The sequence below is a fragment of the Microcaecilia unicolor genome, chromosome 8 (assembly GCF_901765095.1).
Source record: "Microcaecilia unicolor chromosome 8, aMicUni1.1, whole genome shotgun sequence".
Classification (NCBI taxonomy): domain Eukaryota; kingdom Metazoa; phylum Chordata; class Amphibia; order Gymnophiona; family Siphonopidae; genus Microcaecilia; species Microcaecilia unicolor.
Window position 1 is genome coordinate 221856878 of NC_044038.1, and position 72089 is coordinate 221928966.

At 44.5% G+C, this 72089-nt stretch overlaps 2 protein-coding genes across 8 annotated transcripts in view; one reads left to right on the plus strand and one right to left on the minus strand.

Moving 5' to 3' along the window:
* The window catches only part of OSER1 (oxidative stress responsive serine rich 1), a 23715-nt gene extending 16091 nt beyond the window's left edge, over window positions 1-7624 (minus strand). For 2 of the 5 annotated variants that reach the window (XM_030211073.1, XM_030211075.1), the window contains exons 1-2: window positions 7444-7624; window positions 3153-3354 (exon numbers count right to left, since the gene is read on the minus strand). The gene's annotated coding sequence lies outside the window, so the exon portion shown is untranslated. Of the gene's footprint in view, window positions 1-3152; window positions 3355-7197; window positions 7405-7443 lie in introns of those variants that run through there. The other 3 variants (XM_030211074.1, XM_030211076.1, XM_030211077.1) reach the window with 3 other exon arrangements.
* Window positions 7625-27636: 20012 nt separating this feature from the next.
* On the plus strand, window positions 27637-55280 carry GDAP1L1 (ganglioside induced differentiation associated protein 1 like 1). 3 transcript variants are annotated; one of them, XM_030211069.1, is made up of 6 exons: window positions 27637-27816; window positions 36193-36385; window positions 39618-39791; window positions 47568-47662; window positions 49988-50102; window positions 54937-55280. In XM_030211069.1, the coding sequence occupies exons 1-6, from the start codon at window positions 27637-27639 to the stop codon at window positions 55278-55280; spliced, it is 1101 nt and encodes a 366-aa protein (XP_030066929.1). The 3 variants fall into 3 exon arrangements, with proteins under 3 accessions (XP_030066929.1, XP_030066930.1, XP_030066931.1); XM_030211070.1 differs by lacking the exon at window positions 39618-39791; XM_030211071.1 differs by lacking the exons at window positions 47568-47662; window positions 49988-50102.
* Window positions 55281-72089: the final 16809 nt, after the last annotated feature.

Consider the following 72089-nt stretch of genomic DNA (forward strand, 5'->3'; position numbering starts at 1 on the left):
CCATTTCCTTCAACTATAAAATGTGTTACAACCTAATGAGTGTTAAATAGCAATTGTGAAACAGTAAATGAGAAACATTTCCTTGGTGGCTTCACTGGCTTGCCCGATACTTACCACAGTTTGGTGTTGCAGGGAGCTCTTCCCCTGACGAAGCCCCAGGTGGCGAAACGGGACCGTCGGGGAGCCCCTGGTTGGAGCAGCAACAAGCTAAGTAGCTGTGGTGTTTAATATTTGCCAAAGACGTGTGTGATAGGTAGCACCGTCACAGAGTAGCAGCACACAAACGAATATTGCGGGAGGAGGTTGGTAGAGGACCAGTGATTATATGATTACGGCCACATGAATATCATTTTATTGATTAAAAAGGTGGCACTGGTCTGAGGTCCTCTCCTCCTCTGTTTCACAATTGCTATTTAACACTCGCTGTTTCCAAGTTGTTATTACTTATAATTCAGCGGAGTGATTCCCGTGACTTTTTGTTACAACCTAATGACCAATACATTTGTAGTTAGCATGGGATTGGTACCGTGAAGAAAAACTGGAGCAATCTTATAAAAGAATTTGAGCTAACGCACAAATGCCTGAACCAAAATTAAATTAGCTCATCCCTATTAATTGTCTTTCTTTGAGCACATCTAACCCAGTCTAGACACGAGGGTGTTTGTGCCATCTGTTGGCAAGAGAGCGAAACCCACATACTTAGAGGTCTGACGAAACAATAAGAACATATGGAACTATGGGTACCATTTCCACAACACGGATAATTAACTTTGCTTTGGATCCAGATTGTGGATGCAAAAACAGACTGTGATCCCTCAAGGGACAGAAAAAATACCTTTATATTATATATGTAAACTGCTTTCGTTGTACCACAGAAAGGCGGTATATCAAATCCCTTACCCCATTACCTAATATTCACATTGTTCCAGGGAAATTTCTATTACCTAACAAACCATATTTCCTGTGAAAAAGAATGAGCTAACAACAGTTCTTAAAGTTATGCTATCATAATAGGATAAGTCATCATATAGCTAACATCAGTTTACTTTCATAAATGATATTTACAAATCTACTTCATGAGAGGAGCACAGTTTTGTGCTGTAATTCCACTACCAACCTTAAGTATGATTTCCAGAATTATAAATGCGGGTACCAAGAAACACTGAAAAGCATAAAAGTTCTCTTATGGGCAGATGTGTCAAAATGTCGTGGAATTGCAAAGCAGAAAACATGGACAGCTTTGCAGGTCTTAAAGAATAAAGTGCAGGGTGCTATATTGGGTCTTTCCTGCGGAGCAATCTTAGCCCTTTGCCGGTGTGAGCACCATTCAGGCAAGCAGTTGCTTATAACATTTAAAATGTTCGGGTGGTTCCCCCTGAAGAAGGGAAGCGAAATGCGGTCCAGCATTTAAGAGAGAAAAATGTAATGCGGTTCAGCATTGGGGAATCAAGTTGTTTGTAACTACCCTGTGGAGGGCTTGCCCATTCACCCGATACTTGTGAAACCTATACAATGAAAGCCACAGGATAATGTGGTGGTTGGTAAACAGCAGTGCTGACAATTCCTGTGTGCAATAGTTCCTATATGCCAAGGAGGAGCCACGTAACCAGCTGCTGAAAACTGACTAACAAAAGGTCACACAGTGGATGTCGTTATGACGGTTTTACAGCATATTATAGCAGTGGACAGTGCTATGAACTGTCTGCCTCATCAATGTGATGAAGCAGGATTTTTTTCATGTATAATGGTTTGATATTTAAATTTCTAAAGACATTTTAGATAACTAGTATATAGGGTGAGTGGTGGTTGAAAGGTGATGAATGAGTGGTTTAATGTTTAAAGTTAATAGCTGGTATAAGGCATAAGTATTTATAATAAAGAGACATTTGCATATATAAGTTGGAGTTTAGTATGGTGTAATGTTGTTTATATACTCCGACTGAATTGGTTCCCCCCCCCCCCCCCTTTTTTTTTGTAAGATTGTAGGCTATACTGGGTCTGCCAATTCCTGTGAACTAGCAGTAAAGGAAGACTGTAGATTTACAATTTAGGTCCTCTTTGCTCAGCTTACTTGTAGGACATAAAAGATGGGCAAAAAATGTACAAACGTCACGGATACTCTACGGTAAACTGACAATAGTGTGTGTTGCTGTCAACACTGAAAAATGTCATATCTGCATTCCAATGAACTGACTTTACTGCTATATGGCAATGAAGACTGCACGTGATTTGTGTATGTCATCAAAATTCCTAGGACAAATGCACTTCCTGTATTTCAAATACATTACAGCTGGCTCTAAAGGAGCTGTTCCACTCTGCTGTGCTTCAGTGTCTTTATTATTTTCCCCTCAATATACAGCATACCATATTTCTATTTTTTATATATATATATATATATATATATATATATATATATATATATATATATAACTCACCCTCAACGTTCTGAAGACAGTGACATCAGTGAAGCCAAGCCCTGACTTCCCTCAAAAAGGTTCGAAGGTTCGTGGTGGTGAAGCCACCAAAATCGCTCCGGGCCCTGCCCTCGAGGGCGGAGCAATGGCAGAACAACGAAGGGGTTGGCAAGGAGGGAGGCAGGGAGGCGGGAAATCGCTACGGGCCCCGCCCTCGAGGGCAGAGCAAGGGCAGAACGAAGGGGCAAGGGCAGAACGAAGGGGTTGGCAGGGAGGGAGGGAGGGAGGCAGGGGGGTGGGAAATCGCTACGGGCCCCGCCCTCGCGTCAAACGTCATGACGTTAAGGGCGCAGCAATGCCACAACAACGAAGGGGTTGGCGGCGGCAGGGGGGGGGGTGTTGCCGACGAAAACCTTGCTAGCGCCCGTTTCATTTGCTCAGAAACGGGCCTCTTTTACTAGTCTAATTATAAATGAAGTATGCATCTGCTTTGTTTTTCCATCAACATTACAATTCTATATCAGTGGTTGATTTGCTGATGTAATTCTTTCCCCACATACGGTGCGCACATAGACTGGTTCCACCAATCTGTAAGATGAAAGTTAAGCTCAGAGGCTTCTGAGAACAAATGTATTTAAAGTAGCGACTACAGTCAAGCTATTTTAGCGCTTTTCTATAAAAGGATTTGTAAAATGTTTACCCCTGATTTCATACAAAATTATTAGGAGATATGCCAACCTCTTTTATGCTTATTTGAAGCACTGTCTTTTGGACTTTTTGGCAATTATGGGTTTTGAGACACATTCACAGCTGCAGAGTATCCCAACGAGAGAGTCAGAGTAATGCAGGGTTGTGGAATCTTCTCGGCTGTTTTCTACACGTGGAAAAATGCTGACCTTCTGAGTTTACATACTTGTAGGATGAGGTCATAGAAAAACATCTGTAATGTAATGACAATAAGAGAGCAAAAGGTTATGATTGATTGGTATCTATAAAATCAGATTTTTGTGCCTTTACCTTAAATGAAGAATGCTGGTTTTCAATAAAGATCAAACTATTCTTTCTAAATTAAAATATATATACAGTGGGGGAAATAAGTATTTGATCCCTTGCTGATTTTGTAAGTTTGCCCACTGACAAAGACATGAGCAGCCCATAATTGAAGGGTAGGTTATTGGTAACAGTGAGAGATAGCACATCACAAATTAAATCCGGAAAATCACATTGTGGAAAGTATATGAATTTATTTGCATTCTGCAGAGGGAAATAAGTATTTGATCCCCCACCAACCAGTAAGAGATCTGGCCCCTACAGACCAGGTAGATGCTCCAAATCAACTCGTTACCTGCATGACAGACAGCTGTCGGCAATGGTCACCTGTATGAAAGACACCTGTCCACAGACTCAGTGAATCAGTCAGACTCTAACCTCTACAAAATGGCCAACAGCAAGGAGCTGTCTAAGGATGTCAGGGACAAGATCATACACCTGCACAAGGCTGGAATGGGCTACAAAACCATCAGTAAGACGCTGGGCAAGAAGGAGACAACTGTTGGTGCCATAGTAAGAAAATGGAAGAAGTACAAAATGACTGTCAATCGACAAAGATCTGGGGCTCCACGCAAAATCTCACCTCGTGGGGTATCCTTGATCATGAGGAAGGTTAGAAATCAGCCTACAACTACAAGGGGGGAACTTGTCAATGATCTCAAGGCAGCTGGGACCACTGTCACCACGAAAACCATTGGTAACACATTACGACATAACGGATTGCAATCCTGCAGTGCCCGCAAGGTCCCCCTGCTCCGGAAGGCACATGTGACGGCCCGTCTGAAGTTTGCCAGTGAACACCTGGATGATGCCGAGAGTGATTGGGAGAAGGTGCTGTGGTCAGATGAGACAAAAATTGAGCTCTTTGGCATGAACTCAACTCGCCGTGTTTGGAGGAAGAGAAATGCTGCCTATGACCCAAAGAACACCGTCCCCACTGTCAAGCATGGAGGTGGAAATGTTATGTTTTGGGGGTGTTTCTCTGCTAAGGGCACAGGACTACTTCACCGCATCAATGGGAGAATGGATGGGGCCATGTACCGTACAATTCTGAGTGACAACCTCCTTCCCTCCGCCAGGGCCTTAAAAATGGGTCGTGGCTGGGTCTTCCAGCACGACAATGACCCAAAACATACAGCCAAGGCAACAAAGGAGTGGCTCAGGAAGAAGCACATTAGGGTCATGGAGTGGCCTAGCCAGTCACCAGACCTTAATCCCATTGAAAACTTATGGAGGGAGCTGAAGCTGCGAGTTGCCAAGCGACAGCCCAGAACTCTTAATGATTTAGAGATGATCTGCAAAGAGGAGTGGACCAAAATTCCTCCTGACATGTGTGCAAACCTCATCATCAACTACAGAAGACGTCTGACCGCTGTGCTTGCCAACAAGGGTTTTGCCACCAAGTATTAGGTCTTGTTTGCCAGAGGGATTAAATACTTATTTCCCTCTGCAGAATGCAAATAAATTCATATACTTTCCACAATGTGATTTTCCGGATTTAATTTGTGATGTGCTATCTCTCACTGTTACCAATAACCTACCCTTCAATTATGGGCTGCTCATGTCTTTGTCAGTGGGCAAACTTACAAAATCAGCAAGGGATCAAATACTTATTTCCACCACTGTATGTATAAACTGATCGTCAGTAATTGCTGCAGTTCTGGATCGTCATCATCTTCAAAACTGAAAACACAGCCACAGACTCCAATCAACTTCTACCAAACAGCAGTAGCATGGGTTACTGATGTCCCCACTCAGCACACGACCACTTCCTTTTTCCAACAGCTCACTTAGGCCAAGAGGTTTTTTTTTTTTTTGTAATCTTGGGTGATTTACAACTAGTATGTATTTGTGCGCAGTAGCCACCTTGTTGAGGTTTGGTCTAGAAAGATGTATGAGATTATCACATAGGGTACCTAATAAGAACTGGAAATAGAAAAGTAATCTACTATATCCCCCCCCCCCCCCCCCCCCCACTTTGATACATACCACTTGTAAAGCTAGTGTAATCTATAGCTTGAAAGTGTCATGAATTCCATTTATCCTAGTACATATAGCACAGCTTAACATAAATATATAGTATACAAATAGTAGGCATGTTACCACAGTTTTTAAATATAGATATATATCTAGAGGAGTTTACTACATAATTGAACTGTTATTATTGTCATCATGCTGCTAAATTATCTACAGCAAATTTTTGCTTTCCAGATCCTACCTTACTTTGATCATGTGAGAACATTTCAAAATTAGGAGCCGAGCTCTCCCCCAGCAAACTACACCGGGCAGTAAGGGAGTGACAGCCGTTGAGTGCCTCAAAATACAAGTCATCACAGCCCTCCGGAGACCTGAGCTTTCGGATTAAAAAACTTACTTTGTGCAGCCCAGAAGCGAAGCGACAGATCACACACCAACATGTGTTTGTTTTCCAACACGTCCTAGGACTCTTGCTTAGACGGGTTAGAAATCCACGTAAACACACAAACTGTACTGTGAAGCAAACAGCTGCTCTTAGCCCACGTTAAGACCTTTTATTTTTTATTTGTACCCCGCGCTTTCCCCACTCATGGCAGGCTCAATGCGGCTTAGGTACTTATTTGTACCTGGGGCAATGGAGGGTTAAGCCCAGAGTCACAAGGCGCTGCCTGTGCCTGCAGTGGGAATCGAACCCAGTTCCCCAGGACCAAAGTCTACCACACTAACCACTAGGCGATTCCTCCACTAGCAACATTCCACGTAGAAGCCTGACTCACAGAAACAGAAGCCTGCGCAGTTGCAAGGGCAGGCTTCTACATGGAACGTTGCTAGTGGAATAGCAACATTAACGTTCCATGTAGAACCTCAAATAGTAGCAACAGATTCTCAATAGTAGCAACATTCCATCTAGAATCTCCAATAGTTGCAACATTCCATGCAGAATCTCAAATAGTAGCAACAGAATCTCAATAGTAGCAACATTCCATGCAGAATCTCAAATAGTAGCAACAGAATCTCAATAGTAGCAACATTCCATGCAGAATCTCAAATAGTAGCAACAGAATCTCAATAGTAGCAACATTCCATCTAGAATCTCCAACAGTAGCAACATTCCATGTAGAATCTGAAATAGGGAAAGGGAACTGGGACTTGATATGCTGTCTTTCTGTGGGGTTTACATATTATATACAGGTACTTATTTGTACCTGGGGCAATGGAGGGTTAAGTGACTTGCCCAGAGTCACAAGGCGCTGCCTGTGCCTGCAGTGAGAATCGAACCCAGTTCCCCAGGACCAAAGTCTACCACACTAACCACTAGGCGACTCCTCCACTAGCAACATTCCATGTAGAAGCCTGACTCACAGAAACAGAAGAGAAGCCTGTGCAGCCTTCTACATGGAACGTTGCTAGTGGAATAGCAACATTAACGTTCCATGTAGAATCTCAAATAGTAGCAACAGAATCTCAATAGTAGCAACATTCCATCTAGAATCTCCAACAGTAGCAACATTCCATGTAGAATCTGAAATAGGGAAAGGGAACTGGGACTTGATATGCTGTCTTTCTGTGGGGTTTACATATTATATACAGGTACTTATTTGTACCTGGGGCAATGGAGGGTTAAGTGACTTGCCCAGAGTCACAAGGAGCTGCCTGTGCCTGCAGTGGGAATCGAACCCAGCTCCCCAGGAGGACCAAAGTCCACCACTCTAACCACTAGGTCACTCCTCCATTTATTTACTTATTTGCAACTCACGTGGTTCAGATCCATCGGCCACTTGGCTAAATTCTTGAGGGCTCCCGATGGAGAGCAGAAACCTGGCAAGACGGTACCGTCCCCGGACCCCAAAGGAGGGCAGAGGCTGACCCAGGCCCCGCCCCGAAGTCACCTGAGGCTGAAGCCCACACGGTTATGTCCCGCGTTTGAACGGGAGGGGGGGAAAGGCCCAGGGCCTGGCTTCGGCCACCGTCCGGTTTTTCTCAGCTTCTGAACGTTTCTTACCCTGGTATCGCCCGGTCTTACGGCGCTGGAGGCGGGGGCTGTGAAGTGTTGATGGTACCGCCGCCGCCACAGCAGCACGACCCTCGGCTCTCGTCCCTCCCGGGCTTTTCTTGTTGTTTATTCTTGAACGCACAGTGACTCTGCAACCCCGCTCCCCGTGACGTCACCAAAACAACCACCGACGGCCCGGGAGGCTAGAGCGCCCGTCGCCGCGGGGGGTGACGGGAAGGGAGAGTTGGACGCTAGAGCGCAGGCCGCATGGGCGGATCAGCTGAGCTCAAGGAGGTTAGATTGAGAACAGGAGACGGTTGAAGAAAAGTATGGGATGACGTGAGAAAGTTGAAGCCAATCGGGTTACTCTGTGTTTCCCCTTCCCCGTGCAGCCGTCATCTAGTACACTCAAAGCAAAGCAAGCAAACCTTTGGGCTGCTGCATCCTCGTTGTCGTTCTTTACTGTTGGTGGCATTTTTATTTAATCTCACTTATATTTTCAAACTAGTAATAAAGGCCTGTTTCACACACACATATGAAACGGGCGCTAGCAAGGTTGTCCTCGGAGTGTGTATGTTTGGGAGAGTGTATGTGAGAGTGAGTGTGTGTGAGAGAGAGAGAGTGAAAGTGCGAGTGTGTGTGTGTGAGAGAGAGAGAGAGAGTCTGGGTGTGAGTGTATGTGTGAGAATGAGAGTGTGTGCAAGTGCTGTATGTGAGACACAGTGTGATTGTGAGTGTGTTTCACACAGATTCAGCGTGTGCGTGAGAGAGAGTGTGTGTGATACTCAGATGCTCTGTGAGACTGAGTGTATGAAACCAAGCGAGTGTGTGAGTGATTGTGTGACACAGAGAGTGAATGTGATATACTGTGAGACATAGAGTGTGTGAGAGAGAGAGAGAGACAGAAAGACATTGTCTGTGAGAGAGAGTGTGTGTGTGACAGAGATACCACCCTCCCTCCCTCCCTCTCTCTGTCTGGTGTCAGCCCCCCCCCCCCCTTCTATCTTTCTGGTGTTTGAGATTCCCACCACTGCACCCAAGCAATTGGTGTGCGAGATTGAGTGTGTGTGTGTGTGTGGGGGGGGGGGGGGTTCAGGAAGCGCTACCAGATGAGAGAGAGTGTGTGTGTGTTTGGGGGGTGTGTTGGGGTGTCAGCTTTGAAGAAGAGGGGTGTGGGGGGGGGTTCAGGAAGCGCTGCAGATGAGTGAGTGAGTGTGTGTGTGGGGGGGGTGGTTTATCAAGCACTGTCTGATGAGTGTGTGTGTGTTTGGGGCGTGGGTTCAGGAAGCACTTGCAGAAGAGAGAGTGAGTGTGTGGGGGGGGGAGGGTTGAGGTAGCGGGGCCAAATAATAGTGAGTGAGTAGGTGTGTGGGGGGGGGGGGGTAGGAACGGCTGCCAGATTAGTGAGTGTGTGTGTGGGTGGGGCAGGGGTTTCAGGAAGCGCTGCCAGATGAGAGAGAGAGTGTGTGTGTGTACGGGGTTTCAGGATGCACTGCCAGATGTGAGAGAGTGTTTGGGGGGGGGAGGGGGGTTCAGGAAGCGCTGCCAGAGTGAGAGAGTGTGTGTGTGTGTTGGAGTGGTGTGGGGGTGTGTGTGTTTGGGGTTTCAGCAGGGAAGAAGAGGGGTATGGGGGGGTATGGAAGCGCTGGCAGTTGAGTGAGTGAGTGTGTGTGTGAGGCTGGGTTTATTGTGCGTTTCCACATGAGAGTGAGTGTGTGTGTGGTGGGGTTCAGGAAGCGCTGCCAGATGAGAGAGTGAGTGTGTGTGTGTTGGAGGGGGGGGGGGGGGTTCAGGAAGTGTTGCAAAATGAGAGTATGAGTGTGTGGGGGGGGGGGCAGGGGTTTCAGGAAGCGCTGCCAGATGAGAGAGTGAGTGAGTGTGTGTGTGTGTGTGTGTGTGTGTGTGTGTTGGGGGGGTGTTGCCAGATGAGTGAGTGTGTGTGTGGGGGGGGGGGGGGCAGGGATTCCAGGAAGCGCTGCCAGATGAGAGAGCGAGTGTGTGTGTGTTTTGGGGGTGTGTGGGCGTTGAGGAAGTGTGGCCAAATGAGAGTGAGTAAGTGTGTGTGTGGGGGGGGCAGGAACAGCTGCTAGATGAGTGAGTGAGTGTGTGTGGGCTGGGGGGCAGGGTTTTCAGAACGTGCTGGCAGATGAGAGAGTGAGTGTGTGTGTGGTGGTGGGGGGTTTTCCAGATGAGTGAGTGATTGTGGGGGGGGCAGGGATTTCAGGAAGCACTGCCAGATGAGAGAGTGAGTGTGTTTGTGTGTTGTGGGGGGGTGCGTTGAGGAACTGTTGCCAATTGAGAGTGAGTAAGTGTTTGTGTGGTTTTTTTGGGTGGTGGGTTCTGGAACCGCTGCCAGATGAGTGATTGATTGTGTGTGGGGGGTGGGGGCTGGGGTTTCATGGAGCGGTGCCAGTTGTGAGAGTGTGTGTATTTTATATTTTTGGGGGGGGGGATTGTAGTGTGATGAAGATCGAAGGAAGCGGAGGCTGCTTTCAGAGGTTGTTTGTTGTGTGCCGTCTCTGCTTCCTCCACGTGATGCACCCACCGCCGCACGTTGCCCCCCCCTCCCGCCGCCATCCCACCTTACCGTGTCATAGTTTTGCTGGCGGGGGACCCAAAATCCCGCCAGCAGAAGTCCTTTGTTGTGTGCTGTGCTGAGTCCCGCTTGATCTTCAGCATTGCTAGCCTGTGCAGGGCGGGGTTATGTGCGTCTGACGTCCTGCACGTGCAGGACGTCAGACACACAGAAGCCCTGCCTGCAGAGGCTAGTAATGCTGAAGATCACGCCGAAGTCTGAAGACAGGACGTGTTCTTGCGGGGTTTCAGGTTCTCCGGCTGCAAAGCTACACATCGGTGGGTGGGTAGGGGTGGGGGTGGGTGTTGCTTCATGTGGATTGTGTTGCGGGGCTTATTTTTTTCCCAGGATTTTCGTGGGTGGCCTGGGGGGGGGGCAGCGCGGGGGTGGGTGTTGCACCTGCAGCATGTGGAAGCGGGGCATTTTTTTTTTTTTTTGCGGTTTGTCGTGGGTGGCTTTGGGGGGGGCGGTGCGGGGGGTGGGTGTTGCACATTCTGGGGGAGGAGTCTACTGCTCCCCCTGCTTGGTTGTGTTTCTTTCGTTGACTTGTACTATTTTAAAATGCTCCCTGAACGTTCTTGGTGCAATGGTTCTGAACTCACAGCGGAACGTTAAAGGGTTCGTTCGACGTCATGACGTTTGACGCGAGAGCGGGGCACAGAGTCATAGTGGGATGGCTTCACCACCATGAACTTACGAACCCTTTATCGTTGTGCTGTGAGTTCAGGACCTTTGTCCTCAGAACGTTCAGGGTGCGTTTTATTATAGTAGATATGCTGGCTTGTGCAGCATACAGATGTGCACAGTGAAAGTATTGTGAAAGTATTGTGTCATTTGGAGAGACTGGCTATAGCAACTGCCTGTATTCGTGCACAGATGTTTTCATCTTAGTAAAGGGCCACCAAAACAGACATCATATTATGAAAATCAGGTGCGTAACAATCAGATTTACTATGTATAAGTACAATTTTAAAAAAACATTCATTAGGTTGAAACTGGGAGCATTTAACATTTTTTTTCTTTTTTCCTGTGCCTACATCAAAAGAAAAAAGATGTCATGTGGGAACTTGCTCCTTTTTGTTTTATAGTCAAACATATAAAAGGCGAGTGTCGTACTCACTCGCAAATGCACAGTAGAGACTTCCCTCTCTGCCCCGCCCCTGCATCAATACGTGATGAGGGGGGCGGGACAGAGCGGGAAGTCTCTACTGCGCATGCCGCAGACGTACTCGCAACCGCTCTGCCCTACCCCTCCCCCCCCCCCCCCCCCCGAGGTCACTGCTACCGCTCCCCCCACCCGGAGTCGCCGCCACCGCCGCCCCTCCACCCGGCCCAAGCACTGTCTTTCTTATTGAACTTACATCGCACCACGCAGACGCAGCAGGCACATCAGCAAAGCTGCCATCGGGACGGGCTTCCTTCTCTGCCTGTGTCCCGCCCTCGCCGCGTTATGTCACATGAGGGCGGGACACAGGCAGAGAAGGAAGCCCGTCCCGATGGCAGCTTTGCTGATGTGCCTGCTGCGTCTGCGTGGTGCGATGTAAGTTCAATAACAGACAGTGCTCGGGCCGGGGGGGCGGAGCAGCGGCGACCTCAGGGGGGGGCCTCGGAACCCCCCCCCCCCCATTCCAAAACTAGCCCGTTTACACGGGCTCAATGGCTAGTATATTATAAAAATGCACTTGCTTTTTTTTTTTTTTAATTACTACTATTTCACAGATATGTATTGAATAATGAGGTAAGGGCTTCCTTCATGCAGAAGTTCTGTCCAGAGGCAGTCTAAATGTGCCAACATTGTCCAGTTCAGCACACTATTAGCCATCAAGTTCATACAAAGCTAATTATGTTCAATGGAAACTAAAACAGTTGGCTCAAGCTGTATTCCATCACTGTTGCATTATTGATACCAAGTATTACGTATTAAGGGCATTTTGCTGTGAACTTTGTTTTAATTCATTTATCCAGTCCTTACATGCACACAGTTTTGCTTTTTCAACCCAAAGGTGAATCCTAAGGGTGATGAACAATTAGGATAAACTGTGTTGTTTGTGGTTTTGTTTTGCTTTGTTTTGTTTTACTTGTTTTGGACTGCTTTGGGTCCTGCTGATCTGCTGTCTGGAATTTTGGAAGACTGAAATGAGAAAATAAAAATTAAATTTTGGATGTAGGCTGTAGAAGTTGTTTTTTACTTTTGCAGTGTGTGTATGGATGCCTGTTCTGGTGTATGCATGTGATAATATTTGAATAACTGTCTATACTTATGCCTATGATTTCTGAACATGTTTCATCATTAAAGGACAGACTTTTAAATACCTAGCTGGGTATATATGGCAATCTCATCTTTGCTAAATGTTTCAGACATATCCATGTACTTGCTCCCATGATATAACTGAATTCTATTATTCTGTTGCACTGTATTTTCTAATATAAGCCACATTGAACCTGAGTCTGCTTGGGATAATGTGGGATGTAAATGTAAAAAAAAAAATCCTTTATCCTCCACTGTTAAAACGGTGATGGCACAATGAAAACAAGTTTGGTCCAGTGAAGACTGAGCCTGCAAATAGGTGTGAAAATGTGGGATACAAATGCAACAAATAAATAAATAAATAAATAAAATAACTCAAAATAACCTGTTACTTAGCTGTTCCCTAGTATTACCACATTGAAAATGCGACCATACCATGCCTCTGTAGTTATGTTCCATTAATAAGTTAAACAATGAACTGGCTATCTTGATTGGGTTGTATAACCTTTGGATGTATGACTAGGGACACAAACATACACTTACGTATTCAATATCACAATTCCTCATGTACAGCCAGAAAATAACCTTTTAGGGTGGATGGTGTTCACAATGAGCTCTTTTTATTATCGACCAGAAAAAAGTGATGAGTTTTCGGTTTTGGCACAGTATAAGTCATCACAAGAACAAAGTATAAGAAAACAAATAGATTTCATTATATGCAATTACGAAAGAGTTTAAAGGCATTTTAAGAATGTTTTTTAGATGATTTTCTTGTCCCATGAGATTCTTTTTGTAAACTGCCTTGAACCTCAAATTGGGATTAACGCAGTATACAAGCCTTAGATTAGACGGGATTAGATTAGTACCGTGAAGCTGCTGCTTGGGGGGAGGGGCTGCTGATTCATGGGTTGAGAGGAAGGGCTTTTTGGAGGATCAGGACAAAAAATAGACTAAATTGTGTGCGTCCCGCCCAATATTCATAGTAAACATAGTAGATGACGGCAGAAAAAGACCTGCACGGTCCATCCAGTCTGCCCAAGAAGATAAATTCATATGTGCTACTTTTTTATTTGTACTGTCCTCTTCAGTGCACAGACCGTATAAGTCTGGCCAGCCCTATCCCCGCCTCCCAACTACCAGTCCTGCCTTCCACCACTAGCTCTGGCACAGACCGTATAAGTCTGCCCAGCACTATCCCCACCGCCCAACCACCAGCCCCGGCACAGACCGTATAAGTCTGCCCAGCACTAGCCCCGCCTCCCAACCACCAGCTCTGTGCTGGAGCCTGCATGGCTAAGTGGGTGAAGTTAGGGTAGCTTTTGTGCTGTTCTAAATTCATCCACTTAGCTATACAGGACCTGGCACTGAACATTGCCAGCACCCACATCACCCCCAGCTCCTCCCCAATGCCACCCCCGTACCATCCCATCTTTTTCTGGGACTGATCAGAGTTGATTTTTAGTGGCACTGCCCGTTTTAGTGCCATTGAATATCGTGGGTTCGGCGGTGGTAAGTGGTTTAAGCGGGCAGGAATCTCTCTTGTCCATTTAAATTGCTTTGAATATGGGCCCAAATGAAAGTAGGTTTGATCAGTGGCATAGCTATGGGGGGCCACGGGGGCCTAGGCCCCCCAAACTGGCTCTGGGCCCCTGGCTTGGCTGGCAGGGGTCCTCAACCCCCACCAGCTGAAGCCTTTGTCCAGTGCTGGTCTCCAGCACCATTGCCACATTGTTTGCCCTGCTCTCTCTTCCCCTCACGTCCTGTGGTGGTGGCGGAAGTGCTTCAGCGGGCGGGGGTTGGGGACCTCTGCCAGTCAAGGTATGTGCAGTGGGTGGAGAGCGGCAGGGTGGCAGCGATGGGGGAGGGTGCCGAAGCGGTGGGGCAGCGGTCCAAAATGTGCCCCTAACTTTGGGCTCTGGCCCCCTCCCAACTCGAGTTCTGGCTACGCCCCTGGGTTTGATAAAAAGATAGCTCTGTTAATCTAGGCGTCATGTTAAAGGAGCTTATGAATGGGTTCATTCATTAGTCATAGATGGAAATCATGATGAAATAGTTCTATACATTGATTCCAAATAATTTTACTTTGAGTCATAGCACAACCATTTCCATCAAGAGAGGAAATATTTAGTGGAATGGCTGGAGCCAAGTACTTAAAATTAGGCACATCATGAGTGTTTTTGGCAGGCGCTGCTGGATCAGTTAGACTCTATATCTGAAATTCTTTGTTCAGAGGTCATTGTTTTCTAAGGATTTGTGTTCAGCGCCAGAAGATAAATACAAAATCCCAACAGTCATTCACAGATGCTCATTAACACCGGAATTCCAAGTGGTGACACCATCGGGATAAGCTTTTACATCTGAAATTCCAACAGAGATCTGTTGGACAGCCTTATAGAAGTATTCTATAAGGCTGTCCAACAGATCTCTGTTGGAATTTCAGATGTAAAAGCTTATCCCGATGGTGTCACCACTTGGAATTCCGGTGTTAATGAGCATCTGTGAATGACTGTTGGGATTTTGTATTTATTTTGTATGTAATGTTATTTTATTTATGTATGTTATGTTATTATGTATGTTATGTATGTTTGCCCTATCAGTTTCCCGTTGTTTCCTTCCATTGTTCTTTTCCATTGTTCTGTTCCCTCAACGATACTCTGACTTTGTCTTCGCATAACTCCTCACAATGTAACCCATAACCGAATTGTAACAAATTGTATTTCCATCATTCACAATGTATTGTAAGCCACACTGAACCCGCAAATAGGTGGGAAAATGTGGGATACAAATGCAATAAATAAATAAAAATAAATAAATAAATATGCCACTTAGCATTGGAGATAGTGTTGAATAAAAAGTGTGTGTGGGGGGGGGGGGGGGAGGAGGGTTAAGACTGAGACTGGTCCTAGAGATAGATTTTTTTTGTTTTCATTTTAAAGAAAATTGACAAGTTGAATGAAACAAAATACAGCTGCAAATTGTTCGAGCTTGCATCCATAGGCAGCTTAACTGTCTTTTGCTCTGGAACAGCCTTCTCTCTAGTGAAACGGTGAAAACTGCTGAGAAAGGGCATATCATTCATAAAATAGCCTCCAGTCATAAGTTACAGATATTTTATTCTTGCAAATCAGCATGTGCCTATCTGTGCATGCCTATTTGAACTTAGAAATGATCCAAAAAAACATGAGCAAGCGGAGAAATGTGCCTAACTTGACCAGCTCCTTGAGCCGAGCCTGTTTGACTTTTTCGGTCTGAAGATGGAGCCCTTTGTGTTCACAACGCAGTCCAAGTCAACCTGTGGACCTGGTGGGCACACAACATGTGCAATGCAAGAAAGAAAATGCAAGAAGCCGAGCGATACAGCCGTAGTGTGGAGTAAGTGTATATTTCACAGACCCTGACGAAGGTTGCAAAACTTTGGCCATTGTTGGCCGTGGAATTTAGGCATCGTGAAAAATGAAGAATTGACATTTCTTTAAAGCTAAGTAAAACATTTATATGGACAATCTAAATTAGTATAATAAAGAATTTTGAGAGATTTTCTAGCCAATGATGACTGCATGAACTTCTGGAAGTGATCACCTATAAAGCTAAGTAGGAGTCAGTTGAGGCTTTTCCTCTCATTTTTAATAAGTTTGAAAACTTTTGACATGTAAAACAAAAGTTTGATATATACTCATTGGCAGCGGATTAATTTGAAGTTGTAGGTACACAACATGTCACATTTCTAAGGTAAGAAGGCTGGTAGTGGTACTAGTCTGTACTCTTCATAGAGAAACAGTATATAGATGAAAAGGTTTTACTTCATGGCAAGAAGCCATTATCAGAAAATGTATGTCTCAGCAACTGGGAGTACTAAAATCCTTCCAACCCTTTAATTCCAGTAAAATCAAACATATAAAAGGCGAGTGTCGTACTCACTCGCAATTGCGCAGTAGAGACTTCCCTCTCTGCCCCGCCCCTGCATCAATACGTGATGAGGGGGGCGGGACAGAGCAGGAAGTCTTTACTGCGCATGCCGCAGACGTACTCGCAACCACTCCGCCCTCCCCCCACTGCTACCGCTCCCCCCACCCGGAGTCGCCGCCACTGCTGCCCCTCCACCCGGCCCGAGCACTGTCTTTCTTATTGAACTTATATCGCACCACGCAGACGCAGCAGGCACATCAGCAAAGCTGCCGTCGGGACGGGCTTCCTTCTCTGCCTGTGTCCCGCCCTCGCCGCGTGATGTCACACGAGGGTGGGACACAGGCAGAGAAGGAAGCCCGTCCCGATGGCAGCTTTGCTGATGTGCCTGCTGCGTCTGCGTGGTGCGATGTAAATTCAATAACAGACAGTGCCGGGGGGGGGGGGGGGGCGGAGCAGCGGCGACCTCGGGGAGGGGGCCTTGGATCCCCCCCCCATTCCAAAACTAGCCCGTTTACAACGGCTCAACGGCTAGTGATATTCAGAATTCAAAACTGATATTAAGCTGGGTCAGCTGTTGAATGCAAGAATTAACCCACACTAAATGGGATAATGTGCTTTCTGTGGTACAACCAAAGTAGTTTACATATTATTTAGATTTTTGGTCACACCTTTTTTCAGTAGTAGCTCAAGGTGAATTACATTCAGGTACACTGGATATTTCTCTGTCCCAGGAGGGCTCATAATCTAAGTTTGTACCTGAGGCAATGCAGGGTTAAATGACTTGCCCAAGATCACAAGCAGAAGCAGTGGGATTTGAACCGGCCACCTCTGGATTGCAAGACCGGTGCTCTAACCACTAGGCCACTCCTTCACTATAGCAACATTCCATGTAGAATCTCAAATAGTAGCAGCAGAATTTCAAATAGTAGCAACATTCCATGTAGAATCTCAGATAATATCAACATTCCATATAGAATCTCAAATAATTTATTTGGATTTTGCTCACACCTTTTTCAGTAGTAGCTCAAGGTGAATTACATTCAGGTACACTGGATATTTCTCTATCCCAGGAGGGCTCACAATCTAAGTTTGTACCTGAGGCAATGGGGGGTTAAGTGATGTGCCCAAGATCACAAGGTGCAGTGGTGGGATTTGAATTGGCCACCTCTGGATTGCAAGGTCGGTGCTCTAACCACTAGGCCACTCCTCCACTTTCTCGGTTCCTAGTGCCAGAAGCATAGCCAGGTTGAGGGTGTGGGGAGAATGGAGAGCGGACTGCTGACGGTGCTGGTACATATTTTAAATGCCAAACAAACCAACCTCTTGTTATAGAAACTGCAAAGTACCTGACGGTACTAAATTCCTGTGAAGTGCAAAGACGTGATAATGAGAAAGGGGAAAAGCCTCTGTACCCTACCCACACCTCCACCCGATATATACCTTTATAGGGTAGGAAGGAAGACCCGTGGGTAAATTTTCTTCATCAGCATAATGCATTGAAGATGTTTCGTGCTGTCATAATTGATGTCATGCCCGCCTTGAGACAGCTTTGACAGCGAAACTCTGTGCCAAAGCCCGTGTGATTGACTCCTTTTGCACGTTTATGTCCACCTATGCCTTGGAAGTTTAAGTTAAGTTTTTTTCACTTTTAATTTTTTTTATTTTTGGATCCACTGTTGTTATTCCTGTGAAGTTTTAGCAAAAAGAAAATCGAGTTAAAGGGTTTTTTTTGCCGATGAAGAAAATTTAACAAACCAACAAAGAGTAGAGGCTGACTGATAGGCAGACCAACTCGAGAAATGATGTTGAAGACGTTTAATAAAACTTGCAAAAAGGACCCAACATGGTCCGTGTTTCAGCGCAAAGAGCGCCTGCTTCAGGGGTCACAGATAAAATTCTAACCTCGTGTTAGCATTGGGTAATTCCCTCTGAACACGTGCGTTGTGAAATAAAAAACAAACAAACAAACTTTTCCTCTGAATGTTAGCTCAGAGGATAATACTCGTGTCACGAGTTGATGGTTTCCCTAACGGCACGCTGTACTTGTATTATCCTCTGAGCTAACAACATTCAGAGGAAAAGTTTGTTTGTTTTTTATTTCACAACGCACTTGTTCAGAGGGAATTACCCAATGCTAACACGAGGTTAGAATTTTATCTGTGACCCCTGAAGCAGGCGCTCTTTGCATTGAAACACGGACCGTGTTGGGCCATTTTTGCAAGTTTCCCGAGTTGGTCTGCCTATCAGTCAGCCTCTACTCTTCGTTGGCTTGCTTTACTTTTCGTGGAGGCTACTCCTGCCCCTTTGGTTCTGATGAAGAACATTTACCCACGGTTTTTCCTTCCTACCCTATAAGGTATATATCGGGTGGAGGTGTGGGTAGGGTACAGAGGCTTTTTCCATTTCTCATTATCACATCTTTGCACTTAACAGGAATTTAGTACCGTCAACTACTTTGTAGTTTCTCAAGAGGTTGGTTTGTTTGATATCTTGATAGCCTCTTGTCCTCTTTGTTTTTTGTTCATTACGATCGCATGCTTTAAATGCAACAGATCGTGTGAAAAATAGGTGCTGACACTGTTGGAAGTCCTTTCGGAGGAGTGTCTGTTCCCCTGGTGACCCACCTAGCTACGCCTCTGCCTAGTGGGCTTACAATCTAAAGGCCCCTTTTATAAAGCAGAAGTACATAGTAACATAATAGATGATGGCAGAAAAAGACCTGCACGGTCCATCCAGTCTGCCCAACAAGATAAACTCATATGTGCTACTTTTTGTGTATACCTTACCTTGATTTGTATCTGCCATTTTCATGGCACAGATCGTAGAAGTCTTGCCCAGCACTAGCCCCGCCTTCCAACCACCAGCCCCGCCTCCCCCCACCGGCTCTGCCACCTAATCTCAGCTAAGCTTCAGTACCATCACTTTGCCATGTGCCAATCCAGCACTACTGCCAGGCTCCTGCAGTAACGCCTGCCCCCAACAATGCTTCTTTTTAAATATGTTATTAAATTCAATTATGTTTTTTGTATGTATATATATGTTTTTCACAGACATTTTATTTTTTTTTAATATTTTTATTAGATTTTAAAGATACATCAAACTCAAAAAGAAAAAAACAAAACATGTTAAAGTACAACAGAGTAAAATACACAAAGCTGAGTTCAAGTCATAATGTTATTCTGTAGAAGAGAGAAAAAGGTCTAAAGTTTTCCATTTTTGAAGACCAGTTTTATGACCCAGAATAGAATTTACTGCAGACTGCTCATATTTTTTGTTTAGTAGAATCCAATTCCACCAAACCACCACGTTAACTTGGGGATTGTCTTTCCAGTGTGATAAGATCAGTTTCAATGCAACTGAGACCAAGAAGTCAAACAGTAGCTTATCATTTTCTGAAAAGAGAAATGAGATGCAAGTGGATTTCCGTATTATATATTTGGGTAAAAAAGATTCTTGAAATCCAAAAATCTCTTTCAATTTTCTCCAGACATCTGACCAAAATAATACAAGATTAGGACATTCCAACAATAGATGCACAAGAGTTCCAGTTTTATTTTTACATGACCAACACAAATCACACAAATATAGACATTGTATTTTTGATCTCTGAGGCAGGCGGTTCTTACCACCGAAACACAGCCCTGGTTCGGGTCTCTGTTTTGGAGCAATAAAGGAATTGTGACAGACACTTCCTGTGTTGAAGCTTGTGTCACCCTCTCTACTTCTTTCTTCTTGGAAGAGGTGTTTCCCTGTTTTGCCAAGTATTCTGTCCCCAACGTGCACCATTTCCAGCACGTTGGATTAAAAAAAAATGTTATGCTCCAGGGGCTTACCCAGTGGTAACTGCGCACTGCCCAGGGTAGTGTGAGAGCCCTTAATGCCTCCTAAATAGGTGGCAGTAACGGCCCCCTCGGGAAATGGCTGCATCGAAATTGTTTCATTTATAGCATGGCCATTTCAGTCCTCCACCCAGAATTTTCTTTTTCCGGGCAGCGGTAAAAGGGGGACCTTGGTGCATAGCAAACCCGTGCCCTGCCATCACCACGGGGCCCCTTTTACTGTCACTTGATAAAAGGGGTCCTAAGTTTTGTACCCGGGGCAATGGAGAGTTGAGGGGTCCTTTTACTAAGGTGCGCTGAAAAATGGCCTGCGGTAGTGTAGACTTGTGTTTTGGGCCTTTATTTTTGCCAAAAATGGACGTGCAATAAAGTGAAAATTGCCGCGCGTCCATTTTGCATCTTTGACCTTACCGCAAGCCATTGAGGTTTCATGCGGTAACCGGGCGGTAATGGTCTAGGCGCATCAAATTCCACTTGACGTGCGTAGCTGCCGCGCGTCAGAAAAGAAAAATATATTTTTCAGACGCGCGCCAAAATTGAAATTACCGCAAGGGCCACACAGTAACCGGCCGGTAAGTCCAATTTGGTGCATGTTGGGCATGCGTAGGCACCTACGCGGCTTAGTAAAAGGGCCCCTAAGTGACTTGCCCAGAGTCACAAGGAGCTACAGTTCTCAGCCTACTACCCTAACCATCAAGCTACTTCTTCACCCTGCCCTAACATTTTGTTACGATTTGGCCCATGTTTCATGCTCTCATTCATCTCGCCACCTGGTGGCTAGACCTGGTGGCTGCTATGGATTGACTGCTGGCTGTTTCCCATGTTCCAGAAGGTACTCCGGTCCGGATCTTCCAGCCCTCTGGACTGTCTTGGGAGTTTTTGGAACTAAGCAGTACCCGTACCTGGTGACCTCCCTTGTACTTTGCCTTCGTTAACCACCTGGATGCTTTCTAGTTTGCCTTGCAACAGAGGTCCTCAGAGGAGTTTCCCTCGGCGAGAGTTGTTGCAGAGCATCTGTGCTATTTTCCGGTTTCAGCTTTGGCCCTGCTTATCTCCTGGTTTATTCTACTGTCTGCTGCCTGCCCAAGACCCGGCTTATCTTCTGGTTTATTCTACTGTCTGCTGCCTGCCCAAGACCCGGCTTCTCTTGGTTTATGCTACTGTCTGTTGCCTGCCCAGGACCCGGCTTGTCTCCTTGTTGGTATCCTGTTCCTGCCCTGTCTGGTAAGTCCTGCCGGCCGCCTGCACCCAGGGGCTCAACTCCTGGAGAAGGGTGGTCAAGTGCAGGTGAAGTCCAGCGGTTTTCTGTCAGAGATCTGCCTTGTCTTGTGTTTTGGGTGATTCTCCTGCTGCTGCTGCTCCTCGGCAGGGGTCCAAGGGCTCACTAACCCAGTGGTTTCACAGGAAGCATGACACATTTAGGGCCCTGTTTACTAAGGTGCACTAGAATTTTTAGTGCACACTAAAAATAGCATGCGCTAAACGCTAGAGACACCCATATTCTTATGGGCGTCTCTAGGGTTAGCGCGTGCTAATTATTAGTGTGCTAAAAACGCTAACATGTCTATAATGCAGCTTAGTAAACAGGGCCCTTAATGCCATGTATTAACTTAACTTAGAAACAAAAAAAGCAACATTGGGCCTTCAGGATAGAGATAAATGTCATCCTTTAATGTGTAAATGACCCGACATGGGTTGTGTTTCAGCGCACAAATGCCTGCCTCAGGGGTCAGAACAATCCTTCAAAATCTAGACAGATGAAGATATTCAAGCAATCCAAATATATTACCAGAAACTGCTAATTGTCCATTTTATCAAACCAGACGCTGCCGGTGTAAAAACTGCCAAAAAAGCATCTGACTTGCTGTTTTACCCTCCCTTTTTGTCAGGACTCTCAAGGCTAAACCTGGATTCGTCAGCCCTTGGACCACTGCCGAGGAGCGGCAGTGGCAGGCAAAACCCCCCAACCAGCACTGGGCTAGCACACCAGCAAGGCAGGGACTGCAGATGCAGATAAGCAAGCCGGAACACACGGACTGGAACACACTGGATTGGAACTAGGCTTCACCTACACTTGATTGCCGTTCCCCAGGGGTTGAGCCCCTGGGTACAGGCGGGCGGCAGGACTTAGAGGAAAGCTGGTACTGGAGCAAGCAGGCTGGAACACCAAGAAACTCACACTAGAAAAGATTCTTAAACAAGCTTGGCCAAAACAGGGTTCAGGATAGGATTCAGGATTTCCAAACAGGCTTGGCTGGAAGGAAACTGAAAGCAAGCAGGGCAGACACAAGCAGGAGGGGAACTGAAGCTGAAAACAACCAGCCACAAACAGAGGAAGAACGGATACTATACAGGGTAAAGGACTTTAAGACAAGCTTGACTAACCAGGGTAGGGCAGAAGCCGAAGGTGAACAGGGAACCAAACAAGACAGACTAGACAGGACACAAAGCTAGGCTACACAGACAAGAACTAGGGCAATGACTGAAAGCTGGCAAGCAGCCACTAAGAAAGACATATATACAAGCAATAAAGCTAGACTGAAAGCAGAACCTAGCAGACAAAGAAACAGAGAACACAAAGGCTAAAGTACACACAGGCACCAAGATCTAAACTCAGAACAGGACAAGGCTAAAGTACACACAGGTACCAAGAAATAAGCACAGAACAGAACAAGGCAAGAGTGCAACTGCACACCGGATACCTCGAGACCCTTGGCAATGCAAAGGCCCTGCTGAAAGGGCCAGGTGCCTAATAAAGGCAATCAGCAGCTGAGGCTCAGCTGCAGGAATCTCAAGGCAGCTAAGGGTGAGGCAAGCTGCCAAACTTCCAATCAAGTCTGGAGGGCTAGAATATCTGGTCCGGACTGCAATGCAAGTCTGGAATGTGTAGGGAGACAGCAAGACAGTCTATGGCAGCCATGGTTCTGGCCACCAGAGGGCGAGGTGAGCACAGCCAAGGAAAGTAGTCACCATCATGACACTTTTGTGACTATGTATTAACTTAGCACACACTAATTATCATGTTAAAACACATGGAAATACCAATTAGTGAACATGGAATGGGTGGAGACTGCATCGTGCAATTAATGTGGAAGTTGTTGCTGTGTATTAACTTCTGATGTGACAGATAACGTAGTGTAGTTCGCTGCACTTCCGGGGGTATTGCTAACTACATTCTGCATTGTCGGCTGTGCCAGTAACAGGTGTTGGCACTTTTTTTTGTTTGTTTTAACTACATGGTCTCCAGATCAAGTATGCATATGTAGTATCACATCATACCTTCTGCTATGAGTTTATCATGTTGGGCAGACTGGATGGACCATACAGGTCTTTATCTGCCATCATCTACTATGTTCCTATGTTTCTCAATATACTGGGAATACCCCTAACAGTTAATAGAGAGGTTTTTAGTTTTTGTGATTTAATATGTGTTGTATACATGGAATGGGTGGAGACTGCATCGTGCAATTAATGTGGAAGTTGTTGCTGTGTATTAACTTCTGATGTGACAGATAACGTAGTGGAGTTCGCTGCACTTCCGGGGGTATTGCTAACTACATTCTGCATTGTCGGCTGTGCCAGTAACAGGTGTTGGCACTTTTTTTTGTTTGTTTTAACTACATGGTCTCCAGATCAAGTATGCATATGTAGTATCACATCATACCTTCTGCTATGAGTTTATCATGTTGGGCAGACTGGATGGACCATACAGGTCTTTATCTGCCATCATCTACTATGTTCCTATGTTTCTCAATATACTGGGAATACCCCTAACAGTTAATAGAGAGGTTTTTAGTTTTTGTGATTTAATATGTGTTGTATACATGGAATGGGTGGAGACTGCATCGTGCAATTAATGTGGAAGTTGTTGCTGTGTATTAACTTCTGATGTGACAGATAACGTAGTGGAGTTCGCTGCACTTCCGGGGGTATTGCTAACTACATTCTGCATTGTCGGCTGTGCCAGTAACAGGTGTTGGCACTTTTTTTTGTTTGTTTTAACTACATGGTCTCCAGATCAAGTATGCATATGTAGTATCACATCATACCTTCTGCTATGAGTTTATCATGTTGGGCAGACTGGATGGACCATACAGGTCTTTATCTGCCATCATCTACTATGTTCCTATGTTTCTCAATATACTGGGAATACCCCTAACAGTTAATAGAGAGGTTTTTAGTTTTTGTGATTTAATATGTGTTGTATACAAAACTTTGAGAACACAAAAAAAGGAGAAAATCCAAACCATCGCAAATGTGTAGACAACGAAGAAGTGAGGCAAAAAAAAAGCAAGGTCTTCCAAAGTTAAAAGTATCTAGGGCCTTTAATGTAGTCACAGATTCGAGCCATCTAGGACCTGGCACGGCCATGTTTCGGCATGTGAGCCTGCCTTAGGGGTCAGCAAACCTGTAAACATATGTCAGTGAGAATACTGATAGCAAATGTTAACAAAGTCTGGTCCTATGTTAAATTGATCGCAATTCCCATATTAGAAAAAGGCACCAGGCACAGCTCCGGAACAAACCAGCAGCATTCTGCTTGCAAAAGTTTTGTTCCACAGCTGTTTCTTTGTTTAGCAGAACACTGGTGCCTTATTCTAATCTGGCTCCGTGATCAATTTAATGTAGGACCGAGCTTTGCCAAAATTTGCGATCAGTGTTCTCACCAAGATATGTTTACAAGTTTACTGACCACTGAGGCAGGCTCACATGCTGAAACACTCAAAGTTTACATATTATATACAGGTACTTATTTGTACCTGGGGTAATGGAGGGTTAAGTGACTTGCCCATAGTCACAAGGAGCTACAGTGGGAATTGAACCCAGTTCCCCAGGATCAAAGTCCACTGCACTAACCACTAGGCTACTCCTCCACTCATTCCACCAATAAGAGCCAACCTCATCAGTGATGTCACAATGGCTTGATTGCCCAATACTTGGCTCACTTCTGATATTGTGATATTGTGATGTCATAAGGGAAAGGGGGAAAGGGAAATGGGACTTGATATACCGCCTTTATGAAGTTTTTACAGCTACATTCACAGCGATTTATAGTATATACTGATACTTATTTGTACCTAGGGCAATTGAGACTTAAGTGACTTGCCCACAGAGTCACAGGAGCTGCAGTGGGAATCAAACCCAGTTCCCCAGGATCAAAGTCTGCTGCACTAACCACTAGGCTACTCCTGCGCTAGCAACATTCTATGCAGAATCTCATGGGACTTGATATGCTGCCTTTCTGTGGTTTTTACAGCTACATTCACAGCGATATACATAGTATATACTAGTATATTTGTACCTAGGGCAATTGAGGCTTAAGTGACTTGCCCAGAGAGTCACAAGGAGCTACAGTGGGAATTGAACCCAATTCTCCAGGATCAAAGTCTGCTGTACTAACCACTAGGCTACAATGACTGTGAAGGTTGGCTACTAAATAATCAATCTATATCTGAATCATAGCAATCCGTGGTTATTGTTGCATTTAATGGAGACATGTTTCTACAGTAAACACCTCTGGTGAGGTGGGGGGGGGGGGGGGGGAGTGGCTTCTTTGTAAAAGTGCTGTTGAAACATCTGGTGTCCTCCAGATATTGCTGTTGCAATTACTCGGGCTTTCCACTAGATGGTGCATCTTATTCAATTCTTGCACTTCTTGTTTCAATGCACACTAAAGCTGAATACGGTGGTCTACCTGTCACGATCCATTAATTATTGGAAAGGAGGCTAAGACGTTCACCCATGCTGTGCTCCTTTACCTTGAGTAGTTGTGCAGAACTATTAGCATTGCTCTACCCCACTTTCGAGCTCTCCCTGGAAGACAGAGGAAAACTGTGATCAGAGCTTAGCAGCAGGTGCATTGGCAACAATGGACTTGCAAGCCAAGATCATTTAAGACTTTTAAGAAGCCACTAAAGTAAAGTCTAGGCTTCTTGGACAGTGGCGTTCCTAGGGGGGCTGACACCCGGGGCAGATCTCCGATGCACCCCGCCCCCCGGGTGCAGCGTGACCCCCCCCCCCCCCCTTGGCGAGAGGACCCCCCGGCGAAAGAACCCCCCCAGGTGCACGCTGCTGAGGGGGTGCCATGCGCCGGTCAGCTTCCTTCGTTTCCATGCTCCCTCTGCCCCAGAACAGGTTACTTCCTGTTCCGGGGCAGAGGGAGCATGGAAATGAAGGAAGCTGACCGGCACGCGGCACCCCCCCCCAGCGGCGTGCACCCAGGGCGGACCACCCCCACCACCCCTCCTCCCCTTGGTACGCCACTGTTCTTGGACTAACGTACTTTAAGGATGAGCTGTCATTTGCAACAACATAGGAAACATTAACAGCATGTCCTATGTCACATGCCGTTACCAAATGAAAATGAGCAAGAACCCCCCCCCCCCCCCATGACATTTTATGTTTTTGTCATTTGCTGATAATAGTACATACTATCTGGAAATAGTACACCCTATGTGGAAAAAGGACACACTAGAGTGACACTCTTTCCCAATACCACCTAGTGCACATGTGCAAATGTGTGCACACCTGTACACCTTAGGGAAAAGTGTTCCTTCTTTCTGAAATAGTGCCCCCCTCTTTGCACATAGTGCACACACTATATTTCCAGTGAGCACACATACTATTATCAGAAACTGACAAAATGGCCAGAAAATCCTGAACAAAATGAAAATGCCCTGAAACCACACAGGAAACGACACGAAACAAACATTTTCTGGCTTCCCAGCCCTACTGCTACTGTACGTCTAGCCCCGTCTTTGGCCTTTTTCGAGTCCAGGCTAAAAGCCCACCTTTTTGGCACTGCTTTTGACTCCTAACCACTACTCACTTGCCCTGCACTCCACCTCTTTAATTCCTTTACCTCTTAATTGTTCTGTCTGTTTACCTGTCTTATTTAGATTGTGATTTCGTGTGTGGTGTACAGCGCTGCGTATGCCTTGTAGCGCTATAGAAGTGATAAGTAGTAGTAGTAATGTAGAAGCCTGCCCTTGCAGATCAGCAACGCGGCCGCGCAGGCTTCTGTTTCTGTGAGTCTGACGTCCTGTACGTACGTACAGGATGTCAGACTCACAGAAACAGAAGCCTGCGCGGCCGCGTTGCTGATCTGCAAGGGCAGGCTTCTAGATGGAATGTTGCTAGTGGAGGAGTAGCCTAGTGGTTAGTGCAGTGGAACATGGGATGTTGTTACTATTTGAGATTCTGGAATGTTGCTATTACTTGAGATTCTACATGGAATGTTGCTACTATTAGAGATTCTGTTGCTACTATTTGAGATTCTACATGGAATGTTGCTATTCCACTAGCAACATTCCATATTTAGATTGTGAGCTCTCTGAGCAGGGGCTGTCTTTTCGTGTATGGTGTACAGCGCTGCGTATGCCTTGTAGCGCTATAGAAGCGATAAGTAGTACTGCAAGACTCAACAACCTGCGTGCTAGTAGCTGGGAATCGAGAGTAAGGAGAAACTCTTCGAATAATCAGCCTCCGGGCTGAAATTGCCATCAGAATATCCCCGAGCTTCCTTCTCTGCTCCTGACCATCTGTAGACGACGAGGCCATGTGATGCTTCGCTAGTGCGGCTGCTCCTACTCGGTGCCTTTTCCTCGCCTCCTTTCTTCCAATCTCAGGCTGTCATGGCGACTCCCGGCAATCTGACTCCCAGCAAGTGCAGCTGGTGGCCCATCTCAGCCGTGGAGAACGACGCAGGCAAATCTACAGAGGATGAGGAAAACCACGAACCGACAGACACGAGTCTCGGGGCTAAGGACAGGCTCGTTTTGTATCACTGGACACAGTCCTTCAGCTCCCAAAAGGTAATGAATGCACTCGGACGCAAGGGGAATGGTCCCTCGTATTCGAATTCATTTGCTCACATCCTGCGGACTGTTTATTTAAGAAAGGATGATAACACCTATTTCTAGGAGCCAGCAGCGTGGACGTAAGTGACAGAACAATGGAAATCAGCAAGGCAATTGTATGGAAGTTGGGTTTGTGTACACACCTGCTCGTCTCTGTTTTGTCTCTAGGCTGATGGATCAGGAGAGGGAAACGAGTTTATGTCTCAGTATTGTTGCCTTGTTATAATTCTTACGTTCCTACAGATGTCTTTCCCAAGGAAATTTCCCTTGGCTTTTTTTTCTCTGTCTGTCTGTCTGTCTTTTCTTTTTTTTTTTTTTTTGCAATTGTTTCCTGATTGCAGATGCAAATATTAATGCAGTAGTTTTAACTTAAGTGCTACATTACCGATTCCTTGTACAGAAATCGAGACAGAGAGATCTGTTGCTGGCACTGGTGGCTCAAGGAAATGTCAAAGGAGTCAGCTCTGCAGGATGTAAAGATTGTCAGAAGGAGTGAAGGGGGACATCGTGCACCTGCCTTGCCCCCAGGATTCTATACAGGGACATCTAGACGGTGGAGTTTAATTTAGCTGTGCACAGCTTAGCATTTAATGAGGAGACTGCAGCAAAGCTTAGCAGCTCCTCTTTCCCCTTACAAATTAGTTCTAGAATGCAGAGTCACAATTTGGGCCTGGTGAACAGAAGTAGAAAGCATGTATCATGTTGCATTTTTTGAAAGTCAGTGGCTCTGCCGTGTGAAGCAGGTTTGACCTTGTGTTCAGAACCCAAGGCATTTTTGCAAAAAAAGGCCACCTGGAATTTTAGGGAAGGGCGAGGAAGGGTGAGCCTCCCAGTCACAGACGTGAGCAGGGCCAGCTTCATAGGCACAGCATGCCCACTGTGCCACCATAACCTCAGCTTAGCTCATTTCTCATCCCTTCAGTTTACCATTTCTGTTGCTAAACATGGCAGGATTATGGGATTTACACACTCAATGGCAGGATGATAAATCCATTCTTCAGAGGTTTCTTTTTTTTTTTCATATTCCTTGCTTTCCTGTTAACTTAACCCTGCTCAACAATTGCATCAATATTTTCTCATTTTCTATTCATTTGTTGTGCCTTTCGTTCAAGTTTCATTTTTCCCCCTCTGGTAATGGGAAATAAACAGTTAACTGAATTGTGAGGTAGCCATAGGAGTAAATATGACTCCCTCCCCCTCCCCCATTTTACAAGCCCTGATCAAAACAATCTACAGAATCTGATTTGCTTTCTGAATCTGTAGGACAAGCCCTTCCTGCATCAGAAGTGATGCTTGTTCATCATTTTACACACTTAAAGTCATAGCATCTTTATAAACGGAAACACTCATTTTCAGGATATCCCCACTTTGAATACATACATTATGCATGCATAAGACCAATAGTAATCGTTTACTAGATAGAAATGGAATGTCTCTAGCATGAGCAAAAGTATTTTATTGGAAGAAGATATATGTAAGTTTTTGCAAATAAGTTAATCTATAGAAATAAAATAAAACATGGAAAAGAAAATAAGATGATACCTTTTTTATTGGACATAACTTAATACATTTCTTGATTAGCTTTCGAAGGTTGCCCTTCTTCGTCAGATCGGAAATAAGCAAATGTGCTAGCTGACAGTGTATATAAGTGAAAACATTCAAGCATTACTATGACAGTAAAATAGATACCATTGGAGATTCTACATGGAATGTTGCTACTATTGGAGATTCTACATGGAATGTTGCTATTCCACTAGCAACATTCCATGTAGAAGGCTGCGCAGGCTTCTGTTTCTGTGAGTCTGACGTCCTGCACGTACGTGCAGGACGTCAGACTCACAGAAGCAGAAGCCTGCACGGCCACATTGGTGATCTGCAAGGGCCGACTTCTACATGGAATGTTGCTAGTGGAATAGCAACATTCCATGTAAAATCTATAGAAATCAAAATAAAACATGGAAAAGAAAATAAGATGATACCTTTTTTATTGGACATAACTTAATACATTTCTTGATTAGCTTTCGAAGGTTGCCCTTCTTCGTCAGATCGGAAATAAGCAAATGTGATAGATGACAGTATATATAAGTGAAACATCAAAGCATTTCAATGACAGTCTAACAGGGTGGGGGTGGATAGGTGAGAGGAGGGTGACAAACAGAGCAATACAACTTTATGGTTTATAATGGGCTAGAAAATAAGTTAAAACCCTTTATTTGTGTTATTATAGATTCTTATAAGGAACTTTTCAAAGCTCATAATTAGTCTGCCGTTTGATGACTGCATGACTAAATCTGGCCCTAAGGGATGTGCACAGGCAGTTCACATTTGGAACTTTTCACATTTTCCCCAATTTTCAGGGCGTTTGTTTTCCAATTCATTCACATATTCAATTTAATAAAGTTATGACTAAATGTTTTATTGAATGAATTAGTGTTAATCCATAGGGTAACATGAATTAAATTGATTTCCCATGCACTAAGATGCTGTTTTACTGAAGTGTGGTAAAAATTTGCACTTACTGTGCATTAGGGGGTAAATTCTATAAATGATCTAAAAATTAGGCGCCAAAAACCTGGATTCTAAGCTAGTATTCTATAATGTCAGCGTTGCGCACCGAGGGCTCTGTTTACTAAGCCACATTATAGGCATGCTAGCGTCTTTAATGCACATTAACCATGTACGCGTGATAACCGTGTACATGCCTACAATATCCCTATAGGCACCTACACTGTTAGTGCACGCGCTAATTGTAGGCGCATTAAAAACACTAATGCACCTTAGTAAACAGGGCCCCAAATCTGTTATAGAATACTAGCATAAGTCTGTATTTATGCACCGAATTTTAGGTGGTTATTTTTGAGCCAGCTAACACATAGCCACTTAAGTTGATATTCAGTCCTTAAGGGGCCATGGGCTAGTACATGAAAATAGGGCAGACGATTATGCGGTCCTATTTATGCGCTAATAACCAGACTGTATATAGCATACTTAGAGGGGCATAATCGAATGGGGCGCCCAAGTTTTCCTGGGGCCATCCTCGCAGGACGGCTCCGTGAAGGGGCAGGGAAACCCGTATTATCAAAACAAGATGGGCGTCCATCTTTTGTTTTGATTATAAGGTCGAGGACGCCCAAATCTCAACATTTAGGTCGACCTTAGAGATGGTCATCCTTAGAGATGGTCTTCCCCGGTTTTCGGCGATAATGGAAACCGAGGACGCCCATCTCAGAAACGGCCAAGTCCAAGCCATTTGGTCATGGGAGGAGCCAGCATTCGTAGTGCACTGGTCCCCCTCACATGCCAGGACACCAACTGGGCAGCCTAGGGGGCACTGCAGTGGATTTCAGAAATTGCTCCCAGGTGCATAGTTCCCTTACCTTGTTTGCTGAGCCGCCCAACCCCCCCAAAAAAACCCACTCCCCACAACTGTACACCAATACCATAGCACTAAGGGGTGAAGGGGGCACCTTCATGTGAGTACAGTGGGTTTGTGGTGGGTTTTGAAGGGCTCACATTTACAACCACAAGTGTAACAGGTAGGGGGGGATGGGCCTGGGTCCACCTGCCTGAAGTGCACTGTACCCACTAAAACTGTTCCAGGGACCTGCATACTGCTGTCATGGAGCTGGTTATGACATTTGAGGCTGACATAGAGACTGTCAAAAAAAAATTTTAAGTTGATTTTTTAGGCTGGGAGGGGGTTGGTGACCACTGGGGGAGTAAGGGGAGGTCATCCCCAATTCCCTCCGGTGGTCATCTGGTCAGTTCGGGCACCTTTTTGAGGCTTGGTCGCAAGAAAAAATGGACCAAGTAAAGACAGCAAAGTGCTTGTCAGGGACACCCTTCTTTTTTCCATTGTCAGCCAAGGACGCCCATCTCTTAAGCACGCCCCAGTCCCACCTTTGGTATGCTGCTGACACACCCCCGTGAACTTTGGTCATCCGTGCGACAGAAAGCAGTTGAGGATGCCCAAAATCGGCTTTCCATTATGCCGATTTGGCCGACCCTGAGAGAAGGACGCCCATCTCTCGATTTGTGTCGAAAGATGGGCGCCCTTCTTTTTCGAAAATAAGCCTCTTAGAGTTATGCACATAGATTGTTTTAACAAGCTGTAAAGCATTGTTAACAACTCTTAAAAAACAATAACAAGCACTAATTGGCAAAAATTAGAATTTACACATGTACATCGCCAAGCGTATTCTGTAATGTAGTGCGCCGAAATTCTAATGTGTGCAGGCAAAAAGGGGTGTGGAAATGGGTGTTTTATGGGCATTCCAAAATCTGCACTTGCTGTTATAAAATATGGGCCAGTGCTCATAAAGCTACGCACAGGGGTTTACACCAGCTTTTCATTGGTGTAAATGGACGTTCGTAGATTTAGTCGCATGAGCTACGCCTAAGCGTATTTTAAATACCTTGCATAGATGTACGCGTGGTATTTAAACTACGCTTAGGCGTAATTGCCTAGCACACGTTAATTTTATGTGCTATATGTGGAATCGGACCCTAAGCAGCCAAGTGCTGACTCTGCCCCCAGAATGCCCCCAACATAGCCGACTTTGAGTTTGACGCTAACCGTGAATTTCAGCGGCACTTAGGTGGTTGAGTGCCACTGAAAATTAGTGGTTAGCTCTAACCAAGTGATTTAACTGGTCAGCAACTGGCTAAATCGCTTTGAAGTTTGGCCCCTCCGTCTTAAAGTATAGGGCTATGAAACCTAGGCCTAACAGTGACTGTTTTGTAAGTGGTGTACTGTGTTGCTGTGTTGTACTTTGTGTTGCTGTGTTCCCTTAATTACAGTCTCAGGCCAACATTGTGCACAGTGTTTACAGTTTGACTTATGATTGCATGCATTTGTTATTGGCTTCTCTGTGTGCTAAATTAAGATTTAAAATAAGGCCTGGTTGAGTTTTCATGATGTTAATTGTTATGCTTGGTGACATGTTTGCAGCTTCTGTGGTTGCAGTCAATCACTGACAGCGTAAAGAAATAGCTCTCTGGCTTAGGAAGATCTGACTTTCTGCTATCCCCAGTGGTACTGTATTTCATTGATAAAACTTAATAAATATCACCAATAAAGACTGCAGTTTATAGCACATCGTGTAATCTAGCCTATGACATAAAGATCAGGGCTTGTTAGCACAGTGGCCCAACTTAATTTATGACTGCTACATAACTTCAACTTGAAAGATGAGACTTTCAGAATATTTGCATATTGCAACAAGAAGAGGGGTAAAAAGAATGAACAGCATTGTCTGTCTTGAGTTTGTCCTATTTTCCGCAGTCTGGTTTTCGCCACATCTCCCATCTAGGGCCACGTCCTCTGTGATAGGTTACATTAGGTGTCTCCAGAGAACATGAGTCCATTTTCCCAGGTCTAACTTTTTACGTCTTTCTAAAGGCATTGGGGCTGATATTCAGACCACGGGAGTTAGACGGCTAACTCCCACGGTTGGCGCTGAAGCTGGATATTCAATGCCGGGCCGTTTCCGGTGACTGGCTTTAAATATTTGGTTTATTTTTGGCCGGTTTAAAGTTAACCGACTAAGGCAATATTCAAACTTAGCCGGTTATCTTTAGACCGGCCAAAGATATCCGGTTAGGGTGGTGGACTTTGCTCCTGGGGAACTGAGGAACTGAGTTTGATTCCCACTTCAGGCACAGGCAGCTCCTTGTGACTCTGGGCAAGTCACTTAACCCTCCATTGCCCCATGTAAGCCGCAATGAGCCTGCCATGAGTGGGAAAGCGCAGGGTACAAATGTAGCAAAAATAAATAAAATAAAATATCCCACTTTTTCATACGACCAAATATGGCCGCTAAACCAGCTTTTAAAATGGGCAGATAGTTGGTTATATCGAGCCATATAACCGTCTATCTGCTAGCTGCTAACCAGGGATATTCAGTGAGGGATAGCCGGTTATCACCTACCGAATATCAGGGGAATTGCTTTCTCTGTCTCCTATAAGAACATAAGAAAAGCCATTCTGGGTCAAACCAATGGTCCATCTAGCCTAGTATCCTGCCTCCAACAGTGGCCCGGGGCCCAGCCTCTAAGGAGGGGTCCCAGCGCTGGTAAGCTTCTTCCTGTCTGCCTGCTTCTGGGTCTGTCTCTCTCCTGCTCTGAGTGTGCCAGGACCCAGATGATTGTATTAACATGATAAACCCTGTGACCCGGGTTATCGCATTAATGCAATCATCTGGGTCCTGGCACAGAGGAGCAAGAGAAGACGACAGACCGAAGGAGGAAACACAGGAAGGTAAGGGGGTTGCGGCCCAAATTTGGGGGGAGGTCCAAGTGGCAGGGGGCGTGGCCCAGGTGTGTGTGTGGGGGGGGGGGGGGGGGGGGGAACTGTCAGCAGTTCTGCCCCAGGCCCAGCTGTGCCTCTCAGTGGTCCTGTGCCAGAGCCATATATTTAGGGTCAAATATTCGGCCAGCAGCCTTGAGCATTTTGCTCATTACTAGTGGAGTTATTCCCAGATATTCAAATCCTGGGCTTCAGTTTTCAATATCTGGTTATTTTTAATCTAGCAAACACTACTTAATTCAATTTTCAGCACTTAAGCGACCATGGGCTAGCACATAAAAATAGGGCAGAGTTTGATGTGGTCCCATTTAAGTGCTAAACCTGGCCAATTAAGTGGCCAAGTGCTGATTCCGCCCCCGGAATGCCCTCAACCTAGCCGGATTTAAGTTTGACGCTAACTGAGAATTTCAGCGGCACTTAGCCGATTAAGTGCCACTGAAACTTAGTGGCTAGCCCTGACCAAACGATTTAACCGGTCAATGTTTGGCTAAATCACCATTCCCAGCTACTTCAGACCTGCATGGTGTTATGGTCAGGGGTAGTGAGCCCTTGAGCCACAGTCATATGCCCGACTGCAGCAGACAGGTCACCTCTAAGTCCAAAGCAAAGGAGATAAAGCACAGACTCAAAAGCTAGGTGTGACTGGAACTCAGGACTCGGCAAGGAAGGAACTCAGGAACTAGCAAGACTAGAACTCAAGAACTAGGAAGGCTGGAACTCAGGAACTGCAAGGCTGAAACACAAGAACAAGCGAGGCTGGAACTCAGGAACTAGCGAGGTTGGAACACAGGAACAAGCGAGGCTGGAACTCAGGAACAAGCGAGGCTGGAACTCAGGAACTAGTGAGGTTGGAACACAGGAACAAGCAAGACTGGAACTCAGGAACAAGCAAGACTGGAACTCAGGAACTAGCGAGGCTGGAACTCAGGAACTAGTGAGGTTGGAACACAGGAACAAGCAAGGCTGGAACTCAGGAACAAGCGAGGCTGGAACTAGCGAGGTTGGAACACAGGAACAAGCAAGGCTGGAACTCAAGAACAAGCGAGGCTGGAACTCAGGAACTAGCGAGGTTGGAATACAGGAACAAACAAGGCTGGAATTCAGGAACAAACGAGGCTGAAACTCAGGAACAAGCGAAGCTGAAACTCAGGAACAAGCGAGGCTGGAACTCAGGAACTAGCGAGGTTGGAACACAGCGCCTATGTTTTTTTCTTCAGTATGGAAGTTTTGTCTGTTCTGTCTTATCATACAATGGAATTCCTAGTTTAAACTAATTTGTGTGTTGTACCATTTTTGACTTGTAAACCGTTCTGGCTTGCTATGAAATAAGTGATGGTATAGTAAACAAATAAACGATAAATGATCTTTGGTGAAATCATTTTCTTTTTCCAACAGTTCCTTCACATCGTAGGAGCAAGTGACTGAGGAGGTCTTTTACATAGGCGCGCTGGCATTTTTTGTGCGTGTTAAAAATAGGTGCGCGCTAAATGCTAAAGACGCCCATAGGAATATATTGGCATCTTTAGTGTTTAGCGCGTGCCTATTTTTCACACATGCTAAAAACGCCAGTGCACCTATGTAAAAGACCCCCTGAGAGATTCCCATTGACCTGAACCTCCTGCATGCGCTTAGAATGGTACGTGTTCCACACAATGAGAGTTCTCTGCCCAGGGAAAATATTGTATTGAAATTAGACTGCAAGAGGCACAGCATGTTATTTTTTCTGTCATTGTTAGCACCCCTCATGTAAGGGCCGATCATCCTTCCCTTGGGGTGCTCTTCCTCCAAATCAGCTCACGGGACTGCCTTGTTGAGTGGTAGGAAATATTTCAAACAGCAGCTCTCAACCAGTAGTATCACCTATTCACTTCTAACGTACCTAAATAATAACGGAAGTCTGTGAGCGAAGTGAATTTATCATTTACTTTTATTTCCGACCCACATATGTTATTGTGAGTGTAGATATGATCACAATTTCTTCCCAGGCCCTGTTGAAACCTGACCAGCTCTGCTCTGTTCTCTAGGTCCGCCTGGTCATTGCAGAGAAAGCTTTGCCCTGTGATGAACGAGATGTCAGCTTGCCCCTCACAGAACACAAGGAGCCTTGGTTCATGCGCCTCAGCCTTGGAGAAGAGGTGCCGGTGATCATTCATGGAGACAACATTATCACGGACTACAACCATATCATTGATTACTTGGAGAAAAGTTTCGTAGGAGGTAATGTTTTAGAGCTGAAGGTCAATTTTGAAATGATGGAGCTGAGCACCTGCTTTAGGAGCCTGGCTTCCAGGGGCACTTAAATTTAGATGTCTAAAAAGTGGACAGCTAATGGGGCAAAGTTGGGGCACATAAATCTAGGCCAGAAATCGAAGGCCTACGTTTAGAAACATAAGATTTAAGTGCTTACCCGTAAGACATTTTTAGCTGGGAACTAAATTTAGGTACTCAGCACTTTCTGAAAATTGATCCTTTTATGTTTTGTTGGCTTTGACTTGTGTTCACACCCCACAATTACCTTCCCCCTCATGATCTGAACAGTAGAAAGTATTAGTATGTCAATGACTCCAGCCAAAGTACTACTTTAATTAACCCTTTAGTGTCCAATGTTCCCGTAATAAGCCATATGGGAACAGATTGATGGGAACATTGGACACATAAATAATACATCTCCGTTTGTCTTTGTGAATACTCGTGCAAGATATTTTAAGGCAAAGCAATAAGGGTTCTCATCTTAGCTTAAGCTTTTTTATGTCCAACACCAGACATATAGTGGCTATGACACAGGATTATTATTCCCTACGTTACGCCTGACGCAGCTCCGACGAAACGGGGAATCCCTGTTGGGTTTCTGGGATCTACGGACACCCTGGTTGGCTTGTGATCGATGGATGAGAAGATTGAACGATGAGTATTATATCACCATTTGCTTAAACCAGGACAGTGTTTGATAATTGTTTTTCCTGTGATCCTAACCCTGCGTTTATGACTCTTGTTGACATTTGAAAAGTTATTTCTTGCGTCTTGTATAGTGGAGATTTCTTTTCCCCTGTGATGGTGATCCGAGCCCACGCCTTATAACTGTGGTTGGCTGGGTGGTTCAACTGAGAATTTTTTTTCTCCACTTTTTAGGTGTGCTTGAATGCTGTGGTGTCTTAGAGTCCTTACGCTTGGGTGATTATAATAACTTCTTTCATTTGATTTTCTGATCTAATTTATTTGAGTTTGAGTGAATTTTTTATAACATAAGAATAGTTATACTGGGTCAGACGAATGGTCCATCTAACCCAGTATCCTGCTGCCAACAATGGCCAATCCAGGTCACAAGTACCTGGCAGAATCCCAAAGAGTAGCAAGATTCAATGCCACCAATCACAGGGACAGTAGTGGCTTTCCCCATTTCTATCTCAACAGCAGACGATAGACTTTTCCTCCAGGAACTTGTTCAAACCTTTTATAAACCCAGATGCATTAACCACTGTTACCACATCCTCTGGTAATGAGTTTCAAAGCTTAACTATTCGATGAGTAAAAAAATATTTCCTCTTGTTCGTTTTAAAAGTATTACCATATAACTCCATTGAGTGTTCCCTAGTCTCATTACGTTCGAAAAAATAAATAATCGATTCATGTTTACCTGTTCTACAGCATTCAGGATTTTGTAGTCCTCTATCATATCCCCCTCAGCTATTTCTTTTCCAAGCCGAAGAGCTCTAACCTCTTAAGCCTTTCCTCATATGAGAGCAGTTCCATCCCCTTAATCAAACTTAGGCAATGGAATGGGATGAGCCACTGGGGTTATGACTTTAACAACTTTTTTGCCCCAGAGAACATCACCAACTAGTAAGCTTCAGGGACGGGGCAGAGTTTTATTAGTAAGGTCCCCTCCCCCAACCAAAAAATGTATTCTTTGGAGAACAATGTCTTCATAATGCATCAGCTCTGTGAGAGAACCGCCATTCAGTTTGATGACTTGCAAGAAGTTTGTGGCGCTGGCTGTTCATGGATCCCCCATACTCTGTCCCTTTTATTGTGGGTCAATTCTCTTGCTTCCCTCCATTTCCCTGATCTTTCTATTTTAGGTGATTTCAGTATTCACTATGGCTGCCCAAGGGGATGGATTTTTTTTCTCCTTAATGGAGGAACTGGGTTTCCAGCAACTCATTCGATCTCCCACTCACACAAGAGGCCATGTGATTAACTTGATCTGTTCCTTGGGATTTTCTTCCTTAGGTTCTCATGCTTTGAGGTCTACACCATTGTCCTGAACCAATCTTTGTTGACTTCTCTTTGGTTGTACTTTTCCTCCAGCAGAACCATCCTACACCTCTATCACTATTAATAAACATACTCTTTAAAACATTGTTATTAATCTTTTGGCTACCAAATATAATGTTTCCTTCCTACTTTGATTCTTTACCTTTAGATGATGAAGTCATTTGGGATCCCACATGCAGACAAGCCCTCAATGATTTAGCATTCCTTCCCCTCTCCTCCATGTTCCTATTCTGCGAAGCATTATCATCCATGGCATCATTTTGACTTTCACCTTCTCAAACAACAAACGTGCAAAGCTGAGAGAACCTGGTGTGAAACTAGAGCTCCTGAGACCCTAGCAATTTGCAGTAGAAAACACGCTGATTATCAGAAGAATGTCTTATTTTTCCTTTAAAAAAACCTGTTTACGATCTTGGCAGATCTCATGATGTCGCCTTCATAATGATCATCATTGTTAAATCCTGGTCCTTCTGCTGAAGCACTTGCCAATTTCTTTACCACGAAAGTTTCAGCCCTGTGCCAGAACTTTAAGCAGCCTTCTGTTTCTTTGATTCCTAGCCATACAGACTTGTTACTGTCTCCTACTACAATTACCAACTGTACTCTTACATGTAGTAGTATTTGGGGTTCATTTACAAAGATTTTGCTTTTCAATCTTACTAAGATTTTAGTCACTGTGGGCCCTTTTACTAAGCCGCATAAGTGTAAGGTGCGCTGAAAATGGCCTGTGCTGGTGTAGACGCATGTATTGGATGCGCTCAGGTCCATTTTTCAGCGCACCTGCAAAAAAGGCCTTTTTATTTTTGCCGAAAACGGACGTGCGGCAAAATCAAAATCAGCATGCGTTCATTTGGGCCCTGAGACCTTACTGCCACCCACTCAGTAAGGTCTCGCATGTTAACCGGTTAGCGCCACGCGGTAGAAAATAGAAATTATTTTCTGCTGCGCTTATTGGACGCACGTAGAAATTAGAATTACCGCCAGAGGCACGCAGTAGCCGGGGGGGGGGAGTTCTCATTTTACGCTCATTGTAAGCGCGTAGGCACCTACGCACCTTAGTAAAAGGGCCCCATGGTGACAAGCGCTTTCTAGAAGGCAAGATTGAAGAGCAGCAGCAACCCTGCGACCTTTTTCGCCCGATGAAGAAAGTTATCTGTATGTGTTTGCATTTCAGATAATATTCCACAATTAATCCCAGAAACTGGGGACCTCCTTCACTCTAGAGTGTTGCAGTATAGGGAACTGCTGGATACCCTTCCTATGGATGCCTATACTCACGGCTGTATCCTGCACCCAGAGCTTACTACAGATTCCATGATTCCGAAGTACGCCACAGCCGAGATCCGCCGTAAGTGACCACACAGCTGAGAAAAGCTAATGGCATTTTGCAGAGGAGGTTTTAGTTTAACTTGCCAAGAACTACTGAGCAGGTTCCAAGGAGCTGCTCCTTAAATACCCCTGACAACTTTGATTTATAGACATCATTACAGTTTATCTATGTCAATTATAATTATGTATGGTTAGAAGGTGACATTTGAATTAACAATTTTGCTTTTGTGAATCTCTTGTTAGTTTACAGCTATAATATGTAGGTTGCCTCCCGATTGTGTTTGTTGTGATGGAGAAAAGTTATGGCTGTGTGGCTCAGTTTTGACAGATGGATAACCAGTAGAGTAACTAGACTCAATCAAACTTTCAGAAAATGGAAAGAGTAAGACGTGGAAGTCAATTGTATACCAGTGAGTCTATATTTAGGTTTCTGGAGGATGTCTATGTGGCACCAACTCTATCGAGGAAATAGTGAAATATCACCTAAAATTTAGGCATAAATACTTATGCCAGCCATCGAACTGGTGTAGGTGATCACGTCTAAATACCAGTGATACATGTATAACTTATACTGGCCGATATTCAAAGCTATTTAACCGGCCAGGAACGACTCCTGTCCGGTTAAGTAGCACTTAAGCAGCTAAATGCTAATATTCAGTGCAAGGTAGTCCGTTATCTCCTCTGAATATTGGTGATTAGTGCATAGGGGTGAATTCTATAAATCGCGCCTAAAAAATTGGCACTGAAAAAAAACCCCTCTTATGCGCTAGCCTATAAGCTGCATCTAAAGTTAGGCGCAGTTTATAGACTAGTACTTAAGAACAGGGGTAGTGCATAAATTTAGACACATCCATTTGCAGCAACAAAAACATGGTGCAAATGCCCCCACCTAAATTTACACATGGAACCCCCTTATTCTATAATTGCACTCTTAACTCTAATCCAGGCCCACACGTCACCCCAAAATACCCATGACCCTCCCATTTCTGTGCCTCCTTTCCCAGGATGTGCATAAAATTTAGGCATGGATCACACGCCTAAATTTATGCACATATATTTTAATTGATTTCAAGTAGCGCTAATAATTTCTTGTTAAAAAGCCAATTATTGACAATAATTGGCTTATTATTCAATCAAATTGTGTTTGCAAATTGGGCAGGTGTCCAAATAATGTACACACAATTTTTGGTGACTTTTATACAATTAGGGGGATAATCTACGCATATCTTTGCTCATTGCCCATGCTCTTCCCAAACTCTACCATGTGCCCATCTACTGGCAAACTACATGCCTTGATCCCAATAAGGCATGCAATTTTACACAGTTGGTATTCTATAAGAGCTCATTTTATGCGTGTTTGTGCCCACAGACAATAGGTGTGGGGACGACTTCACAGAATTGCCTCCTAACCAGGGGTGTAGCTACGTGGGGCCACGGGGGCATGGGCCCCCACAGATTAAGCCCCTGGCCCCCTCTACATTTGACCCCCCCTCCCAGCTGCCGCTCCCCCTGCCGGCCACCTGGTGGCGATGACGGGGGAGGATTTTTGCGGTGGCGGGGGGGGGGGGGTCCAAAGTGGCAGGGGGGGTCAGCAGCAGGGGGAGGTGGCTAAACAGTGCCCCCCCACCTCGGGCTCTGGCCCCCCTCCCCACCGAGGTCTGGCTATGCCCCTGCTCCTAACTGCACTGCAGGTAAAGCCATACGGTTAGGTGGCTTTAGCTGCATTGTGGTATCTGCCATGTTAACAATTTATGGGTACTAGCCCTCCATTAACTGTCAGGGTCACTCTCAACCCTAGGCCACCCTTTCTTAATGTTAATTATTGCATTAATAGCTAGAAGCAGGTTATTATGCAGGCCATTAAAATGTAAGAGATTTGTGGGTTTGGGGGTTTGATTTTTTTTACTTCTTTTCATCATATCTCACGCTAGAACATTGGTTCCCAAACCTGGTTCTGGAGGCACCCCAGCCAGTCAGGTTTTCAGGCTATCTACAATAAATATTCATGAGGGAGATTTGCAGGCAAATCTCTCTCATGAATATTCATTGTGGGCATCGTGAAAACCTGGCTGGCAGGGGTGCCTCCAGGACCAGGATTGGGAACCACTGTACTAGAAGAATGTTTTGAAGTATTTCACCATTATATTTCATTCATCTAGTACTCACACCTCTAAGGGAACTTTCACTATTCAAGTTGTACTAATTTTAAACAACTGAAACCTCATAAGCCCAGGGTACCTCTACAATTGGACAACCCCTTAATGGGCTACTTTCATAGGTTTCAACCCCCTCCGAAAACCACTGCGGAGCAAAACAATTCCAGTCGGAGTTCATCTAGAACGCAATGTGAAGGAAAGGTTCATCACTGACATTCAGTTAGCTGGCTTATTCTGTCATATTTTCCTATACTTTGACATTATAGGTGACAATATTATGAAAAAGACTGATAAAAATACAGGAGCATTTCAATCTGTTCTACACCTGAGTAGTGTAGAACGGGTAGAAATGAATCCATTTTTCACACTTTCAAAAAGTACAAAGACCAAGGGACACTCAATGAAATTACATGGAAATACTTTTAAAACAAATTAGAATTGTTTTTTTCATTCAAAGAATAGTTAAGCTCTGGAACTCGCTGCCGGAGGATGTGGTAACAGTGGTTAGCATATCTGGGTTTTAAAAGGTTTGCAAAAAATCAGGAAGATCAAATCCAACCAACCAAGTTAAACCTTAAACTCACTATAGTAAACTTGGGTTCAGAATAATTTATCTTTATATATATATATATATATGTATGCACTTTAAAAAAAATGCTAAAGTGTTTTAAATTGTTTTAAATGTGCTCAGACCATACCGTTTACACCCATTATATCCCCAAGAGGAATATGTGGTGGTGTCACAATGGAACCATCATTGCACATATGATGTTCCACCTCCTATCCTCTTGGGGATATAATGGGTGTAAACGGTATGGTCTGAGCACATTTAAAACAATTTAAAACACTTTAGCATTTTTTTAAAGTGCATACATATATATATATATAAAAAGATAAATTATTCTGAACCCAAGTTTACTATAGTGATTTTAAAAGGTTTGGACAAGTTCCTGGAAGAAAAGTCCATAGTCTGCTATTGAGACAGACATGGGGGAAAACACTGTTTTTCCTGGAATTGGTAGCATGAAATCTTGCTACAATTTGGGTTTCTGCCAGGTACTTGTGACCTGGATTGACCACTGTTAGAAGCAGGATACTGGGCTAGATAGACTGTTGGTCTGACCCAGTACAGCTGTTCTTATATTCTTATTCACTTCCTATTTTCAAAGGTATTATATAGTTTTTAAACTCATATCTTCCTTTGGCATCTCTAGAGAAAAGAAAATGGAATACAGTATTAGGTAAAACATAGATCGTAAGCGACCTTCATATTTATAGAACACTGAAGCTATTTAATATAATAAATAATTAACAGATACATTATATTGCACTGAGAAATGTCAGTGATGTAAAACATCCTGTGATCAATAAGATCTGATTCATTTTTATTCTAGAAATAGATATGAATACACTCTGAGAACAGCACGGGCCTCATTTGCTAATGTACATTAACATACATAAACACACGTGAAATAACACAGGCCTCATTATTGTCAATGGAGTCTATTTTCTAATGGTACACTTACCAGACATTAATCCGCGTTCCCTGTGATGATTTTTTATTTTATTTATTTTATTTATAGCATTTATACCCCGCTCTTTCCCGCTTGATAGCAGGTTCAGTGCGGCTTACAAAGTATCACAGAGATGACCCAAAGTATGGTACAAAGTATCACAGAGGTAACCCTGGTATATAGAGTAGGACAATAGGTAGAGATGTGGGGGAGAGGATAGGAGTATGGATAGTGCTGGTGGAGAATTAAGTTGGGTTGTTTGGGTAAGCTTGTTTGAAGAGGTAAGTTTTCTATAACAGGGAACTTATATTTAAGTACTTAGAGTATGCCTATTCATAAGGGAAAGTAGGCACCTGTTTTCCTTTATAGAATTCTAGTGGAAGGTAAAATTTGTGCCTGTAATTTAAGTGTGATTATTTCTGCCAGCCATAAAGCTGAAAACCTGACTTGCTAAGTGTGTCCTGAAGACTGGGCTGAAACCCCCTGCTATAAGTGATGCATATGAGTCTTGTCCGTGCTGTGCCTAGACTCCGCCCATGCATATGCCTACCTGTACAGTGGAGGAGTGGCCTGGAGTGGAGGAGTGGCCTAGAGGTTAGAGCAGCAGTCTTGATATCCCAAGGTGCACAGTTCAAATCTTACTGCTGCGCCTTGTGATCTTGGGCAAGTTACAACCCTCCATTGCCTCAGGTACATTTGTCCTTTAGATTGTAAGCTCCTTTGAGCAGGGACTGTCCTTCTATGTTAAATTGTACAGCGCTGCGTAACCCTAGTAGCGCTTTAGAAATGTCAAGTAGTAGGTACAAACTTAGATTGTGAGCCCTCCTGGAACAGAGAAATATCCAGTGTACCTGAATGTAAGTCACCTTGAGCTACTACTGAAAAAGGTGTGAGCAAAATCTAAATAAATAAATATTTGAGATTCTACATGGAATGTTGCTAGTGGAGGAGTGGCTTAGTGGTTAAAGCACCAGTCTTGTCAGTCCAGAGGTGGCTGGTTCAAATCCCACTGCTGCGCCTTGTGATCTTGGGCAAGTCACTTAACCCTCCATTGCCTCAGGTACAAACTTAGATTGTGAGCACTCCAGGGACAGGGAAATACCCAATAACTCACCTTGAGCTACTAGTGAAAAAGGTGTGAGCAAAATCCAAATAAATAAGCAATAGGCACTATGTAAGAAATACACATAGTTACAGACTATCGCTTCAACAGATTTTCAGCATTTATACACGTATGTACTCCATCTTTTCAGAATTACCCCCATTATGAGGTATATTCTCAAAAGGTCACTGAAATTTGGGTATGAGATGATGATGCTAAGTACGAATTCTATTACTGCAGTTGTGTACGCAACTGCCGTTATGGAATACTAGTGTAAGTCCGCTTTTCATGCTTAACTTTAGGCATGAGCATCTGTTGGCATAAATGCTCACACCTAACTGTTGGCAGTTAGGCGTGTAAACAGAAAGTAGCAAGATTCCATGCTAAAGACCCCAAGAATAAGCAGCGGCTTTCCCCAAGTCTGTTGTACCTTCAGGAGTTTGTGGTTTGGACAAATTGGACCAGCTGGACAAAGTAGATAATGTCTCATGATCTCATAGCCAGCATGAACTAATCAAGAGTTTCATAAATCATAAATTATCCACTCCTACCCTAGCTGAGATAATATTTAACTAGCTCTCTGATCTCATGTGCAACTTTCTTTAGATCATTCACCTTACTTTCCAACTCTTCTTACTCTCTTACCTATCTATATGTTCCATCTTTGCTTTATCCTTAGTGATTAAAATGTTCTATTACGTATTGTGTTGACATTGTAAGTAGTATACTATGCCATACTTTGTATTGTTATTTGATTATTTTTACTGCTGTAATTGCCTATTGCTCATGTTTGATCTATTCTTACTGTACACCACCTTGAGTGAATTCCTTCAAAAAGGCAGTAAATAAATCCTAATAAATAATAAATAAATAAACAATGGCATTCTATAACCCATACACATAGCTGCCTGACATGCCCCCTAACCTCCCATGCCCCTTCCAGATCCACGCCCCCTTGCTGTTGCAAGCTGTGGAATTTGAACATGCAACTTATAGAATAGCGTTTGAGGGCAGTATTGCACATAAATATTAATTGGTGCTAATTAGCACCAATTATGTCCAATTATAATGAATAATTGGCTGTTAACTCCAATTAACAGCCAGTTATTGAATTGTGCATGCAACTGACCTTATTCTATGTGCATGAAAATTTGCATGCTAGTCAGAAATTTGAACATGCAAGTTTGTAGAATTAGGGAGTAAGAGGGTATTTTACTAAGCCGCGGTAGCGTTTTTAGTTCACGGTAGAAATCAGCTGGCGGTAAACGCCAAAATGCCCATTATATTCCTATGAGCATCTCAGCGTTTACTGCCACCTGATTTCTACCGTGAGCTAAAAATGCTACCGTGGCTTAGTAAAAGATCCCCCAAGCACCTTTAGTTAGACCATCCTATATGCAGAATGATAGTGTGATGATTGATTTATATTCTGCCTGAACCAAAGCAGATTACATAAAAATATATACATAATATAAAAACAGTACATGCATCTGCAGAGTTGAATATCTTTCCTTCTTGCCTTGTCCTATTGCTTAACTAACATGTTCCAGAGATGAGCTGTCCTTATTGATCAACAGGGAAATCAGAGTGACACCTTTTGTCTCATTTTGTGTCATTCTTATCTGAAATAACATGAAAAATCCCCAAAGAGGTTTCATTTCATGTCTGCATTTTGGTGTGTTAAGTCATTGCAGCAAATGCTGAATGCTAAAATGGTTTTACGTAAGCCAAAATACAAAAACAAAAACTGACCAAACCCTGCAAAAATTGTAAATGAAATATAAAATAAAATGGACAATTTTTTTTCCAGGCCCACTTTTAATGTTACCTACTCAATTCTCGCATTCCCCGAGCTAATCAGTGAAGATGGGAAACATTCTGGACAGTTTCCAAATAGAACCCAGTTTTCAAGGGGTTTTTTCCACCATAGATACTGACAGACTTGAAGATTATTAGTAACTATGTCATACTGTATAAAAATAGATCTGTGCAGAAATAGCACAAGTTAGTAGTAAAATAACATATCTTAACGGTAGCTCACTTTGATAACATCCCCACTTAGTGTGAAGAGTTTCAGAATCTTGGTAACTAAGCTGATGTTGTGATGTCATAATGCTTTATTTCACCAATGCCTAAGAGCTGACCTCATCAGTGATGTCACAATGGCTTGACTGCCCTATACTTGGCTCACTTTTGTTATATATAGCAGTATTTTTGATTTCTAGAGACATTTCTTTTTTCTTTAATTAAGAGAGGAATTTATCAAAGTGGGCTATCGTTAAAACCTAATATTAGTAACTAGGTCTCATTGCATAAAATGGAACCTGTGCTAAAATAGCATGAGTAAGTGGTAAAATAACCCGTCATAATGGTAGCCCACATTGATAACTTCTCCCCTTAGTGTGAAGAGTTTCAGTCTCTGGTAACCAGAGATGATATTGTGATGTCATAATGCCTCATTCCACCAATGCCTAAGAGCCAGCCTCTTCAGTGATGTCACAATGGCTTGATTGGTTCACTTTTATTACATATGGCAGTGATTTTGATTCTAGAGATATATTTCTTTTCTTTTTTTTAATTAAGGGATTAAGTTATCAAAGTGGGCTACCATTAAAACATGTTATTTTACTGTTAACCCCAATAATTAGTAACTAGGTCTCATTGCATAAAATGAGACCTGTGCTACAATAGCCCAGGTTAGTGGTAGAATATCCTATCTTAACAGTAGCTCATGTTGATAACTACACCCCTTAGACTATAAGCCCTCTCTAGAAGAGGATTCTACTTCCTGTACCTGAATTATAAGTTGCCTGGAGCTGAGGCTTGGAAGGCCAAGTAATTAATTCCAAAACCCATATTTATAATTCATTTTTATGTTTCTGTTTTTCCACAGGCCTATTTCTGTTTCTTATGCCCTGACCTGAAACATTTCCTGCAGGTGCTCACGATGTTTTCAAAAAAACAAAAATCATCTGCCATGTGAAATGTCACAATTCTGTTTTCTATTGCCGTTCTCTCGCCAGGACACTTAGAGAACGCCAGCACAGAATTATTAAAACTGGACCATGAAGAGCCTCAGCTGACAGAGCCTTACCTTTCCAAACAGAAAAAGCTGATGGTGAGTCCTTTACAGGAAGTCTTGGGACATATTCAGCCTGGTACAAGATGTTTTTAGCATATTCTCTAAGCAGAAAATGTCTGGTCTGTAAAACTTTGACCATATTACTCTGCTTTGAGGGGTTTGCATTGGCTTCCAGTGTACTGGCAGATTAGGTTCAAGGTTCTGATTCTGAATTTTAAAGCCTTAAAGGCTGACGCTCCCCCCCTCATTGGTTTCTTCTTTTAGCTTTTATCAGCCCTCTCAAAGTTTGCGTTAAATTGATAAGCGCTTCTTAGTTACCCTTCATTTAGGTGCATCCAGCTTGAGGCTAATCGATCTGCAATGCTTTAAACTGCTGGCGCCTCGATTTGGAATACCTTCCCTGTGAAATTACATGGTAACATAGTAAATGATGGCAGATAAAGACCTGAATGGTCCATCCAGTCTGCCTGACAAGATAAACTCATTTTATATGGTTTTTGAGTGGTGTTATCCATTGCGAATGGTGTTATCCATTGTGCAATACAGGAAGCAGCCGAAATTATACTTGTTTCTCAATGCTAATGATTATGTACGTTCTTGTGTTGTACACCGCCTAGGGCGATTGGATAGAGTGATTTATAAATATTTTAAATAAATAAATAAAATGAAGAAAAGCTGGACCCTTTGCCCCAAGTGTCATATTTCAAAAGTGCAAAGAGGAAGTGACAAAATCCACCCTGCCTCAACCGAAAATTGTGGGGTCAATTTTTTCAGCCATGAGTGGTGAGCGTTTTGCTCCTCATCGACGGTGTTATTCCAGGATATTCAAAGCTGGGACTTATGTGGGCTTCAGCTTTGAATATTTGGTTATTTTTCAATATCCGGCCCTGTATTCTTTATCCACTAGTTTACAAAATTCTCTAAATTGTTGCTGTGCGATTCCATTCACTTTCTGGAAGCAGCCATGTCTGAAAAATTTCGCAAGATGCCTCACTTGTTCAGTGGTGTTGCCAGGAATTTTTAACAGGGGGTGCATCTCCCATATCCCCCTCCATCTCCCACATGCCCCCATCCCTCATGCCCCATCCCCCGGTACCTCAAAGTCACTTCCTCTCCAGTCTTTGTCTAGGCATCGGCAGTGGCTTTCATAGGTTGCCTGTGGCCTGCACTGGGACATTCTCTCCAAACTGTCCCACTTTTTACAAAACAGGAAGTTGCATCAGAAGGGGTGGGATGGTTCAGAAAAAAAGTCCCAGTGCAGGCTGCAGGCAACCTATGAGTACTTCTGCCACTGCCTGGTCGAAGACTGGAGTAGAGATGATTTTAAGGTACCGGGAGGAGGGAAGTGCGGGGGTGGGGGGGCCAGGTCTGAAAGAGGGGGGCGTGTGCAACACACGCACCTTGATTAAATACACCACTGCACGTGTTATGAGGCCCAGTTGCTTCAGGCACAATATGTGATGTCATTTGGGACTTCACAGCCAATTTGGACCCATTGGATTCAGTAAGCATGAAGTCATTTGCGACAGTTTTCCATAAACTGTCTGTACTTCCTTCGCTTCCTAGAGGAATGTTGAATCATAAACTTTGAAGCTAAACTGGTGTAGGATAAGTATTCCTTTGCTACATGTCATATTCGATTTTGAAATACTAACAGTAGTTTAGGGGTACAATGCTTGCTTTATAAAAGGTAACAGCAATCTGTGGCTATCCTAGATGTGAAGTGAATTATTGCTTCTTCCAGAAAACAGTAAGCTGTGGTATTTATCCAGTCATTTAGTGAAATTTGATGTGCTGTCTGTTCTTATGGCAAGGACTTAATCATGCTATATTTGCTGCATTTGATAACCACAGTATTTGACACTTAGCAAAAGATGAAGATGTGGCTTTTCCCACCAAGCTAAAAATGTGGTTTTGGGTAATGATGGAGTCATGAAACGAGTCTGTAGTAATAGATGGTGAAATAGCAGTAGTGATAGCAGAGTGTCAGTGGTTTTAGCTGGCTGGATTTGGAGTCTTGAACATTTTTGTTATTGTATTTATTTAATAATGATGATTGTCTTATAATATGTATTTTGTTTTAGCATTTTTATTGGATAATTTTATTTCGTTGCTTGTTTTGCCTGAGAAAATGATATATAAATACTTGCAATACATCCATAAGCACCCAAAACTACACATAGCTTTCTTCTAGAGCTCAGGTTTATCAAAGAATGGCTTTCCAGTTTCAGCTCTGGTTCGCTTGGCTCGGACAAAGTTTAGCTAAAGGAAACGTCTCTTTTCTATAGCAGGGTAAAAGATGCATTCACCTCCCTTGTTTTCACTGTTTCCTCACCGTGTTTAAATCCATTGTTTTTCTAGGCCAAAATACTGGAACATGACAATGTGAACTACTTGAAGAAAATCCTCAGTGAGCTGGGAATGGTATTAGACCAAATTGAGGCTGAGCTTGAGAAGAGAAAAATAGAGAATGAAGGTGGGTCCCAAGCACTTTTATGTAGTGTGTTGGGAAGGTACGAGGAGGGACTGCTGTCTCCTCCTCATCCTTTGGGCTTCTGGTCCAATCAGAACCTTCTCCAACATGAGTTGAGCAACCATGAACCTTTTGAAACACCCAAAGAGCTTTTATTAAATTACCCACATGTTTCACCAGTAAAAGGACTTATGGTCCAAGAAGGCAGAAGCCTAGAACCCAGATGTGTTCTAGTATAGAGTTTGGATGGATTCTTGTGTACACATATAATTTATTTGATTACTAGCCATTAAGCCCATTAAAACGGGTGAGATTTGTGTTTTGCAAAATGTCTCCCCTGGCCTCACCCCATCCACCGACCCTCCTCTCTCCCCTGCCCTCCCCCCATATCCAGCAACCCTCCTCTTTCCCTTGGCCTCCCCCCCCCGCTCTCTCCCCTGCTCTCCCCCCATGTCCAACAACCCTCCTCTCTCCCCTGCCCTGCCCTCCCCTCCCCTCCATCGATCCACGTCCAGCAGCCCTCCTGTCTCCCCTGGCCTCACCCCATCCACCGACCCTCCTCTCCCCTGCCCTCCCCCCATATCCAGCAACCCTCCTCTTTCCCTTGGCCTCCCCTCCCCCCGCTCTCTCCCCTGCCCTCCCCCCATGTCCAACAACCCTCCTCTCTCCCCTGCCCTGCCCTCCCCTCCCCTCCCCTCCATCGATCCATGTCCAGCAGCCCTCCTATCTCCCCTGGCCTCACCCCGTCCACTGACCCTCCTCTCTCCCCTGCCCTCCCCACCATATCCAGCAACCAGCAACCCTCCTCTTTCCCCTGCCCTGCCCTCCCCTCCCCTCCATCGATCCATGTCCAGCAGCCCTCCTATCTCCCCTGGCCTCACCCCGTCCACTGACCCCACTCTCTCCCCTGCCCTCCCCCCATGTCCAACAACCCTCCTCTCTCCCCCCTGCCCTCCCCCCATGTCCAGCTACCCTCGCCGCCGCCGCTCCCTCCCCCCTCCGTACCGGGCCCCTTGCACTGACATGAGAGCGCCTCTCACCTCCGTGTGAATGCGCTGCAGGCAGCAGCAGATCGCTCTGCTGCTGCCTGCAGCGCTTCCACATGGAGGTGAGAGGCGCTGTCAATTCAGTGCAGGGGGCCCAATATGGAGGGGGTGGGAGCGGCAGCGGTGACGACGTCAGGGATGGGGGGTGGAGGTTGGTGCGCTGGCAATGTTGCTTCGTCTCCAGGCTCCAGCGGCAGCGTCCGTTTCCCTCTCTGTTCCGCCCTCTGACGTCATCACATCTTGACGCGAGGGCGGGACAGAGAGGGAAGTCTCTACTGGGCATTTGCTGGTGAGTCAGTCACTTGTCATTTATATGTTTGATATATTTATCTGGGTTCTATATTATTTTATATATTGGTGTGAACTCTAAAACCTAATACCTTATCACCAGTAAATTCTATTCTTACTTTCCTTGTCTTAAAATATATTTATACAACTTTTTTTTAGTGCTCAGTGTAAATAAAGTGCATACCAAATGAGGTTCAAACACCTCTTACTGCACTATATGATCGTACATCATTGCACCAGCCTCCTACCTCCTATCATTTGTCAATTTATAATTTATGCCAGTAATGTTGCCAGATGGCTATAGGAGCCAACTTTTCAAAAATATTGGGGGTGCTAAACCCAACAGAAATTACCTATCCCTGGACCCAGACAAGGAGTTTGTTCAATATTGGGGGCGCTCAAGCATCTACAGCACCCGCAGAGCTGGCTGCTATGCAGATGGCAAATTTTGGGTGGGCCTATGAGCAAAATGGGTTTGCATGAAATTCCTTCTCCGCTCCTGCCCTTCATTGCACCCTCCTCCAACTCAACTGAAAATATAAATACCTCAGCTGGTGGGGATTCCTAAGTCCCACCAGCTGGAGACCTCCTCTGAAGGCAGCCAGAACTTCCTTCTGCAAGCTCAGCAGTGTTCCTGAGCTGCTGATGCCAGAGCTTCACGCTTCCACGGTTCTCACGCATGAACTGCTTTGTCTACTAATTTATGTCTGTTTCGATTGCTGTTGGTTTACTCGTAGTATTTTATACAAACACATAGATGCCAATGTGTCTTTATAAAATAGACCAGAAGTAAGTGCTTAAGTGGTCTTCACACATAGGCGAGCTGTTATAGAATTAACCCCACATGCACATTTATCTCATACAAACTCATTGTGCACATCCTAAAAACCTGACTGTGTGATCAATAGGACAGGTTTGGGAACCTCTACTATATGGAAAGTCTCTGAGTCCCAGATAACGTCATTTGATATGTTGATCCACTAAGGCAATGGCTTCCAATCTGGTGTTCTAGTTCCCCCTAGCCAGTTGGGTTTTCAGGATAGCCACAGTGAGTATGTGTGAGAGAGATCTTCATTTTAAAGAAAATTTATCTCATATATTCATTCTGAAAATGCAAGTAGCCAGTGGAATTCGAAGACTGGATTGAGAACCACCATACCAAAGCGTGTCAACCATTTTTTACCCAAGGAAAAGATTCTTAAGAGTCCTGAACATTTGTGGGCTGAGATAAGATTTGAAACGTGCTTGATTTCATCCCCTGAGCGTGGTTTTCAAAGGGATTCTTCATAATGAAATACTTGTGGGTAAGAAACCTTTAAAAATTGACCCACAGCTTTCACAGGGAATAACTGCTCATGCCATACACAGATGAATAGTTTTCCCTTCATGAGATATAAGTACATAAGTAATGCCATACTGGGAAAAGACCAAGGGTCCGTCGAGCCCAGCATCCTGTCCACGACAGCGGCCAATCCAGGCCAAGGGCACCTGGCAAGCTTCCCAAACGTACAAACATTCTATACAATCAAGCCATTGTGACATCACTAATGAGGTTGGCTCTTATTGGTGGAATGAGCCACTATGACATCACAATAGGTTAAATCACTGCTCTATGTAATAAAAGTGAGCCAAGTAGAGGACATAAGTACATAAGTAATGCCATACTGGGAAAAGACCAAGGGTCCGTCGAGCCCAGCATCCTGTCCACGATAGTGGCCAATCCAGGCCAAGGGCACCTGGCGAGCTTCCCAAATGTACAAACATTCTATACATGTTATTCCTGGTATTTTGGATAGAGACTGTGCTGCGGATAAGGCCTAGATAGGCTAGCAATAATTCGCTTGAGGATGTCATTGTGAAGCCCCCATGCCTGCTTTTTGCAGGTTTACCACACAGACAGGGCAATTCTGGCAGCCAATATTCTGCGGGCAGCAGTCAGCATTTTGTTGACCAGTGCCAACTTTATATCCCGATCTCCAATGCCCGGTCATGTCCGAACGCTGGCATCGAATATCCAGGCATATGTGGCCAGCAAAAACCTGGCCGGTTAAGTGCAACATTCAGCACTTAACCAGCTATGATGAACCGCATAAAGGCAGGACTGTGGTTTTTATGAGGTTATCCTAACTGGCTAAGTGCTGACTCCAGCCCCAGAATGCCCACAAAGTTGCCAGTTTCAGCTCAAGCGCTAAATGGGCATTTTCAACGGTATGATCTGGTTAATTGCTGCTGAATATGCCTGGTTAGCCTGGACAAGCAATTAAAAAATCCAGGAGCGTTAAAACGAGCGTGCAGAGCAACTAAAAATAGGACAGGGCGCCAGGCAATGTGAGACCAGTGCAGGACAAATGCTTTAGCTAGCGGGGATTGGGGACCCCCGCCAGCCAACATGGGGGCCCCAGAGCCAATTTGGGGGGGGGGGGGGAGGAGCCCAGGCCCCTATGGCCCCCCGTAGCTACGCCACTGCTACGTAGATAAAGGAGGAGAAGTGGAGTTGTCGATCAACCTTCCAAACACATGCCAGTTTATTGAATTGACCTGTTGGGCTTTATCCACTATGGCTCTGTTATTGAAAAGGTAGATACAATGCCCTAACTATGGGCCCTGTTTACTAAGGCGTGCAAGTGTTTGTAACGTGCCTACAATTAGTGCAAGCGCTAACTGTGTAGGCACCTATAAGGATATTGTAGGCGCGTACACTGTTAACGTGCGTACATGGTTAACGCTTGTTAAAAACGCTAACACGCCTATAATGTGGCTTAGTAAACAGGACCCTATGTTGTTTATTAACCAAGGGACCGATATTCAAAGGATTTTTATGCTCTTAACTTACCCCCCCCCCCCCCCCCCCCCCCCCGTGCTAGCGGCTGCTGGTGTGGTAATGCTGACACAGCTCATTCACTTTGAATGGCATGCGTCGGCATTGCCGCCCAGCTTTGTAAACAGGGGGGTTCGAGAGTTAACTGACAAATTGGCCTCTTTGAAAATTTACTAGGGCTAAGTGCATAGATTTTTGTTCAAAATTTCACTAAACCTTTCAATTTAGGGGCATGAAAAATGGCTGGAAACAAATGGTTTAGGATGAGGAAAAGAAGTTTAGCACAGATTTTCAGCTCTAGGCTCATAATTAATTCTAGGCAAATGAATTGCAGGCCTAAATTTATGAGCATAACTTTTTTTTTTTTTGTACCCTGCGCTTTCCCACTCATGGAAGGCTCAATGCAGTTTAGGTACTTATTTGTACCTGGGGCAATGGAGGGTTAAGTGACTTGCCCAGAGTCACAAGGAGCTGCCTGTAGTGGGAATTGAACCCAGTTCTGCAGGACCAAAGTCCACTACTCTAACCACTAGGCCACTCCTCCATGCTCTTACATGAAGATGAATTTTCAGCAGAAAACTTGTGCTCCTAAGTTTGGCTGAAAATAGGGCACAAATTTGAGAGCTCAGTGTTTTCTGAATATCTGGGTCAGGAAATCTAATTTCTTTTCCTTTTAAATCCTCAGGACAAAAATTTGAACTATGGCTATGTGGACATGTTTTTACCCTAGCTGACGTTCTACTTGGAGCCACGCTGCACCGTCTCAAGTTCCTAGGACTATCCAAAAAATACTGGGAGGATGGAAGCCGGCCCAATTTGCAGGCCTTTTTCGAGCGAGTACTCAAACGCTATGCATTTAGAAAGGTGTTAGGAGACATACACACCACTCTCCTTTCTGCTGTGCTACCCAATGCCTTCCGCCTTGTGAAACGGAAACCACCATCTTTCTTCGGCGCCTCCTTCCTTATGGGATCCCTCGGAGGAATGGGATACTTTGCCTACTGGTACTTGAAAAAAAAGTACATTTAATGGCAGATGTTTGGTGTTTGATGTCTCTGTGCTGTGTGATATTACAAAAGCCAAGTAGCTGTGATAAATTTGAACAAACGCTACTCAATGATGTGAAGAATTATATTGTTAATGTAAACATTCCATAACATAGAATTAGGACTTAAACTTGCAGCTACCAAATACTCAAATGTATAAATTCCTGTGTTGAGGTAATTTACTCAATTACAGTGATTGGGCTGATTAGTGGTCAGGTGACTGTATATTTTTGCACCTACCAGGAACAGAAACTCATACACTGGAGAAGGCACGGAAAAGTAGCCTAATGGTTAGAGCACAAGGCAGAGACCCGGGGAAGCCCAATTCAAATCCCACTGTGGTTCCTTCTGATCTTGGGCAAGTCACTTAACCCTCCATTGCGTCAGGTACAGACTTGAATTGTAAGCCCTCTGCTCCTGAAGGTAGCTCACCTTGAACTACTGAGAAAGGCATAAACTAAATTCCTGATGGTAGTAGAACAGAAAAACAAAATCTAGAACATTCCTGTCTCTCCAAAGTCAGGTTCACGTAAGACTTCCTTCATAGATGCAAACCAAAATCAAAATATTTCATTACAGGTAAATGACGTAATTAAAAATGAAGGCATTTAAAAAAAACGAGAGAAGGAAATAACCCCCACGACACTCCAAAGAGTAACAGAAGTGAGGGCAACAGAAAAAAGAAATTCTTGGATAAAGGAGTGAAAACCTTTAATTGTCCATCAAATGTTTCCAACAAATAACGCACAATGTAGCAATTCATTTACAAAAAGTGGTGGCCTAAGTAACCAGACTCGACATGGCCATGTTTCGGGTAGATGCCTGCATCAGCAGTCATAACATCCACTGGGTACGCCACACAAACTTAGTAGTGAGCTTTTAAAATTGATAATTCAGGCAGGGCCGCCGAGAGACTGGGCTAGGTTCGGGGCAAGGCTGCCCCCGGGGCCCCGCCCTCCCGAGGTTGCCGCTGCCGCTCCCCCCTCCACCTGCCCCCTCTGGGCCGGGCCCCCTGCATTGAAATCACAGCGCCTCTCACCTCCATGTGAAAGCGCTGCAGGCAGCAGGGCAGCAGATCACTTTCCTTCGGCCCTCCTTCCTTCCTTGTGTCCCGCCCTCGCGGAAGTTACATCAGACGAGGGCGGGACACAGGGAGGGAAGGAGGCCCGAAGGGAGGCGATCTGCTGCCCTGCTGCCTGCAGCGCTTTCACACGGAGGTGAGAGGTGCTGTGATTTCAATGCAGGGGGCCCAGCCCGGTTGCAGACGGTCGACGATGGAGGGCGGGTGGAACTGTGGTGCCGGGGCCCCCTTGGAGGCCTGGGCCCAGGGAATTTTGTCCCCCCTGCTCCCCCCCCCTCTCGGCGGCTATGAATTCAGGTAAAAACAACGTGCAACAGAGTCTCTGCCAGCAAACCAAGGATTACAATCATTTGTTTGAACCCATTTGTCTGACAATTAAAAGTTTTCACTTCTTTTGCCCATTCTTCACCCAAACTTCACCCCTCAGCATTCTATAAATGGCACATAAATTTACGCACGCATAATTAGATGCTATGCTGATATACAACTGCAACTCATTTGGTTAATGAACCAATTAGTGTCAATAATTGGGCACTAACAATTATTGGCGTTAATTAGCAACAATTTGGATTTGCACACACACCTTGATAAGCGATATTCTATAAAGATCCGTGGGCAACTCAAAAGAGGGCGTGCCCATAGAAGGGATATGGGCAGGTCAGGGGCATTCAGTACAGATGCATGCAGTAATACTGAATGACAGGAATCTGTGCCTAACTTACACGCCACGATTTACACTAGGTTTTAGGTGGTGGTGTAAGTCGGCATAATGAGCGTTCATCATGGCATGCCCTTTATAGAATAGCGCTAGGTGCCATTTACTGACTCTAGCCCTTTATGTGCAAAAATAGTGTATAAAATTACCTTCTTTGTGGGAAGAAGGTTTTCCAAGGTTCCAAAATGCTTCTCTCTCTGGCTGGTGGAAGGGTGGGAAACACCCAGGGAAAGACTGACTGTGATCTGGACCTCTGAACAGTGAGGGTGATCTGGCCCCCTCCTGGCTGCTGCCTACTGTTTCCACCTCCCCAACCACCGTAGCTGCTAACCCCCCCCCCCCCCCCCCCCCCACACAGGCCACAGTCCCCTCAGCCTGGGTGAGCCCTTCCCCAGCCCTTCATTGAAGGGTCCTGGTAGTCTAGTGGCTTCTTTGGTGGCAGGAAAGAACCCTACTCTTTCCTGCCCTCTACCGCCATTCTGCCCAGCACCACCATGTTTTCAAAATGGTGGCCAAGATTTCCCATGGTAGTGTTGCGATCTTGCCAGTCTTGCCAGTCATTTTTCAGCAGTGCTGGGCAGAATAGTGGTAGCAGGCAGGAAAGAGTGTTGTTCTTTCCTGCCCCCCACCCTCCCGCAGAGGCCACTAGACCATGTTGGCCGTTCAATGTAGGACTGAGGGGGGGGTTGTAGTGTGCAGCGGCCTCTGGGCCCGAATGGTCAGTCCACCCCTGGAATCACCCCACCTTTCATGAAGGGAACAGACAGTATATGTAGACTCAAGGAAATCTCTAGTGGATGCAGATTAAGCAGGGTTTGAATCAGGATTCCTCGAAACAAGTCATGAATCAGTAACTGGGATATGCGTAGAACACAATCTGTGGCTAGACTCTGTTCTATCCTTTGTAAGATAATCAAATCCTGTGTTGAATGCATTTTCTGAAGAAAGTATAAAAAGGCTGTGTAATTACAAAACAAATGGCAGCATCAGAAATGAAATGTCTGGATTTCAACTTTGTGATATTTCTACGTCCAGGAAGTGACATCCCATAACTGAATACACATCAGAAAGTTACTATATCTTCCAGATACAGAATCTGTGTGCTCTGAAGTAATTAATTATTCAGCCAAGCACTATTTGGTGTTTTGTCATCCAGAGCTGATGTCTTGAATTTTTGCGCCTTCACGAGGAATTCAATTTCATACGTAGTTTTGTTCGTGCATATGAATAGTTAATGAGCTGCTGCAATAGAAAATCATTCACAGGGACTCATTAACTATTAGTGAATAACAAAAATGTGTCCAAATCTGACTTCTGCAAAGCTCATTTTTATGGAAAGAACGCTATAGCCAAACTTCAGGAGTTAACCAGACAAAGCTTTACTTTTGAAATTTTTGAGCTTTTGACCTGCTGTCTTTTATCTGGACAAAAAATAGCCAGTTCTATATAGTTGGAAGCACGGCCAGGACAGGTTAAAACTTTAGCCAGAAAATGTTGATGTTCAGCGCTATCTAGTTAAATTTAGGGGTGTAGTTACTAAGCTGTGGTAAGGTATCACATTTTACTGCAGCTTAGTTTTCCGCAGGAGTCACTAAGCTTCAATAACGAAGTACCACAGGTTAGTAACTCCCATAGTAAAGAAACTTGTGGTCAACCTTGCAAGCTGCATTATTCTGCTCCCAGGGAGCCACCTTCAGATATGCCATCACATGCATTTGGCATCTGACACACACATCGGGGCCCCTTCTTCAGCTCACATGCATAACTACTTGAGTTTCACATATTGCTGATCTCTCTCTCTCTCTCTCTCTTTCCTGCCCCTACTCCCACAGCCTGATCCAGCATCTCTCACTTTCCTGGCTCCTGTGGTCTGCCAAACTTGCTTGACACTACCACAGGTAGCGCTGAATAGATGCTGCTTCCGGCCAGTGCAGGGACTTTCTTCTGCTGCTCCTGCCTCCAGAAACCAGAAGGAGCATCAGAGGACACAGGAACGACAGAAGAAAGGCCTCTGCATCAGGGTTGCCAGGTGGAAAATTTTTTTCCCACCCAAACCAGCCTAAATCCAGCCCAAAACCCGCCCAACCTCAAACCCCGCCCCTGACACCCCCACCCCTGCGTCATCACCCTGCCCCTGCCGTCATCACCCCCGCCCCCGCCGTCATCAGCCCCGCCTCTCCCATCATCGGCCCCGCCTCCCCGTCATTGGCCCCGCCCAAAACGTCACTAACCCCGCCCCCCCGCGGCCGAAAAAAAAGCCTAAAAAACCGCCCAAAAGACAAAAAAGAAGCCCAAAAAACCGCAACCCACCGCGGGCAAAAATTTCCCGCGGCGGATCGCGGAAAACCGCCCAATTGGGCAGTAAAACCGCCCACCTGGCAACACTGCTCTGCATTGGCCAGAAGCAGCTACTGGTGGTGGCAGCCTCAAGCAAGTTTGGCAGACCATGGGAGCCAGACAAGTAGGAGATATCAGCTGGGTCGCTGGTAAACAGGGGAAAGAAAAGGAGAGAGTGTCAGGGGCAGGTGAGAGGAAAAGATGCCAGGATGGTGATGGGGGGGGGGGGGAATAAACAAGAAAGAAAGAGATGTCTGGATGGGGGGGGGGCAAGAGAGAAATAGATGCCAGGATGTGGGAGAGAGAGAGAGAAAGAAATACCAGGATAGTGGGGGGGGGGGGGGAGGGATAGGAAGAGATTCTGGGATGGTAGTGGGGGAAGAGGAAGAGATGCCTGATGGTGGGGAAAGAAGAAAGAGGAAGGGGTGCTGGACTTCCAAAGGGGAGATAGAACAGGAGCGAGGGAAGACAGAGGAATACTTGTTGCATCCCTTGGAGGGGGGGGGGGCAGAAGGAGGGAAAAGAGGGAGAGATGCTGGCCTGATGGAGGACAGAGGAGACAGGGAGAGATGCTGGTATGTTGAGGGGGCTGGCATAGAGACACAGGGCAAGAATAGGGACACAGAGGGAGGAGATGCTCAACATGAAGGCAAGATAGAGGTGAGGAAACAGAGGTGATGCTGAGTAGGATGGATGGTGATAATGGAGAAAAAAGAAGTGCCAAATGGACAAGAAGACCCTGGCAAGACAGTTAAGAGACGACAGAGAGAAGCAGAAACCAGAGACTGGAACCAACACAATTAGAAAGTAGAATTACCAGACAACAAAGGTAGAAAAAATATATTTTCTATTTATTGCTATTTATAACTGGTTTAAAACATGGCAAGGGCCCGCAAGAAAAATCTCACTTATTAGACCTTAAATCTCCATCAATGAAGTGGTAACTCTCCAGCTTTGGAATGGACCACCCTTGGCATCTCTGCATCTTAAAGGGCTGGAACTGTAGTAATATCTAGTGCAGTATCTCCTTCCCCTCCCCTCCCCTTCCCTCTTCTCCAGCTAGCAAAGAGAACCCACACACCAATCCCCCATCCCACACATATCTCCAATTAATGCCCCACACCCCTGAAGATCTCCCATCCTCTCAAGAACCCTTCCTCTGGGCCAATTCCCAGTGGTGTAGTGGAATGGGGCAGCAAGTGATCCCCAGTTGCTCCTACCTCGTGCAGTTCTTGGTTCAGAATGGCACCCGCCCACCCCTAGTGGTAGATCATGGTACTGCCACTAGTGGTCAAACTGCCATTAAAGGTCCTTTTGCCAGTACCATTTCAACCTGGAGCTGCATGACGTAGAATCTACTGGGGATCACTCCTGCCCCATTCCACTAGACCACTGGGGATTGGTTAATATAGGCTCAAGGAAACCTACTGGTGGGGGGGGGGGGGGGGGGGAGGTAGAGGCATTGATTTGAGGTCCGGCTTTGTGAAAGAAGCCCATAATCAGTTATATGTCAGCTTTCTAAATATCTATATTCTCTACATTGTTTAAACTGGATGTTTATACTGCACACATCTGGCACATACATGTCCATTTCTCCTGAGTTTTAGAAGAGGTTCTATGTTGGCAGATTCTGTTTTAAAATACAGGTGAAAATTGAGATGCACTGAGCTGTATGCCTCAATTTCTACTTCTAAAACTTATCTAAAATGACATTGTATACCAACAACTGTGTAAAAATATTTGCAAACACAGGAGCACAGATAAAAATGACAGATCCTTCTGCAACAGTGTTAAAAGTACCTTGTTATGGTTGTCTTTGTTGCCAGAATTGTTTAGAGTGACCTGAACCCAAGTCACCAATGTTGTCCAAAGTACTAGGTCAATGTACTTAAGTAAAAGTTAAAATAAATAAATATATATTTTAATACTTAATTACTAGTAAAGGTACAGTGAAGAACACAGTAAAAAGTTTACTTAAGTGAAACTAAAAGTTATTGCCAAATATGATACTTTTGAAGCATAAAGTCAAAGTACCACAACTACAATGAATGCAACTATTAACATTTTTGTCCCAACAATTTTACTGCTCTACAATTCAATCCACTTTGCTTTTAGTAAAACTAAATCTTGAAAATGAATGTCACTCATGCAAGTGTGCTTGTGAGTTATTATTAATCCAGCACAGCTAAAAATATGTTTAACAACTGCTCTGGCAGGAAGTGGAGTGTTTGGTCTGATAAGAAATTCCTTCAAATCAGGCCAGGCTGCAATATTACTGATGTCTTCTGACTGATCAAGAATGAATTTCTTTTTAAAATACTTGACTTCCTTATAGCAAAGAATGCGTTATCATCATCCTTGTCATTATCATATGCATTAGAAGCAGGGGCGTAGCTACGTGTGGCCATGGGGGCATGGGCCCCCACAGATTACGCCCTGCCCCCTCTATGTTTGACCCCCCCCCCCCCCGCCGCTGCCACCGCCCACCCCCCGCCCTGCTGCCACATCAGGTACCTTGTTTGCTGGCAGGGGTCCTCAATCCCCACCAGCCGAAGAGTTTTCTTCAGCGCCGGTGGACTCTGGCGCCTTCGTTGTGGGATCATCTGTTTCTGACGCCTTACGTCCTGCACCGTGCACGTAGCCCTGTGCAGGATGTAAGGTGTCAGAAACAGATGATCCCACAACGAAGGCGCCGGAGTTGACCGGCGCTGAAGAAGACTCTGGCTGGTGGGGATTGGGGACCCCCGCCAGCAAACACAGTACCTGATGCGGCGGCGGGGCAGAGGGGTGGTGGTGGTGGTGGCGGGGGGTCCAAAGTAGCGGGAGGGGGGTCGGTGGTGGCGGCGAGGGGGGGGTCGGCGGCTAAACAGTGCCCCCCCACCTCGGGCTCTGGCCCCCCTCCTGCTGAGGTCTGGCTACGCCCCTAAAAGTAGTGCTGTCTAACTCACAACTTGCATCTTCGTCTTCATTATCATCATCATACTGTTCAATTATAGAGAAGGATTTCACAAAGTTGGAATCAATGTTGTTGTTCTAACAATTTTTCATGTGATGGCAAACTCTGTTTGAATATCTTCGAGAACTGATGCAAGGAAGTCAAATGGGTGGGAAGCCTTAAGGCCAGACAAACAGACTTCCTCTCTGAAGACTCTATCAATCCAGGGTACAGTCACCCCAATGCAAAATTTTCCATGGGATGTCCAGCAGTCTGTTGTGATAGAGACATATGTCTGTTCTTCAAAACTTGCACCAGCTTCCGCTTTATCTTCACTTCAAAGTGACCCAACTCATCACTATTCTGTTTGGCTGGAGACCAGAAACCAGTTCAACAAACACAGACAACTCTACTGTTCTCATATGCTATATTTCCTGACAAGCAAAATTTAAGATGAGATGATCTACTGTGTGTATGGCAAGGGTTACAATAGCAAAATCCTGTTCCGGGTTTTGCTGTTTCATTTGGTTTACTGAGGAATCATCATTTGTGTGTCATTTCCACTTTTACTTTTTACCTTTAACTACAAGCATCAGAATTAACTAAATAAAAAGTAGTAAAAATTGGTGAAATTATTACTTTGGTAAAAGTAAAAGTTACAAATGTTTCCTGTACTTCTTTACAAGTAAAAGTGACAGTAACTAGTTCCATGTACTTATACAGAACTGGAAGTGCAGCATTATTTAACATAGCCGGCATTTTGAACCAGTAGGGATCTATGTCAAGGGAGATTGCTCAATCATTTTCTCCCATTTATTTTTAAACTTCAACCTCACTCATTCTTTTTTTAGTTTGTTGAAACAAACTGTTTTGCCCTCCTCCTATGTTCAGACTGGCCAAGTGCTAAAAGCACTCTTATCCCCAATCCAGTGTATCACTTGTATCACTAACATAAATGTAAACATAAACGTATGCCATTCACCCATCAACTCACACTGTAATGTAACTCATTGACAATTGCTAAGGGCCCTTTTACTAAAATGTGGTAGAATCTGGCCATAACACATGGTAACATGGGATATTATCACTCTCTAAGCCCAGATTTAACGCAGCAGTTTGGGGGAATCTTTTAAAATATATTTTATTGCAGTTAGTGCTTGTTAAGAATAATACACTAACTGGCTAACATTTCCATAACCATTCTCCATCCATACCATGCCCCATCCCCAAAATATATATTTTTAAAAACCAAGAATGTGCAGTTTAGCAGACACAAACAGGAATACCACAAAATGCTTTAAAGCATTTCTGCAATAACCTGTTGGCACACGCTAGCCATGTGGTAAGGATTCAATGCCCTTGATTAAAAGAGCCCCAAGATTCAAACTTCTGTAATTTTTTATCTTTTTCTCTCTACTTCTTTTCTATATTGTCATCTTCCCTTTATTTCTGTATTGTTTTACTTCATTGTCTTTCATCATCCTCTTTGTGATTTTCTTCATTCCTTTAATTTTCTTCACAGAAAAGTTACATTCTTTGTATTCCCCAACAACGTTTCATCATCTAAAAGTCAGTATGAATTCTGTTATCCTAAGATCCCTCATAAGAACATACGAACAGCTGCCATACTGGGTCAGACCAATGGTCCATCCAGCCCAGTATCCTGTTTCCAGCAGTGGCCAATCCAGGTCACATGTACCTGGCAGAAACACAATTATTAGCACCATTCCACGCTACCAATGCCAGGGCAAGCAGTGGCTTCCCCCATGTCCATCTCTATTGCAGGCTATGGACTTTTCCTCCAGGAACTTGTCCAAATGTTTTTTAAACCCAGATACACTTAACCACCGTTACCACATCCTCTGGCAACAAGTTCCAGATCTTAATTCTTCTTTGAGTGAAAAAATATTTCCTCCTATTTGTTTTAAAAGTATTTCCATGCAATTTCATTGAGTGTCCCCTGGTCTTTGTACTTTTTGAATGACAGGAAAAATGGTTCACCTCCACCTGTTCCACTCCACTCAAGATTTTGTACACCTCAATCATGTCCCCCCTCAGCCATCTCTTGTCCAAGTTAAAGAGCCCTAACCTCGCCTTTCCTCATACGAGAGCAGTTCCATCCCCTCTATCATTTTGGTTGCCCTTCTTTGAACCACGGAGCGATACAGAAGCTATTATAATATTTTTGGTCTTATTTTGCATCCCTCTCCTAATCATTTCTAGCATCCTGTTTGCTTTTTTGGCTGCCGCCACACACTGGGAAGAAGATTTCAGCATATTGTCTACAATGACACTTAGGTCTTTTGTCTTGAGTGCTGACGCTTAAAGTGGACCCTAACATTAGATAACTAAGATTCGGATTATTCTTCCCAATGAGCATCACTTTACATTTGTCTACATTAAATTTCATCTGCCATTTGGATGCCCAGCCTTCCAGTTTCCTAAGGTTTTCCTATAATTCTTCACAATCCGCATGTGTTTTGACAACTTTTTTTTTTTGTTACATTTGTACCCCGCGCTTTCCCACTCATGGCAGGCTCAATGCGACTTACACGGGGCAATGGAGGGTTAAGTGACTTGCCCAGAGTCACAAGGAGCTGCCTGTGCCTGAAGTGGGAGCCCTTGCAGATCACCAATGTGGCCGCGCAGGCTTCTGCTTCTGTGAGTCTGACGTCCTGCACATACGTGCAGGACGTCAGACTCACAGAAACAGAAGCCTGCGCAGCCTTCTACATGGAATGTTGCTAGTGGAATAGCAACATTCCATGTAGAATCTTCAATAGTAGCAACATTCCATGTAGAATCTCCAGTAGTATCTATTTTATTTTTGTTACATTTGTACCCTGCACTTTCCCACTCATGGCAGGCTCAATGCGGCTTACATGGGGCAATGGAGGGTTAAGTGACTTGCCCAGAGTCACAAGGAGCTGCCTGTGCCTGAAGTGGGAATCGAACTCAGTTCCTCAGTTCCCCAGGACCAAAGTCCACCACCCTAACCACTAGGCCACTAGGCCATCTGCAAATTTAATCACCTCACTCATCGCTCCGATTTCCAAATCATTCATAAATATATTAAATAGCACCGGTCCCAGCACAGATCCCTATGGCACTCCACTACTCACCCCCCTCCGTTGAGAAAATGGCCATTTAATCCTACCCTCTGTTTTCTGTCCAATAACCAATTCCTAATCCCCAACAGAACATTGCCTCTTATCCCATGACTCTTTAATTTTCTCAGAAGTCTCTCATGGGGAATTTTGTCAAAAGCTTTCTGAAAATCTAGATACACTACATCAACTGGCTCGCCTTTATCCACGCCTTCAAAGAAATAAACTGTTGCTGTTGCTTTGCTCTTTGTAAATCAAACTGTTTGTTTTCTGCCTTATTTTCTGTGGTTACTTGACTTGTTTGACTGCAATATGGTCACAGGGGCGTATCTGAACAACAGTAGGGGGGGCCAGAGCCGAGGAGGGGGGGCACATTTTAGCCCCCCCCCCCCGGCGGCACTGAACCCCCCCCGCTGAAGACGAAGACGACGACGCCACCACTCCCCCCCGCCCGACTACTTTAAACCCCTCCTCCTCCCGCCGTCGCGCCTCACCTCCCTTTGCTGGCGGGGGCTGGCCCGCCAGCCGAAGTCTCCGTCCTTCCTTCCGTCACTCTGCTGTCATGCCTCACTTCCCTTTGCTGGCGGGGGAACCCAACCCCCGCCAGCCGAAGTCTCCGTCCTTCCTTCCTTCCTTCGTTTGGGTTTGGTGGTTTCTGACGTCCTGCAAGCTGCACGTTGTACGTGCGTGCGTGCAGGACGTCAGAAACCACCAATCTCAAACAAAGGAAGGAAGGAAGGACGGAGACTTCAGCTGGCGGGGGTTGGGGTCCCCCGCCAGCAAAGGGAGGTGAGGTGCAACAGCGGAGTGACGGCAGGAGGAGGGGGGTTGAGAGTGTCATTGGTAAGGGGGTCCAGGGGCAAATCTGCGGGGGCCAGGCCCCTGTGGCCCCATAGCAGACACGCCCCTGAATATGGAGAGAGGACATTTGGATTCGTCTCCTGATGTGCAGAATGATGCAACAGGACCCAAGCTGAGGGAGTAACATGATTAGAAGAACAGTGGTCTAGGAGCAAAAGAAGCTTCTTGAATACAGAGAATTCTCTAATATTCCTCAAATGGTTTAGACAACTTGTTCAATAACATTGGAGCCCTAATTGAAAATACAGCATTTCTCGTCGTACCTCTGAGCTATCTGGCAGACAAAGCAATTGGTTTCGTTCAGAATGCAAGGCACAGGGAGGGTGATAGGCTCTGAGTATATGTCTGAAGTATTGAGGCGCTCAATCAAATACAAACCAAAATCAAACACGCTGACATACAGGAAGCTAATGTAAGGTTTTCAGCACTGGAGTAACATACTCAGATCGACTAGTCAGTAAATAGCTCCTATAGAGAAGAATAGGACTTACATTGCATCACATTTAACATGTTAAAACCGGTTAGTAAAAGAGGGTGCAAGTTTGTACCTGAGATAATGGAAGGAGAAGTGACTTGTCCAAGGTCACAAGGAGCTGCAGTGGGATTTGAACTGTATTTCCTTAGCCTGCTGCTCTAACCATTAAGCTACTCCTCCATTTTAAGTGGGTCTTGAATAATAATAAAAAAATCAGCATTATAAAGAATATTCATGTTTTACATTTACCATTTAATCTAGAAATTAAGTTATTAGGTTTTTTTTTCATGCAATTTGTTTGACATGCCTTTGGTCAGGAAACTTCTGTTATGCATTCTCCTACCCCCAACCCTCATTGACATGTTCAGCCATGATCGTCCACCCCCAAGTCACCTGATATCTTCCCTCATGCCTTCCCATGCCCCAACACTCCCCATGTTCAATAAATCCCTCCCACTCCAACACCGCCTCAAAATCTTTCTCAAAACCCTCCCACTTTCCAACGCCCCTCCCCAAGCTCTCAAGGAGGGGGGGGTCCTTGTATCCAGTGGGAAATGGTTGCAAACCCTGGATACCACTACCCCATCAGTGTCTAGGTTCAAAATGCCACTTCTAATCCCTAGTGGTAATTTCTCGATTCTACTGGTAATCAATAGAAATCATACAAAATAAAACATGATATCTTTTTTATTGGACATAACTTAGTACATTTCTTGATTAGCTTTCGAAGGTTGCCCTTCTTCGTCAGATCGGAAATAAGCAAATCTTGGTAGATGACAGTATATATAAGTGAGACATCAAAGCATTTCAGTGACAATCTAACAGGGTGGGGATGGAGGTGGATGGGTGAGACAGGGGGATATGCATGGAGACAGGAGAGTGACAAGCAAAGCAGTGCAATTTACAATTTTTTGGCCTATAATGGGCTAGAAAGCCCAGATCTCTGTTAAGTCCTGTCTGGTGGGTGTCAAAATATTTAATCATTCTGACTTCAAAGGTCTTAAGTTCCTGTATTGTTTAAAAGTTACCTTTCAGGATTCTTACTATGAAATCCCCCTGTCTCACCCATCCACCTCCATCCCCACCCTGTTAGATTGTCACTGAAATGCTTTGATGTCTCACTTATATATACTGTCATCTACCAAGATTTGCTTATTTCCGATCTGATGAAGAAGGGTAACCTTCGAAAGCTAATCAAGAAATGTACTAAGTTATGTCCAATAAAAAAGGTATCATCTTATTTTCTTTTTCATGTTTTATTTTGTTTTATTTCTATTGATTACCTTTAAAAGTGGACTAACACGGCTACCACACCTCTCGATTCTACTGGTAAGGGTTAAGCTACCAAATAAGATGAGCTATGATTGCCATAAAAATTGTTTTAACAATAAAGGAATGAGCAGGGAGATCCAGGTAAGAAATTGAAAGCAATATCAAAAATGTGGGTGTGTAGGCAGGATTTAATTTTACCTTAAAAGCTAGTGTCAAAGTATTTGGGTGGAAAAGCGTATATAACCGCACACATACAGAATAAAGAGATGCAACTTATTCTTAGTGCCAGAAGGTGGCACCACTTGATTGCAAAGATGTTAGAACTCGTGAAATACTTTGAAAGCTCCGTCTATGAGAATTAAAATGTCACAGAAAAAAGGACTATATAGAATTGTGGATGTTGCCTTAAACCCTGGTGACTGGAGCATATAAATAAGAGTTGGCTCCCGTTTTGTATATGTCATTGTGAGATTTTTACTTTTTCTTGATTGGGATTTATTAACTGCCATTTTGAAGAGATTTACCTGAGACAAGAGTACAACAGGTAACGCCTGACATAAAACTTACAATGTTGTTAACAGTATAACAATAGTAATATGGCCAAATATAAGCATAAATACAATCAATGAGGTTAACTGGGAGATAGGCAACTTGGATCCTAGTAGTAGGAATAAATGACCTACAGGAGCATTTTCAATATGATGTAAAGAGGTGTGGTAGCCGTGTTAGTCCACTCTTAAGGTTATCAATAGAAATCAAAAAATAAAACATGGAAAAGAAAATAAGATGATACCTTTTTTATTGGACATAACTTAATACATTTCTTGATTAGCTTTCGAAGGTTGCCCTTCTTCCTCAGATCGGAAATAAGCAAATGTGCTAGCTGACAGTGTATATAAGTGAAAACATTCAAGCATTACTATGACAGTAAAATAGATACTATTGGAGATTCTACATGGAATGTTGCTACTGTTGGAGATTCTACATGGAATGTTGCTATTCCACTAGCAACATTCCATGTAGAAGGCTGCGCAGGCTTCTGTTTCTGTGAGTCTGACGTCCTGCACGTACGTGCAGGACGTCAGACTCACAGAAGCAGAAGCCTGCGCGGCCACATTGCTGATCTACAAGGGCCGACTTCTACATGGAATGTTGCTAGTGGAATAGCAACATTCCATGTAGAATCTATAGAAATCAAACAAAATAAAACATGGAAAAGAAAATAAGATGATACCTTTTTTTATTGGACTGTCAAAGTAATGCTTGGATGTCTCATTTATATATACTATCTGCTACCACATTTGCTTATTTCCGATCTGACGAAGAAGGGGAACCTTCAAAAGCTAATCGAGAAATGTATTAAGTTATGTTCAATAAAAAAGGTATCATCTTATTTTCTTTTCCATGTTTTATTTTGTTTGATTTCTATTGATAACAATATGATCTATAAATCTGACTTTGGACGTTTTGCTGAAAACATCCGAAGATCAAGTAATGAAAACGGCCATTTCTGAACCTGAAGAACATCTATCGTTTTGTTTCAAAAATGGCTATTTCCTAGACATTTTGTGCTTTGTGTATCTATCTCTTTGAACCATTCTTGAAAAAAAAACAATCCAAGTGAAAAAATGTGCAAAATCAAGCCATTGGAATATGGGAGGAGCCAACATTCTTAGTAGACACCAGAGCAGTGGGGCACCCTGTGGGCATAGCAGTGGACTTCACTTAAAAGGTCATAGGTACACATCTCACCCTTACCCCCTTATATTGTATGGTGAACCCTCCAAAACCCACCAAAAACTTACTGTACCCAACTATACACCACTACAATAGCCCTTATGGCTGCAGGTGTCACCTTTATGTGGGTACAGTAAGTTTTTGTTGGGTTTGGGGGGGGGGGGGCTGAGGGTCCCCTTTTCAACAATGCACTGTATCAACCACTAGTCTACGCCAGGGACCCTGCCTGCTACTCTAATAAGACTGGTCATAACATCTGAGGCTGTCAAAGAGTGGAGGAGTGGCCTAGTGGTCAAGGTGGTGGACTTTGGTCCTGAGGAACTGAGTTTGATTCCCACCTCAGGCACAGGCAGCTCCTTGTGACTCTGGGCAAGTCACTTAACCCTCCATTGCCCCATGTAAGCCGCATTGAGCCTGCCATGAGTGGGAAAGCGCAGGGTACAAATGTAACAAAAATAAAATAGATACTATTGGAGATTCTACATGGAATGTTGCTATTATTGGAGATTCTACATGGAATGTTGCTATTCCATTAGCAACATTCCATGTAGAAGGCTGTGCAGGCTTCCGTTTCTGTGAGTCTGACGTCCTGCACTTACGTGCAGGACGTCAGACTCACAGAAGCAGAAGCCTGCGCGGCCACATTGGTGATCTGCAAGGGCCGACTTCTACATGGAATGTTGCTAGTGGAATAGCAACATTCCATGTAGAATCTCAAATAGTAGCAACAGTGGAGGAGTGGCCTAGTGGTTAGGGTGGTGGACTTTGGTCCTGAGGAACTGAGTTTGATTCCCACTTCACGCACAGGCAGCTCTTTGTGACTCTGGGCAAGTCACTTTACCCTCCATTGCCCACCGCATTGAGCCTGCCATGAGTGGGAAAGCGCGGGGTACAAATGTAAAAAAAAAAGAGGCTGGTATGTACTGTTTCATTCACATCTTTAGGAGTTGGGAGGGGGTCAGTGACCACTAGGGGAGTAAGGGGGCATCATTCCTTTATTCCTCCAGTGGTCATCTGGTCATTTAGGGCACTTTTTGTGGCTGAGTCTTTATTAAAACAGGTCTAGACCAAAATGTCCAACTTTTAGCCCTGGACATTTTAATTTTGTTCCGTTATGGCATAAAATCGTTCACGTGTTAGGAACGCCCAAATCCTGCCCTTAATACACCCCTGGCACGCCTCCTTGTGATTTGGATGCACTGCAGACGAACAGCATACAAAAATGTCTTTAAAATGGGTTTAGAAAATAGTGATTGCAAGAAAATTGTCCATCTGCCAGTTTATGCCACCTTTTGGATGTTTTTCTCTTTTGAAAATGAGCCCCCTAGTGTCCGAAATAGACACAGTAAAACAGGTCTGTGTTCTCTACTTGAGACTAGAACCCTCAAGGATCCTTTTACAAAGGCGCGCTGAAAAATGGCCTGCGGAAGCGTAGGCGTGGGTTTTGGGTGTGCACAGAATCATTTTTTTGCGCACCTGTAAAAAGGCCTTTTTTTGCCGAAAATGCGGCAAAATCAAAATTGCCACGCGTCCATTTCGGGTTTCAGACTTTACCACCAGCCATAGACCTAGCGGTAAAGAATTTGGGCGGTAAGAACCTACGCATCAGATGCCACTTGGCGTGAATCCGCTACGTGTGCCAGAAAATCAAAAATATTTTTCAGACGCGCGTAGCGCACACGCGCCAAAAGTGAAATTACCACAAGAGCCACGCGGTAAGTCCGTTTTGGCGCTTGTTGGGAGTGCATAGGCGCCTACGCGGCGTAGTAAAACGGGCCCTCAATATCTAACTTCAGATCTCATCTTAAGACTCATTAGTTCTCCACAGCTTTTTCTTCCAAAATGAGCAAAGGAGCTGATACCTACTAGACAACTTTGCAAACTCCATGTTTACAGCAAGAAAGTTATTTCCTCTGTCCTGTTTTCTCCCTTCCTTGTTTTATCCTTCATGTAATATTGTATTATCTCTTCTCTCCTTTCTCGTATTGTTTTCTGCAAGTTGCTTGAATTGTCCTGTATTTATCTTTTTCTCTCTCTTTTCACCTTTTATTCTTATAATCATGTAAACCACTTAGATTCATAGTAACATAGTAGATGACAGCAGAAAAAGACCTGCACGGTCCATCCAGTCTGCCTAACAAGACAACTCATGTGTGCTACTTTTTGTGTATACCCTACTTTGATTTGTACCTATGCTCTTCAGGGCACAGACCGTATAAGTCTGCCCAGCACTATCCCCACCTCCCAACCACCAGCCCCGCCTCCCAACCAC

Coding starts and splice junctions, on each gene's coding strand:
- GDAP1L1 (XM_030211069.1), top strand. CDS start 27,637: ATGGCGACTCCCGGCAATCTGACTCCCAGCAAGTGCAGCTGGTGGCCC. Junction 36,386..39,617: donor GGAGAAAAGTTTCGTAGGAG/GTAATGTTTTAG, acceptor TTTGCATTTCAG/ATAATATTCCACAATTAATC. Junction 50,103..54,936: donor GAGAAAAATAGAGAATGAAG/GTGGGTCCCAAG, acceptor TTAAATCCTCAG/GACAAAAATTTGAACTATGG.